General features: G+C 40.5%; 1 protein-coding gene and 1 pseudogene across 1 annotated transcript; both read right to left on the bottom strand.

Annotated features, from left to right (window-relative positions):
• Positions 1 to 2,255: 2,255 nt before the first annotated feature.
• Positions 2,256 to 36,959, bottom strand: LOC130912587 (zinc finger protein basonuclin-1-like). The gene is made up of 5 exons (XM_057830753.1): positions 36,954 to 36,959; positions 36,698 to 36,800; positions 31,774 to 32,009; positions 28,068 to 29,962; positions 2,256 to 3,450 (listed from the first exon to the last, which is right to left on the bottom strand). The coding sequence occupies exons 1-5, from the start codon at positions 36,957 to 36,959 to the stop codon at positions 2,694 to 2,696; spliced, it is 2,997 nt and encodes a 998-aa protein (XP_057686736.1). The 3' UTR covers positions 2,256 to 2,693.
• Positions 36,960 to 40,699: 3,740 nt separating this feature from the next.
• LOC130912572 (uncharacterized) lies at positions 40,700 to 53,169 on the bottom strand (annotated as a pseudogene).
• Positions 53,170 to 62,656: the final 9,487 nt, after the last annotated feature.

The following is a 62,656-nucleotide window of genomic DNA, read 5'->3' as shown; positions in this document are numbered from 1 at the left end:
AAAGTAAATAAAATAAAAATAATAATATTAAATAATAATAACACTATTAATTAAATTGAAAATAACCAAATAACCCTCTCTGGGTTCTTCACAGAAAAAGCCAGGAAATAAATAACACTATTGAAAAAAAATTTTAAAAAAATTTTTTTTTTTGTTCAGGGGGCCGGATAAGGCCCGTGGGCCATAGTTTGGGGACCCCTGACATAGATGGTGAACGGGAAGGCCGAGAATATGTTCCAATCCACTGTAAATTCAGTTTTAAATGACCAAATACACATCGAGTCGCTAAAACCCCAGCAACTTACAGCACTGGAGGCATTTCTTTTAAAAGAAGATGTGCTTCCTCGCGCTAGAGTTTCTTGTCGCTTTACCATCGTCACGTCCGCCCGTCGGTGATTGGTCCACTCCGCTGTCTGTTTGTCGTGGCTTGCTCCTCCCTGGGAATTTGATCTGCGGGACGTTTGCCAGACTCTATTGCGGTTCCAAGAAACGACAACGCACCAGGGGGTTATGAAGAACGGCAATGGGAACTAGGTAGTTTACGTGACTAAAAAAAAAAAAACTGGTGACAGAATGCCAGACGAGACTCAGACATCGCAAAGTTGAAATCATGTAAGTCGGGCACATCGTAACCCAGGGACTACCTGTATATAAGTATATATACGTACAGTGGGGCAAATAAGTATTTAATCAACCACCAATTGTGCAAGCTCTCCTACTTGAAAAGATTAGAGAGGCTTGTAATTGTCAACATGTGTAAACCTCAACCATGAGAGACAGAATGTGGGGAAAAAACAGAAAATCACATTGTTTGATTTTTAAAGAATTTATTTCCAAATTAGAGTGGAAAATAAGTATTTGGTCACCTGCAAACAAGCAAGATTTCTGGCTGTCAAAGAGGTCTAATTTCTTCTAACGAATTCTAAAAAGGTCCAACGAGGCTCCACTCATTACCTGTATTAATGGCACCTCTTTTAACTCATTATCGGTATAAAAGACACCTGTCCACAAGCTCAGTCAGTCACACTCCAAACTCCACTCTGGCCAAGCCCAAAGAGCTGTCGAAGGACACCAGAGACAAAATTGTAGACCTGCACCAGGCTGGGAAGACTAAATCTGCAATAGGTAAAACGCTTGGTGTAAAGAAATCGACTGTGAGAACAATTATTAGAAAATGGAAAACATACAAGACCACTGATAATCTTCCTCGATCTGGGGCTCCATGCAAGATCTCACCCCGTGGCGTCAAAATGATAACAAGAACGGTGAGCAAAAATCCCAGAACCACACGGGGGGACCTAGTGAATGACCTACAGAGAGCTGGGACCACAGTAACACAATGTACCGCCAGGGACTCAAATCCGGCACTGCCATACGTGTCCCCCTCCTGAAGACAGTACACGTCCAGGCCATCTGCGGTTCACTAGAGAATTTTTGGATGATCCAGAAGAGGACTGGAAGAATTTGTTATGGTCAGATGAAACTAAAATAGAAGTTTTTGGTAGAAACACAGGTTCTCGTGTTTGGAGGAGAAAGAATACTGAATTGCATCCGAAGAACACGATACCCAATGTGAAGCATGGGGGTGGAAACATCATGCTTTGGGGCTGTTTTTCTGCAAAGGAACCAGGACGACTGATCTGTGTAAAGGAAAGAATAAATGGGGCCATGTATCGAGAGATTTTGAGTGAAAATCTCCTTCCATCAGCAAGGGCATTGAAGATGAGACGTGGCTGGGTCTTTCAGCATGACAATGATCCCAAACACAGAGCCAGGGCAACAAAGGAGTGGCTTCGTAAGAAGCATTTCAAGGTCCTGGAGTGGCGTAGCCAGTCTCCAGATCTCAACCCCATAGAATATCTGTGGAGGGAGTTGAAAGTCCGTGTTGCCCAACGACAGCCCCAAAACATCACTGCTCTAGAGGAGATCTGCATGGAGGAATGGGCCAAAATACCAGCAGCAGTGCGTGAAAAGCTTGTGAAGAGTTACAGAAAATGTTTGGCCTCCGTTATTGCCAACTAAGGGTACATGACAAAGAATTGAGATGAACTTTTGGTATTGACCAAATACTTATTTTCTACCATGATTTGCAAATAAATTCTTTAAAAATCAAACAGTGTGAATTTCAGTTTTTTTTCCACATTCTGTCTCTCATGGTTGAGGTTTACCCATGTGGACAATTACAGGCCTCTCTAATATTTTGAAGTGGGAGAACTTGCACAATTAGTGGTTGACTAAATACTTATTTGCCCCATTGAATATATACACACATAGACACACACACACTGTATGGCTCTTGTGGAATCACATTTAAAATGTGTACGGTGTTTTGGCTCTCCCGGTCAACAAGGTTCCCGACCCCTAATTTAGACGGTTCATTCTGTGCGCTGGTGTTTGTGTTTTCATCAAAATGTTCACAATGCGCACATTTATAAAATAATCGAATACCAAACCACCAGGAACAGACTAAACTCAAGATAATCTTACTACCAACTGAAATCACATCATATGAACTGTATACAACCAAGTCTACTTACACAGTAACATGTATTTTTCGTTTGTTTGGGTTTTTTTTCCTGTATACAGTGTTCTTCATTTTCTTTGCCTCCAAACACTTTCTAGCTAGACTCAAATTTTAGAAGTCCTAATCAGAGATTCTTACAGTTGCTTCAAAGTTAAATGTGTCTCAATGTCTATGCCTTGTCTATAGAGGAACATTTGCTTTCCATTACTTTTCTGTGGAGGTTTGAGTTCTGGCTATGCCTGTTTCTACTGCGTACTGAAGAAAATGTTGTCTCACACCCAGGAATTTTACATTTATGAAGCATTTTCAAATGAACAGTCTTATAGTGAGCTCTGAATACCCCTTTGTTACTGTAGACCTTTTGGCAAATGTGGCAGGTAATAGGAGATCCAAATCGAAGTACTTTATGTGCTTCTCCAACACTATTCAAGAGCTCGCCTTCCCTATGTAAGAATGTACCTCCCATAGTCTTCCCAATAAAGCTACCATCACTGTCCTTCATATGGAACACCTTCAAATTCTCATCAGGTCTAGCTCCTTCCTCAATGTCAACATCATTTTCCCAGCAATATCGACCATTCTTGCTGCAGTGAGTTGGAATAGAAGAACTGCTCGGATTCAGTACTTTGCTATCGTCACTCCCCCCTTTTAAAAATCGCACATCTGCTTTATTAAACGTTTCAGTCATTTCTAAGGGTGCAGGAAATTTGCTAATTGGGTATACCAAACCCATGTTATTGTGTCCTCCAAATGTCACATTTTTCTGACATGTGGGGTCTTGGTAACCAAGATCTTGGTTCTGGCAGTCATCCATGGGAACACATTCTCTCTCTTTGCAGCACGTTGAATAAGCGTAGAGGAAGTTTTTCTGGTTTTCATGGTCTTTGGTCTTCAGCTTGTGATAAAGGTAGAAATTTGCACTGTGCCTGCAGGAAAAAATATCAGCATTTCAATTCAACAGGATTATTCACGCAGTGAGCATTTTAACATTATTTTACTGGTCACTACAATCTTGGGATGTGACAACGTGACAAAGTGCTTTTCCTCTGGGTTTCTAATGATTAATCAAGCAGTTTCAATCCTTGAAGGGGGATCACCTCTTTTTGGAGGGGTGGCTGGTGATGTTATTTAAAAAAAAAAAAAAAAAAAAAACATATCTATATATATTACATATATGTGTGTGTGTGTGGGTGTGTGTGTGTGTGTGGGTGGGTGTGCGTGGGTGTGTGTGTGTGTGTATATCATTCAACTGTGTGCCTATGAAAGAAGTTTGTAGGTTCGCGAGCATTTTCTGATGTTTAATGCCTGATTGCCAGCGTGAGACCTCTTGTTTTTCATTATTCTTGCCTTAGTTGCTATTTTATTTTAAATGGTTATTGAGTTGTTTAGTTGCAGTCATATTTTTGGAATCAAAGCACCGTATACCGGAACGGCTTTCCGGCCCCAAATCCTACACCGTAATGGCATTCCGTACCGTTCCGGCCCACTTTCCCCCCTGCTGATAATGATCCTGATTATTTGATTCAGGTGTTTTGGAGAAGGGAGATGTGGAAAATAGACTAGTTAGGTGCCCTCGAAGACTGGAGTTGGTGACCCCTGCTCCAGATCTATTTCCGCTATTAATGTATTTCATTTACATTTGTTTCTTAAATTTTCAAACTAATTTCATGAAGATATTTTGCACTGTAGTTTTAACATGCTACAACATAGCACTCCTGTGGGGTTAAAACGTCTATGGTACAGCATTTATGCCTTATTTGTATCTCAAACTGAAAGAGGTTTGATGCACTCATGTTTTTCACTGACCAGTTAAAACTGTTGTTTGCATATTACTTGTTTTGGACTAATGCCCTCGTGTTCTTCACTCATTAGTTAATACTGTACTTTAACTCATACTAGGATGAAAAGGTGTTTGCATGCAATTTATTATGGGCAGACAATTTGTTAAATGTAATGACCAAATGGGCAATAAAAAAAAAAACAATTGACAATCAAGTGCTTCTCTTTTGTGTGCAATGACTTTGGGGTAAAACAAACCTGATCTACAATAGTAATAATTAAGTTAAGATATTTAATTATTTTTTTTTATTAAAAAAAAAAAAAAAAAAAGTAAAATATACAATACACTACACTTCCATCATTAATAAATAATACTCAGTTTTAATAGTTATTAAGTGATATACTGTGATAAGTTTCAAAAGGTTAAGTAAACCTTAAATTATTTAAGTATATTATTGTTGATGCATTTAGGTAATATTTACTAACTTATTTTACACAAATCAAACTGAGTGTAAATTGTTACCTCAATTTTTTGGAGTAAATTATGCAGGATGTTTTTTATTAATACTGTTGGTGCTGTCTTTTAGCGGCTTTGGATACCCTCCCTCCCCCCATCAAGTTTGTTTTTGGAAACTTGCCTTCTTTTCCACCTCGTCTAATAAAATACTGTCAAACAAAATTTTGAATATTTTTCATCTCATTCAATAAATATGGATCATTTGTCCCTTTATGTTGTTGTTCCTTTTGTTTTCATTCTCTAGTTTGTTTCTGATATGTTTCCAGTCTCCCCTGTTTTGCAAGTGTGGCAAATGAGGTCCCCCCTTCCTCTCATCACTGCTTTGAGGGCATGCTATAGAATTTCTGGGTCCTCTTCATTGTCCTTTACCTGCTTATTGCTACATCTTTGTCCTTTCAATTGTCCAACTTAATCTTTAAATTTTTAAATACCTTGATTACAGGTGCTGACAGTGAATTTGATCATCATTAACTCATTCACTCACAGCCATTTTCACCCGAGCAAGGCCCTTCGCTCCCGACTTTTTTCCTGGATTTTGACTGATTTTGCAAGGCCCACAGAAAATTATGTTCTATTGCAATATAAACACCAAAAGAAAAATTAGACTCTCTTCTTTCAGCAGAAAAAAGTAAGTTCAAATCTTTTTCCATTCTTTAGAAATCAGCATTAGAAAATAGCTTAGTTTGAGCAATTTTCTGATGAAAAGACGGAGAAAATGAGCTTTTTGTAAACGCATACATTTCAAACATAACTTTGACTTTAACACAGCTATTTTTTTGTTTTCTTTATATCCCAAACATCTGACTAACACTTTCCTTTTACAAAATAACATTAACAACCAGACAAATAGAGCTTTTGATAGCAAAGTAGCAATTTATTCACACATAACTGAGATGACGCTTGGTGGCCGCGACAGCAGGTTAAACTATTCCCTCATTGCCGCCTGTCTCGTAAAGATGGATTTTTTTTTTGTCTTTCTTTTTTAGTGACCACTGCCTCGTTGCCTGGGGAACTTGTGTTCCTGGGGGGGAACTGGTTTGGCTGTGCGCGTTTCCTTGCGGGACACTGGAGGGTGTAGGGAAAGCGAGCGGCGAGCCTGCGGCGCGGGCTCTGCTCAAGGCTCTGCTCGGCGAGCAGCACGGTCACAACGACCCTGTACTGGTTGAATGGGGTTGGAGGGTCTTACCAAATGTGCTACTGCCCTCCAGAGGCCAGTTTTATTGCTTTAAAATGGGTTTTGAGCTTTGTGCATTCTATTTACGATACATGGGAACCTATAAATGCAGATTTTGAAAAAAAAAAAACCACACAAAAGACGTATAAATATGTTTTTGGGACACTGAAGCAATTAAAAATAGAACGTATATATACGTTTTTGGGAGCAAATGAGTTAAAAATTCTGTAAAAGCATTAAAAATAGTGAAACTATTCATGCATTGCACACAGAATGATATATTTAAAATTGTTGGGTCTAGCGCATTGCATCTTCCTCTTCACAATTATGGAGGACCAGGCGTGCAAAAAAACTAAATAAATTAAAAAACATTTTTAAAAAAAACTATCAAATGCGTCATTAGAATGCTTCTATTTCAATATTAATTTATTTCCATTTTCATTTAATGTCTATTCATTTCAATTTGTATTTATATAATTTTTCATGTATTTATTTTAATTTATATTTATTTCAATATTTATTCATTTAGTTATTTTTTTTATTTCATTATTTTAACATTTATTTCCGATTTTATTTATTTGTTTTATTTTTTTTTTTATTTATTCTAATATATTTATATATTTCTACATTTTCTTATTCATTCAGTCAGTTACTAACATTTATTTATTTCACTTTTTATTTATTTCATTCCTGCACTCTTGTTCCCATTGTAAGCCATCACTCTTGTTTTGTAAGCCACGTGCTCACGGTCTGAATGTCCTGTGTCAACGTGTTCTGCTAAGTCTAACATGTCCGTTATTAAATGCCGAGAGAACTCATGCAGAACCTTGGGAATCACTGCCATGCTGCCATGTTGGGAAGGAAGGAACAATAGCTTGACTAGATCAACTCAGGCTACGTCTATACAAGTATTTATAATGGCCTTAAACGTGTAATTAGTTGGATTATACTGCATGTCGGCTACACTAGTATGCCTATTATCCGGATTAGTGGTTACACGGATAATGTAGGCAGGTAATATTACCTGCCGCCTAATATGGTACAGCAATCACATACGAAGGAAGTGACGTCATGCTGCGCAACGTAAACAATGGAGGCAGACAATCACAACGTGGCATTCCCGCTCCTCTTTTCTTTTTCACACATTTTTCTTGAACCTTCAAACTACATCGCAATAATATGCTTCAATTCAGTGCCCATTTGTGGTCCTTGCATTGCGGATGACACAAAGATGAGCGATTTTATTTCCAGAGCTCGTCTCCTGCGTTGTTTCCTATCAGCCAGCTGCGGGGCTGGCCCCTCCCAACTCAATGCCGACCGAACATGAGTATATGAACATGCGTAGAGGAAAATTAAACCCCGAAAAGAGGCACGCAATGATTTTTGTAATGACATTTCTGACAGTCAAAACTGTCGCCACTTGTAGGATTGCCACTGTTATGCACAAGCACTCCTGGTTGCAGCTTCCAGGATATATACTCAGCGCCATACCATATGTTTCTATTTGTTAATTTCCAAGTGGTGAGAGTAACACCCAACTGTCATATACTAAATTCACTTAATCCAGTGGTACGTCATATCCTTCGGATATTAGTCCAGTTTACGAGATTCTTTAACTACAAAGTATTCTCTCTCTTGAGTCCGATTGCCTCACACCACCTTTTCATTCCCTCTTCCTCTGATTATAACTTTCAGATATGACATGATAAGGGTATCAAATCCTTTGCAAATGTTTGAAGATGGACATTTTGTGTCATTTACTCAACTGACTGAGAAATATAACCTGCCCAAAACTCACTTTTTTTCTTTATCTGCAAGTCAGGCATTATGTGCGCTCGAATGTGCCCAATTTGTCCTTAGTACCCAGTACCAATCCAATCGACCGCTATCTTTCCTTTGATCCACTTAATAAAGGTGCACTGTCGAAACTTTATAACTATATTTCACTGTGTCATTGGGCTCAGCGACTGATAGGTTAAGGGCAGCTTGGGAACAGGATTTGGGGCACCTCCCTGATAATCTGTGGGATTCCATATTGTCTTCAATACATAAATCATCAAACAGTGCTAGGCACTGCCTTCTTTATCTTAAAGTGGTGCACAGAGCTCACATGTAGAAAGCTAAGCTGTGCAGTTTTTACCCGAACATAACTTCCACCTGTGATAAATGCAAATTAGGGGATGCTACATTGATACATATGTACAATGGTACCTCTACATATGAAGTTAATTCATTACAAGACCTTGTTTGTGTCGAAATGGTCATATGTCGAGCACGATTGTCCCATAAGAATACATTGTAATTCCATTAATTTGTTCCACAGCCCAAAAACCTACACTAAATCGGTTAAAAATGCCAGGTTGTTTGCATGTTACGTGTTTTGGATCCCCCTGGTGGCGAGTTGCAATTTGTTGTTTTTCTGATCAGGCATATTTTGGCCACCTAAAGAAAGCCAAGACCTACGCTCTCATTGAAAGAAAATAAAAAGCCAACGCATTGATGAAGAGAAAGTTTTGGCTGATTAATTCGGAACGGGCATCATTATTGTTCGAACAGGAATATCTGCAGTGGTATCCATTCTTCTAGTCACACCAGCTCAGTGTTTTGTTTTGTTTTTTTTTTCAAAATCCTTAATAAATAATGCTGTTACGATTACAAAAAGCAATTACAAGAGCAAAACAAATACATTATGTATTTTGCGTATTGTACCTGAACGCACTGCGGGGCTGACGACAGTGTGAGAGAGTACAGTTGACTTTCTCTTTTCCCGTCCCGTTGTTGCTATCAGTTGGCGACGTGTGTTGTGTTGCACAAGTTCTGATATAAATTATTAAAAACCTGACGAAGCTGGTGATCTCTTTGGCGATGGAACCAGAATAATAATTGTCACCTTAACGTATAAAGAGTGGTGAACAGAGGTCTAAGGAGTATTGTCAAGCAGTTCATGGACGTGTACCCCACGCTCATATTTTTCTATCATTCCATCTTCATTTCAGTGGTATGCATCACCTTTTTTTCTTTTTTCAGCACCGGCTTGAACATTCTTGGAACCCATGTTGATTTCTCCCACATGAAAATCCGCCCTGTGTCAGTCTTGCCGGAAAACAACGAAATTGCGACGCTGTCATGAATCGTCATATTTTGAGCATTTTGTCAGATGTAGAAACACATGGTGTGTCAAATTTTACGTCTGATGTCGAAAAGGATATTAGCATTAATTATTTCCTTATTCTGTTTGATATTTTTGGTAAAGATAATGGTCACTTGTCATCTAAAGAACACTCTTTGGTCACTTGCCCTGCTCTTGGCCAGACGCACAATTTTACTAAGATCAAAGGGTACTGCCCTGCCCACGCTTGACCATTGGCTTTGGGATCTAATATCCTTTTTTTGATATTTTCACAATACTCAAACAAAGCCATGAGATATGCTTAGATGTGTGGAGACAGTCCATGAGACGCATGTATAAATATAATGATTCACCCCCTTTTTTTCCTTCTCTCTCTAAAGGTGAAGGTGTATACATATACAGTGGGGAGAACAAGTATTTGATAGACTGCCAATGGGAAAACCAACGGGTAGGACCCTCTTTTGCTTTCAGAACTGCCTCAATTCTTCGTGGCGTTGATTCAACAAGGTGCTGGAAGCATTCCTCAGAGAGTTTGGTCCATATTGACATGATGGCATCACAGAGTTGGTGCAGGTTTGTCGGCTGCACATCCATAATGCGAGTCTCCCGTTCCACCACATCCCAAAGATGCTCTATTGGATTGAGATCTGGTGACTGGAGGCCATTTGGGTACAGTGAACTCACTGTCATGTTCAAGAAACCAGTCTGAGATGATTCCAGCTTTATGACATGGCGCATTATCCTGCTGAAAGTAGCCATCAGAAGTTGGGTACATTGTGATCATAAAGGGATTTACATGGTCAGCAACAATACTCAGGTAGGCTGTGGCGTTCCAACGATGCTCAATTGGTACCAAGGGGCCCAAAGAGTGCCAAGAAAATATTCCCCACACCATTACACCACCACCACCAGCCTGAACCGTTGATACAAGGCAGGATGGATCCATGCTTTCATGTTGTTGACGCCAAATTCTGACCCTACCATCCGAGTGTCGCAGCAGAAATCGAGACTCATCAGACCAGGCAACGTTTTTCCAATCTTATATTGTCTAATTTCGATGAGCTTGTGCAAATTGTAGACTCAGTTTTTTGTTCTTAGCTGAAGCGAGTGGCACCTGGCGTGGTCTTCTGCTGCTGTAGCCTATCTGCCTCAAAGTTAGACATACTGTGCGTTCAGAGATGCTCTTCTGCCTACCTTGGTTGTAACGGGTGGTTATTTGAGTCAGTAGCCACGTTTACATGCTGACTTTTATTCATACCGATTCAAATAATTCCGAATGGAAATTTAACATCAGCTGTTTACATGTCACCTTATCTATTCCGATCCAGCGTTTACATGTGTCTGCCTTTATTCCGAAAGGACGTTTGACAACTGCCGTCTGACATGCGCAGATTAATCAAAACAAAGCGTCACGTTGCAAAACATGGAGATCGATCGTCAGATCAGCTGCTGTTTTAACTTTTCGAGTGGAAACAAAACTTCAGAATGACACGCCGTTCATTTAAAAAGTTGTGTGGGTGCGCTGTGCGTGTGCTTGGAAGCCATGTTGCAAGTGACGTTACTTACGTCACCAAGTGACGTCACCACGTCAGTACGGAGCATGCACAGAAAGAACGCAACCAGACACCATTCCGCTTCCCTGTTTACATGATATAATTTTACTTCTAATCGGTTTGGGAAAAGGAATATTCCACCCCTGTGAATCGGAATGAAATTCCATTCGGTTTGGGCCTGTTCATTCCGAATGAGGTGTTTATATGGAACACATTTATTCGGTTTGAACAAATATTCCGATTGTAATTGGAATATTTGGCTCCATGTAAACGTGGCAACTGTTGCCTTTCTATCAGCTCGAACCAGTCTGGCCATTCTCCTCTGACCTCTGGCATCAACAAGGCATTTCCGCCCACAGAACTGCCGCTCACTGGATATTTTTTTCTTTTTCGGACCATTCTCTGTAAACCCTAGAGATGGTTGCGCGTGAAAATCCCAGTAGATCAGCAGTGTCTGAAATACTCAGACCAGCCCTTCTGGCACCAACAACCATGCCACGTTCAAAGTCACTCAAATCACCTTTCTTCCACATATTGATGCTCGGTTTGAACTGCAGGAGATTGTCTTAAACCATGTCTACATGCCTAATTGCACTGAGTTGCCGCCATGTGATTGGCTGAGTTGGATAGGTGTACCTAATAAAGTGGCCAGTGAGTTTTATTTGGACATAAATACAACAGCCTTGATTCTGTGTGATGCACTGCTAATTCCTCATCATTGCTATGTATGGTTTGCCTATATAATATAGCTATTCAGGAGAGTTTGGGTTGTGGGCGGGTGGGTTGTTGAGTGTTTCTTTTATTCTTCTGTTTATTTTCATGATTATTTTGTTTGTAATTTTGCATTTGTCTATGTACGTAAAAAAAATTGGTTAAAAATATTTGAAAGTGCATTTGTAATGTTTAGTTCCAGCCAAATTGACCCCAACTAGAACACTTATGCAGGACACCTGTAGCACTCTGGCCATTCTGACCCCTGAATCCCTCAGGGTCCGCTGCGCTACACTCAGCTCCGTTCCGAATGACGCAACAAATACGTTTGTATTGTTTTCAGTACGAGGTGGTCCACATGATCGCTCAGCTCCGAACCGGATCCGCCCGAGTTCGGCCCTCTCAAAACTAAAATAAAGTCTATTTTCTGGTCCGTCAACCTGCGGCCGGATCAAGCCCTGCTGTTTAGCACGCACCAAACAGGAAATAGAACGGCAGCAATATCTGGTCTTTCAAAGTAAATAATGTTTACAAAAGTATTATGCATTTAAATGTAACAATACTTTATTGAAATGTACACCAAACAAAATGTATACAGGTCATTTGCATGGGATGTACAGTGCCCTTGTGTAACTCCAAACACTATATATTAAAATGACTAAAGGGAAAGACATTATTCCTAAAACTTTTGTAGCGTCACTAGGAAATGCTGCATTGACCGTCAGCATGACTCTCCTATTGGTGCAGCAACGCGACGCTCGCATTGATGGGTTACTGACATCACGTTTGAGTGCGGGGAAAACAAACAGTAAAAAGTAAGCTACCAACTCTTGCAACTACACTGGTGGGATGTTGGATGGCAACCACGAGTGAGGAGAAACTGGGTGATCGTCCTTCACAGAGACCGGCTCGCCCCCTATCAATCTCCATAGATGGAAGCCAGGCTAGAGGAACAAGCTAAGGACCCTTGGATGCTTCCAACGCCGGCTGGAAGAGAGCGTTTTAACCCAGCGTCGCAGACTTCCTTTCCAATTGCGGTATGACATTCTGGAAGTTGCAGTTGCTGAGGACAACTAACCGGCTAGATGGGAGCTGTGTAGCGTCACTAGGAATAATGTCGGCAACGCAATTTGTCAGCGTTACTCTTCTATTGATTTCCGCTGCCAATTCTTGCAAGTGCTACACTATGTTTGTGTGTGTGCGTGCATGGATTTGTGGGGGGTGGGGTGCTTTAGTGTGTGTTGAAGTGAATTATTAGCCTTTGTGCATTTTTGGCACATATATGTGCGTGTTTTTTTTCCCTGAATATACTGTCACATTAATGTGGTGTCAGGACAGGACTACATTACCCAGCATGCATTGTGATTACACACTGAGTGTCGTCATGTTATGTTGACAGAAGGTGAGTCTGTACAGCGCGAGTGGCACGAATGAGAAAACGAAAGTGTTTGTTATAATGTCAGCGTAATTACAACGCTTAGTCTTATTAAAATAATAAGATAGACAACACAAATAATAAACTTTGTGTTGATCTGATCACGTAGTCTCCTCTGTTTTGTGCATGCACGTCTAGAGTCTGCGGGTGTATGGAGCGCATGAGAGTCGTATGCAGTGGGCATTGGGCATCATAGGCGGTCTGCATCAGAGCTGAGCGCCGCGCACGCATAATGTATGTGCGGCGCACACAGGGGGTAAATAGACTGAAGAATAAGCCAACTGGAGGCCGACAGGGGCAAAAGAAAGGAATGACCTTGGTCAATAAAAAGCACAGATCAGGTGGACACAAGGAGAGAGAAAAAGCCAGTAGGAAGCCAAGGCGAGAGGAGAGGCAGTAATGGAAAGGTGACAGACAACTGTGTGGAGGCTCTGTCCGACGTGTCACAGCGAGACAACCACAGGGCAAGAAGCTCTGCCTGGGCTGTGAGTATTGGGAAAACAAGTGTGACACGCAGCGGAGCAAAATTATCGCATCGGTGGCGTCTGAGATTCTTGAACCCGCATTGGTGGTCGCTATTTTGTCGTCGCAGGCCTGCCTACAGTAGAGAGCGCCAACGGGAGCTGCAGCCACGAAGGACTTTGGAACCATATACCAACGACTTCCAGTGCCTCCTTTTAATGTTTTGTTCGTGATTTTTATGCTTTAACTTTTGTATTTGGAGCTTTTTAGCCTTTTAGCTTTTGTAATTGTAATAAACATTGTGACTTGTGAAAAGTCTCAATCATTTCCTTGGTCTCACGGTGTCGCTCTCCACCCGATTTCACCATTTTCCCCTGTGACGTATACAGTATATCTACATCTTGACACTTGTTCATGTTGAAGCTCGGTTGTTGTTGAAGCTTTTGAAAGCTTAAATTTAAAGAAATTCTGAATATCCATCTTGCCTTCTCAGCTGTAGTTTTACCTAAGCAAAGGACCGTCTCCAAGGTGCAAGTCACATGATCTGTTAAAAAAATTATTTGGACTATAAATAAGTCTGTATTCTTGACCCCTTTGTTGCAGGTTGCATCTTTGCCTTGGTTTTTCCGTTCGTCTGCCTCTCATCGCGGTTATCCCTCGTTTTTTTTTTCTTTTTTTTAATGATCCTGACCTACGGTCACAGACCCTTTTTGTGTCTCCCTTTTTGCGATTGCGTGTTTTTATTTTTTGTGTTTTCAATCAACCCTTTTACGTAGTGAAGGAAAAAGGTACCGTCATCGCACACACAATATAATTGTTTGCATTAGTCTAACACATACATATGGTACAGGTAGTAATCCCTATGTTATTGTTGTCTGCTAGCTTCCGCATTTTCGGACAGTAACAGATTGGTAGGTTTAATCTGAGGAGTTGTGACTGATTGCAGCTAACTGATTGATAAACAGTACACATACTATCAATGTGGAAAAAAATAACAATGTTTTTCAGAAATGAAACACCCTTCACTGACAGCCACAATTTCTTCTGTGAGACCGCCATCTGCCATTCCCATGGGCTCACCACCTGTGGGAGGGGCCAAAGGGGTCGGGTGCGTAGAGAGTTGGGCGGCAGCCAAAGGCGGGGGCCTTGGCGGTCCAACCCCCAGCTGCAGAAGCTAACTCTTGGGACATGGAATGTCACCTCTCTGGCAGGGAAGGAGCCTGAGCTGGTGGGTGAGGCAGAGAAGTTCCGACTAGATATAGTCGGACTCTCCTCCACACACAGCTTGGGTTCTGGTACCAATCCTCTCGAGAGGGGTTGGACTCTCTTCCATTCTGGAGTTGCCCACGGTGAGAGGCGCCGAGCAGGTGTGGGCATACTTATTGCCCCCCGGCTTGGTGCCTGTACGTTGGGGTTTACCCCCGTGGACGAGAGGGTAGCCTCCCTCCGCCTTCGGGTGGGGGGACGGGTTCTGACTGTTGTTTGCGCTTATGCACCGAACAGCAGCTCAGAATACCCACCCTTTTTGGAGTCCTTGGAGGGTGTGCTGGAGAGCGCCCCCTCTGGGGACTCCCTCGTTCTACTGGGGGACTTCAACGCTTACGTGGGCAATGACAGTGAGACCTGGAGGGGCGTGATTGGGAGGAACGGCCCCCCCGATCAGAACCCGAGTGGTGTTCTGTTATTGGACTTCTGTGCTCGTCACGGTCTGTCCATAACGAACACCATGTTCAAACATAGGGGTGTCCACATGTGCACTTGGCACCAGGACACCCTAGGCCGCAGTTCAATGATCGACTTTGTAATCGTGTCATCGGACTTGCGGCCACATGTTTTGGACACTCGGGTGAAGAGAGGGGCGGAGCTGTCAACTGATCACCACCTGGTGGTGTGTTGGCTCCGATGGCGGGGGAAGTTGCTGGCCAGACCTGGCAGGCCCAAACGTATTGTGAGGGTCTGCTGGGAACGTCTTGCAGAATCCCCTGTCAGAAAGAGTTTCAACACCCACCTCCGGCAGAACTTCTCCCTTGTCCCGGGGGAGGTGAGGGACATTGAGTCCGAGTGGGCCATGTTCCGCACCTCCATTGTTGAGGCGGCCGATCGGAGATGTGGCCGTAAGGTGGTTGGTGCCTGTCGTGGCGGCAATCCCTGAACCCGCTGGTGGACACCAGCGGTAAGGGATGCCGTCAAGCTGAAGAAGGAGGCCTATCAGGCCTTGTTGGCCTGTGGGACTCCGGAGGCAGCTGACAGGTACCGGCTGGCCAAGCGGACTGCGGCTTTGGCGGTCGCCGAGGCAAAAACTCGGACATGGGAGGAGTTCGGCGAGGCCATGGAAAACGACTTCCGGACAGCTTCGAGGAAATTCTGGTCCACCATCCGGCGTCTGAGGAGAGGAAAGCAGTGCACCATTAACACTGTGTATAGTGAAGATGGTGTACTGCTGACCTCGACTCGGGACGTCGTGAGTAGGTGGGGAGAATACTTCGAAGCCCTCCTCAATTCCACCGACACGCCTTCCTTTGAGGGAGCAGAGTCTGGGGACTCTGAGGTGGGCTCTTCGATCTCTGGGGTTGAAGTCACTGAGGCGGTTGGTAAGCTCCTCGGTGACCACAGAACGAGCCGTAGAAGATCCAAGATGGCCGACCGCATGAAGTGCTGAGCTGTACTCCCTGCCAAAAATCTCCTAAGTATGCCATCATATCCAGTTTGATCACTGACCAGAACCAAAATAACCCGGATTTGCCTGTTGAGGAACTGATAGAGGATTTGAAGCCTAACGCATCTTCCACCATAAAAGCGTTATGCCTAGCAACAAATCCGAGGCTAAAGTCACCCGAGCTAAAATGAGCTCAGGCGAAATGGAATCTCTAGACATCGGCGAATCTATCGCAGCTATAAAGCTACAACTAAAGAAACTCGATTTACTCGAGCAACTCACAACAGATGTCAAAGAACTAAAGGAGTCTGTGGAGTTTAACAACTCGCTCATCGAGATGCTAAAGGCTGACAATGCGTCTCTTCGGGCCGAAGTGAACAATCTCAAACATTTGACAGCTGAACTCCAAAAAGATAAAATCAACATGGCAAATTCCATAATTGATTTGCAGTGCCGAAGCATGAGAGACAACATCATTATACATGGACTTGCAGAAACAAAAAATGAAACTCACCAAAAATAAGAAGAACTTCTTAAGACGTTCCTTGTCAACGAGCTGAAAATGAAGCCCAAGGACGCCGGGGCTATTCGCTTTTCCAGGGTGCACCGCCTTGGGAGGGCTAAAAGTGGCCAACAGCGGCCCCGTCCCATTGTGGCTAAAGCCGTTGACTCCAAAATGAAGTATGCCGTCATGTCGAGGGGTAGAGAGCTAAAGGGCACCAACTACTCCATCGGCGACCAGTTCCCGCCGGAGATCATGAACAGACGAAGGTTGCTACACCCGATCATGGCCGAGGCGAGGAAAGCCAAACAGAACGCTCGTCTGTCCATTGACAAGCTTTACATCGACGGCAACCTTACACGAACCCCCGAATAACTAACTGGCTTAGTAAAGGAGACAAAAACATCATGCCTAACTTCCAAGAGGAACAGTCCGTCAAGATGTCACATGTGGCCGCCCCGCAAGTGTAAACACAGACGCATGGTGATGATGTCTTCAAATCGCGTCTCTGTCACCATGACAACTGAGGACCTTGGAAGACGGTTAATTTCCCACACTCTCTCTTCTCCTTCTCTCATCAGTCCTCATCTTCTCTCTCACTCTCTCTTCTATTTTATTTACTACTATTACTATTATTGGTTTTTTTTCTTTTTTTTCTCAATTTGGCTTAGGAATAGGCACAAATACTACTTAACTGAACAGAACAAGGCTCTCCTTGTTTGCTTGTCTGCTCTGTGGCAATATAGTTTGGTAATGTTCACAGAGGATTACTGTGAATCTGAGTGTATGACTGTATGTGTGTATGACGGCTGGGTCATTTTCAGAATGGATGAGTATATGTATATTTACATTTTCATAAGGATGTGTGTTGATTACAGGATTTCAGTAAATTGCACCAGCTACTTTATTAATGGTATTTAATGAATTAGACAGCGAAGGAGAGGAGGTGACACAGTGTATTGACTATTATAGAAACATACGTTGCAAACAGTATAAACCTGAGCAACTAAAAGCATTAACGAATAGGAATAATTGTTCATTCCTACATTTAAATATCAGAAGCCTGAACAAGCACTATGACAATCTAGTTACTCTTCTTACAAGTACAGGCTGCAACTTTGATGCAATAGGTTGTAGTGAAACTTGGTTGAATGATAGATCATACATTGACATCTTAAGTCTTAATGGTTATAAGTTGTTCACCAAGAACAGATGTGGCAGATCTGGTGGTGGTGTGTGCCTATATATCTCCTCTGCATACAATGTGAATGTCTGTGATGATATTGTCATAGCAGACAATCATAGTGACTCCCTTTTTGTTGAGATAAGTGGTAAAAACCGGAAGATCGGCGTGATCTATCGTCCCCCAGACGCGGACCTAGAAATCTTTAGGACCAGAATGGAGGAAGCATTATTCTATATAAACAGCAAAAGCAAGAGCTGTATCATCCTTGGCGACTTCAATATTGACCTCTCTAGGGATGTTACTGCTCAGAATGAATTTATAAATGTACTGTATTATATTCTTCATCCTTCTTCCCTACAATTAATACCTATACCAGAGTCACTCAATCCACAAAGTCAATTATTGATAACATCATCACAAATATTCAAAACTCTACACTTATGTCTGGAGCCTTACTCTCTGACATTTCGGATCATTACCCCATTGTATTATTTGCTGACCTTCATATTAAATCATCACCCATACAACATGAAATAAAAATAAAAATATTAAATGAAGAAACTATGTATAATTTGAGTGAGGATTTGAAGGACAAGGCATGGAATAAAATATACAGTTGCAGTGATGCTAATACCGCATTTGAGACGCTTACTAAAGAAATAAGTGACTCGATTGAAAGGACAATTCCTGAAAAAACCATCAAATGCAGCACATTCAATCAAAATCCATGGATTACCAAGGGTATACTAAAATCGATTAAGCACAAAAATAAATTATACAAAAGATATATAAACACACCTAATTATAATAATAAAAATGAATATATTAATTATAGAAATAAACTTACACACATTATCAGGAAAAGAAAGAGTAACCATTATGCAGAATTGATAAACGCATCACAGGGTGACTGTAAGAAATGTTGGAGAGTACTACACAAGGTCCTAAGCAAAAAACAAAAAAACTCCTGTGTTCCCTGCCCATGATAATAATATAATTACAGCCACCACAAATAACAGTCTTACTGACAAATTCAATGATTACTTTGCCTCTATTGGTAGTAATATATCTAGTAAAATCAGTCAGCCTCAAGATGCCTCCTTTAGAGATTATTTATCAGGTAATTACCTGGGCTCCTTCTTCCTTAATCCAACTACCTATGATGAAGTCTATAAAATAATCATGACCATGAAGAATTCAAATTCAGCTGCAGCAGATGGAATTTCTAACATAATTCTGACACACATTTCCAACATTGTCACTGCACCTCTTACCCACTGTATCAACTTATCAGTACTCTCTGGAGTAGTGCCTCAAATAGCAAAAATTGCACGAATCACACCAATTTTTAAATCTGGAGATAAAAATGATCTGAGCAATTACCGACCAATATCTATTCTGCCTACCCTTTCCAAGGTATTGGAAAGAGTAGTCTACAACAAACTCAGTAACTATCTAGACAAGCTAGACATCATTGTACCATTGCAGTATGGATTCAGAAAGAAAAATAGCACATATATGGCAGTACTTGATCCAACAGAAAAAATCCACGATACAATTGACAAAGGTGACTACAGAGTCGGCGTTTTTCTGGACCTATCCAAAGCATTTGACACTATTAAGACCGATATATTAATTAAAAAACTACAACATTATGTGATTAGAGGCCTAGCACTAGAGTGGTTCAGTAGCTATCTATCTGGAAGACATCAGTATGTCAAGATTAACAATTCAGAATCATCATACAAACTCCTCAATCATGGAGTCCGCCAGGGCTCCATCTTAGGGCCACTCCTCTTCATCCTTTACATTAATGACTTTGTTAATTCCTCATCTGTTTTTTACAAAGTACTATTTGCTGATGATACAAATTTATTCTTTTCCCATAAACATCCCTCTGCACTTGAGCAAATCATAAATAGTGAACTAAAGAAAATAGACACATGGTTCAAATGTAATAAACTCTCTCTAAATATCAATAAAACAAATTACATTGTGTTTCGCTCCAATAAAAAACAGCCCATCACACAAATCTGCTTAAACATAAATGGAGAAACCATTGAAAGAGTCTGCTCTACAAAATTCCTGGGAGTCCATATTGATGAGTACCTTAATTTTAAAAAACATATTGATGAGCTCACAAATAAACTGTCGAAATATGCTGCGCTGTTTTTTAAACTGCGACATTATATCCCACTATCTGCACTTCTCACACTGCATAAATCTTTATTTGAGCCACATTTACAATATTGTAATATCATATGGTGCAACACATTTCCAACCTATCTAAAAAAGCTTGAAATCCTACAGAAAAAAGTCATACGTGCCATAACATGGTCTGGGTTCAATGCTCCTACTAAATTAATATTTCACCACCACCACCTTCTGAGGCTAAAAGAACACAACTACTTTCAAAATGCTTGCATAATGTATCAGGTCATCCATAAACTAAACCGTAAATTAAGTGATCTCATCCCAATCAGTACTCCTCAGCACACATATACTACTAGAAGAAAACATCATATCACAGGAAAAACCAGAAGTCTAAAGTCTACAAGCTTTGGGATTGTATGCAGAGGACTACAGATCTGGAATGAACTGGACGAAACACTTAAAATGTCACACTCCATCTCTATTTTTAAGAAAAAACTGAAAACTCATCTCCTTGCTATGTATGTTTAATATGCTGTCTTTGAATAACATTCCTAAGGTATCACATGTCAAATCCGATGTAATCAGAATTTTGAAATTTCCCATAGTTAATTGCATGTATGTGTATGAATGAGTGTATGTGTGTGTTGTTTGACTGGGCCCCTACTAAAAGCTTTAAATAGCTTATTCGGAGTGTCCCTTTCATACATCTTGTCAGATGAATTGCTTGTATATATGACCATGTTCATGTGTGTACCATGATACGATGTGTGAATAAACTAAACTAAACTAAACTAAACTAAACTAAGGCCCCAGGGGTAGATGAGATCCGCCCGGAGTTCCTAAAGGCTCTGGATGTTGTGGGGCTGTCATGGCTGACACGCCTCTACAACATTGCGTGGACATCGGGGACAGTGCCTCTGGATTGGCAGACCGGGGTGGTGGTCCCCCTTTTTAAAAAGGGGGACCGGAGGGTGTGTTCCAATTATAGAGGGATCACACTCCTCAGCCTCCCCGGTAAAGTCTATTCAGGGGTGCTGGAGAGGAGGGTCCGTCGGGAAGTCGAATCTCGGATTCAGGAGGAGCAGTGTGGTTTTCGTCCCGGCCGTGGAACAGTGGACCAGCTCTACACCCTCGGCAGGGTCCTCGAGGGTGCATGGGAGTTCGCCCAACCAGTCCACATGTGTTTTGTGGATTTGGAGAAGGCGTTCGACCGTGTGCCTAGGGGAGTCCTGTGGAGGGTGCTCCGGGAGTACGGGGTACCAAGCCCCCTGGTAAGGGCTGTTCGGTCCCTGTACGACCGGTGTCAGAGTCTGGTCCGCATTGCCGGCAGTAAGTCGAATTCGTTCCCAGTGAGGATTGGACTCCGCCAAGGCTGCCCTTTGTCACCGATTCTGTTCATAATTTTTATGGACAGAATTTCTAGGCGCAGCCGAAGCGTTGAGGGTGTCCGGTTTGGTGGCCTCAGCATTGCATCTCTGCTTTTTGCAGATGATGTGGTGCTGTTGGCTTCATCAAGCCGTGACTTCCAACTCTCACTGGGGCGGTTCGCGGCCGAGTGTGAAGCGGTTGGGATGAAGATCAGCACCTCCAAATCCGAGACCATGGTCCTCAGCCGGAACAGGGTGGAGTGCCCTCTCCGGGTCGGGGATGAGATCCTGCCCCAAGTGAAGGAGTTCAAGTATCTTGGGGTCTTGTTCACGAGTGAGGGTAGGAGGGAGCGGGAGATTGACAGGCGGATCGGTGCAGCGTCTGCAGTGATGCGGACTCTGCACTGGTCCGTTGTGGTGAAGAAGGAGCTGAGCCAAAAGGCGAAGCTCTCGATTTACCGGTCGATCTACGTTCCTACCCTCACCTATGGTAGCGAGCTGTGGGTCGTGACCGAAAGAACAAGATCCCGGATACAAGCGGCCGAAATGAGTTTCCTCCGCAGGGTGTCCGGGCTCTCCCTTAGAGATAGGGTGAGAAGCTCGGTCATCCGGGAGGGGCTTGGTGTCGAGCCGCTACTCCTCCGCGTTGAGAGGAGCCAGTTGAGGTGGCTCGGGCATTTGGTTCGGATGCCTCCTGGACACCTCCCTGGAGAGGTGTTCCGGGCATGTCCCACCGGTAGGAGGACACGCTGGACCCAGGACACGCTGGAGAGACTATGTCGCTCGGCTGGCCTGGGAACGCCTTGGAATCCCGCCGGAGGAGCTGGCTGAAGTGGCTGGGGAGAGGGAAGTCTGGGCTTCCCTGCTAAAGCTGCTGCCCCCGCGACCCGACCCGGACTAAGCGGAAGATAATGGATGGATGGATGGACCGCCATCCGTCAAAGGATTATAGTTGACCAGGAAGTGCTGCGAATGGACAAGCTACAAAAGATATTTGTGGACATAGTGAAGGACCAAGAGGATCTTGATGGTTCAGAATACAGGTAACTAAAATATAATGTGTCTCCCCATGATTCTTGTTAACAAAAAAAGTAAAATACTACAAGGTTAATTGTTATCAATTTAAATTGTGTGCGCATATTTTAATTAAAAACACATGTGCATGCACATGCACATACTCAATTTTCCTTGTATTTTTTTTTGTGTTTCAGGCAGGATCAATGCTGTAAGTCTGCAGAAAGATTCTACAGCACCTACAGAAATAGGCAATAGAAGGTGGATTGTTGATGTCTTTAAGGTCTCAGCAGCTCTTGGCACTAGTGTGTGTTCAGTACTTATTGGCATCCATACATTTACAGGTTGTGACTCGACCAGTGCCTTATATTGCAAAGGCAAAAAAAAAAAATTCTGTTGCATTTCATAAAGACGAATATCTGACTGGGTTACAAAGCTGTGCAGAGATTTTAAACTTGAACTACAGACATTTAACACGCTACCCCCGTCTCATCTGACCAGAGGGACCTCTTCTTGCTCCTTTACTCCACTGTATTTTTACGGACTACAATTTCGCTTGCTAATTCCCATTAGCCGTTCTGGGGTTCCTGTCTATCCGTCCTGGGAGTGGATCTCTCCTGACTGTGGTACTCCCCAAGGTTTCTCATTTTTCTCCCAATTGACTCTGGAGTTTTTGGAGTTTTTCCTTGCCGGCATGGAGGGTCTTAAGGATAGGGGATACCCAGGACTTGAACTGTATCTATTCATCTTTGTTGCTTCATTTCTAATTGTGTATCATATTGCCTCTGTAAAGCCCTTTGAGACCTCTGTTGTGATTGAGGGCTATACAAATTGAATTGAATTGAATTAAGTAAATATGTGTGACACCTGTATGGCCAGTCTGCCAAGAATGTAAATGATGCATGATACAAATCTTTCTGTATGGCCTTGCCAGAACTCCAACACTGCAGGAGAGCAAACTACCAAGCAGCAATTATGAAACATTTTATGACAGGTAAAATGTGTGCCCCTTCCTTCACCCATTTTGAATGGGTGGCACATTAGGGAGGGGCAGTTGGCAGTGACATGGATGACTACGAATCCTACCCCTGAAAGTTTTTTGCAAGTAGTCCACTGGAGTTGCAAGGCGACCAAACGTGAAACGGAAGGATGTTCGTGTATGTCAGCAGAACTGTCTTGTATAGATTTATGTCAGTGCCAAGCATGTGAGAATGTTTCAAAAGAAACAGAGGACAGATTGAAAGTGATATTGAGGAGTAATATTCACACAATGTCATAATGTACAGTGCTTTATCTTTTTTTTTTAATATTTGAATGTGTAATAATCTATATTCAGACACGCTGCCATATTTGAATAAATGTGCTATACTATACTTGTGAATGATTCAAACCTTTTGTGTATTTATTTTTTTGTCTTGTTAAATTTTTGCCATGATTCAGAATTAGGAGTGTGTGGTGGCAATTCGGTTGATTTTCAGCCATTTACGATCTTGATGTTCATTTTTTATGTCTTTCATTTAGTGCTGCAACGATTAATCAATTAACTCGAGTATTCGATTAGAAAAAAATATTCGAATTAATTTTTTCTGCTTTGAGTACTCGTTTAATTAAAGTGGGGTTGTAATGGTTTGTTTTGAAAGTGTTTGCATTTAGTTTAATTGATTTGGGTGGATACACTGCCCTCTAGTCTGCCTCATTTTATGTGACTAAATCCAGCTGCTCCTTGTTAAGACCAACATAAGCTAAGTTTTTGTTTGGCCTAATGTTTTTTAATGCATTCTTAAAGTAATTTATAGGTATATTTAGTTGTTTTTTGTGGGAATATGTGTCATGAACCATTTGTTAAGAGCATTGTGTAAAAAAAAAACAAAAAAAAAACAAAACATTAGCGTTTTATAGCATTTAAGCTAGCAGCCTTTTGCTATGTAAGTTAGCCAAATGTTCTTTTGTTGGACATAAATCCCCATTTTTTTGTTTTTTTATACCGTTTGAGGCTCAGCTCAGGTATTTTAAATTTTTATGTTCCTTATCCGATTACTCAAATAATCGAACTAACTAGCTCATCGATTAATCGACTACTAAAATATTCAATAGCTGCAGCCCTACTTTTATTACATAGTAGTTTATGATGTTTCTAATATATAAGCTTTTCGCTAAATTTAATATATATTACATTGTGCTGGGTGCAAATCACTTATATTGAACCATTTGCATTAAGAAATTAGCTACATTTCTCACTCTGAATTTGCCTATGTGTACACTAAGGCACCAATACTTCAAATATTTGTTAGATGTGTTGATGACATTTGATAGAAATTTTGTGTTTCCAGAATTAATATAGCACTTAAAACAAGCAAAAACAGCAGCACAAGATTTTTGTTTTTGTGTATTCACATTAAGATACATCTGTGGCTGGTGACGAGGTTTGGAGAAATATTCTGAGTAGAACTTTTAACCCAGAGTCAAGAAGGGATTTGGCTATGAAAAAATACATTGACTGTGTAGATCCAGTTTAATGGAACGAAATTCATTTCCTAAGCACTTTTTCCATGGTCCCAAGACAGCCTATATTACTTTTTCATTGCCTCAAAATACCTTTTGCATGTGTTTCCCTCTCATTCTTTTGTAAATTGTTTTCTTGTGGTAGCTATAAAGCAGATTGTTGAGCTGTTGACCACATTAGTCACGTAGCGTATTTAAATCCCCCTTATTTCATGTTATTAAGTTTAAGTATCTTCCTAAGACATTTTTAGTACATTCTGCCTCTATGCATCTATACAAAATAAGATGAAAGCGCACGGTAGTACTCAAGGTGTCAAATTCGCCTCTTGTAGATATTTCACCGGTGTAGGACATTTTGGCAGAACACCAGTGTAATATATGGAAATTCCTATGTTACTTGAAATGCACACTCAAGATCTCTTGAGGATCTTTGGGTGTGAGAAAAAGACTTTGATGAGAGAAAATGTGGTTGATGAGACTGTGGCATGTTCGAGAGAAATGAAGCTCGTGTTCTTGTGAACCCAGAGTGTCTATTGAATGTTCAAAACATTCCACCCTGGTTTTGTCTATTCATGTCTCATCCCATCTTTCCTGTTCATTTTGCTTTTGATGCTCATTTTGTGAAATATCAACAGTCTTGACCTGTTCATTAATGTTCATCTCAGATTCAAATTTAAAGGGATGAACAGATGACGTGTTCATGTCACTAGCGCAGGGATCGGGAACCTTTTTGGCTGAGCCATGAACACCACATATTTTAAATGTAATTCTGTGAGAGCCATACAATATGTTTCAAACTAAAAATACAAGTAATATGTGCATTTTATGTAATTTCAACACTTTTAAAGTACAATAAGTCTCTGAATTCATTTTAATAGCTCATATAAATAATAATTAAATTAAATAATAAATAATAATTAAATAATATTAAAATAGTTATTTTAATATTTTGTTGTGTCCACAGAGAAACTGTTTCATCTGATTTCGTTGTGTTTGTGGAAAATATACACACAAGTTTCAGCCTGAAAAGACAATATTGTACTTACGGTTTTAAACCAGCAGGGGGCAGCGTTCACTTCTTGGCGTGCATGAGTGATAAGTGTGCATTTTAGAGCGAATAAGAAATGAGCCATCTGTGCAGCAATGCGAGACGGACGTTGTTGTTAAAAGTATTTTTTTCTGGTTTCAGGTGAGAAAAAGAGTATAATTGGACTGTGTATATTAGTGGATTACTTTATTTTAGGATGATTGTTATGTGTACTGTGTGTTAATATAGTTCAAAATATGTTAATCGTTAAAGAGCATACGACAGGAGAAAAAAAGTCTTAAAGAGCATTATTATGTGAATTAGAATCATATTTTGAGATGATTCGATTATATACAACAATTTAGCATAGCCCAGATGACAATAAATTAGTCTTTTAATCTGCCGGTCAGCCACGCCTACCATTATAGGGCTCTAGCGTCCCCAACAGGTGGATGACGTCAGCGGGAGACTGGGCTCATCGGTTTTACTATTCAGCCCATTGAGGGGGAATTATTCAGAACAAAGAAAACGCGACGAAGAGAGCCGCAAAATGTCATTGTTTCTGTCTCTTTACTCCAGTATTTTTACAGGATATTCTTTTTATCCACGTATTTTTCCCCAATTGCTTAATAAATGACATGGTCATGACAAATAACAGTCTTGTGCTAAATGGAATATGAAATAATAAAAATGCACTTATTCAGGACGACATGGCAAAATTACTCCATAATGGTCAAAACTGTCAACTTCACCTTTATTGTCGCACCTTCCGAACGATATTTTATGACACCTAAATCGGACATATGTCATTTCCCTTCCCCGGCTTCAGAGAATGTAAACAAACCAAGAGACGTGACAGCTGGCCGACATGCTAACCCGAACCGAGTGGTGTTTCAAAGTCTTCGAAGCGGAAAATCACAAATAACTAGCCCGGATTATTTGACATGACGACTGAGTTGTCGATTGTCTTCGCGGATCGGCTAACCACCCGGCGGAGAGCAATTTACAGCTCGTTCACCGCCGGAGGGCGGATCCAGTTGTTGTGCAGCTAACGTGCAGCTAATGTGCATGAGCAGAGCTTTTTACATGCCTATCAATGATCAAACTTAAGTAGTACTTTATTTAAAGAAAGTTTGTAGTATTTACTTTGTAATCGCTGTATTCGTATTTGATATAATACAAAACAAGATTTTTACTCACTTCCTCGTAAGTCCAATGGTACCACAGTAGTAGGGCTTGTTTTGGCCAATATCCACTGTGAATGGGAACCTTTTGAAATTCCAAAAAGACGCACACGCCTCTCCCTCATACTGCAAGATTTTTCTGCAGCCGTTTGACTGGCGTAATGCGAAAAATAAACGTATTAATCCGCAAAATCAGCTGAATCCTTAGTCCTCTTGCACAACAGTACAGCTGTATAGTGAAGAGGACACCTTCATCCGTACACGTCACAGCGCCCTCCTCCTCAATGCAAGACCGAAGCCGGAAGTCACTCATTTTCATGGCGTGGGATTAAAAAAACTGAATAAATATAGCGATCGCTTCCACACACATCCAAGCGGTCCTATTCATTCAGGAGCAAAAAATATCGCGTGTATTATGAAATAAACATGCTTTTTCGTGTCACATGCACTTTAAGTATGTTTATGTATGACTGCAGATGGATTCGTAATGGCGAGCAGACGATGAGTGAATGTTAGTAGTGTCTAAAATGCAGAAATTTAATGTTTTGTCACAAAAACTTGTATATACAGTATTTTCCTAAGTATTTTCAATTCATATTTTTATACTGGAGTGCCAAGTCAAATTTCGTTGTTGACAATGTTTTGCTGACAGTTCTATTGTAGTCCAGTCTAGTCTAGTCTAGTCTAGTCTAGTCTAGTCTAGTCTATTCAGATGCAGCCGTCAAAGAGCCATATCTGGCTCACGAGCGAGCCATAGGTTCCCGACCCCTGCACGACAGTCATATTTTGAAAGCCCGGCAGCGCCGCCCACAGCGCTTTGCGGTGCCAACAGCAATGGCGACCTACTAGTTAAACTAATTTTACAAATTTTATAAAAACAAAAACATCAAGAGGGGTTTTAATATCTAATTATTTTAACTCATACTAACATTTATACTTTGAGAACTACTATTTTCTCTATCCGTGGTTTAAAAAACACATTACTGAATGTTTAACCTAAAAAAAAAAAATCATTAATGTATGAGCTACATGCCTTGTGGCTGGGTCAAATGCTTTAATGTGTGCATTTAACAATTGTGGACCCATAAAGCCACGGAATTGCACCACCTCATTCTATAACAATTCATAGACCCAATCTATCTCCATTTACTTTAATACATTGAAACAACATACATGCCTCAGCATCTCACCTATCTCGGCTCCCGCGTGAGGAAAATGTGGCAGGACAGCCGTTCACTTTGTCGTGGTTCTTAAAAGTGGTTTCATAGTCGTGAAACTGGTCAGCTTTCAGGTCAAGATCTGAGGGACTTGAGTTTTCATTGGCCTGAGAGCCTTCCTTTTTTTGGTCGTCTGAGAGTTGAAAACCATTCCTGTCGGTCATCCTCTGCTCTCTCCACTGTAACTTTGAAAAGTGATCATCTCCTTGTAGTGCATTTTGACACTCTTTGCTATCACTCTCCTCATTAAAACAGCATTCCTGACTAGCAGATTGGTTGTCCCGAAGGCTTTTGATCAACTTGTTTTTTAAATGAGAGGTAATGGTGGTGACTGTTTCTACCTTCTGTGTGATGTCATCTTTGTGCTCTCCCGTTAACATTCCAATAGCATGGTCCAACAAAGACTTGCTACCTTTCCTTTCTCGCACTTCATCAAAATACCTAGTTTTCTCTTGGGTCTTCATCTTATTTGTTACAAAACACATTTGTCCTCCTGCTCTGTGACCTTCACATTCTTCATAGTCTCCCTCCCATGAAAGAATGTCCTCTTCTAAATGACTCTCTTGATCAACTTGATCATCTCTCGCTACCATTTCCTTTTCTATCTTTATTGGCGTGTTTGACTTTCGGGATTTTTTTTTTGATTGGGGTAGGGGCTCAGGAACAGCGGCCAGTTTTACAGACGTTGAGGATGCTATTAGAGAAGGCGAGGGTTGCGTCCCTGGGGTACTTACAAGCTCTGCTGGTGTAACAGGACTGCGGTAAAAAGGCAGGACCGGCTGTACTGTCTTTAGGTTAGGAAAGAGAAGTCCGCTCTGGCTCATACCTTGGAAAGCACTTGGAACCGACTTATGGCTTTCTGCAGAGCAGATTGAAATGGATGTGTCATAGCCAGAGGGTGTCTCTGCAGGACGCTCATAGGTATGCATGCTATACCGTATGTCTCTGTCTCGATTGTTGCGATTCATGGGCATGTGGAGTCGTGGATTGGGATTGGCACTGTGGCGGTTGCGACTTCGCAATGAGCTAAACACCATGTTGCATCCTTCGATTGTACACTTATGCTTAATCTTCAGGTGAACTGCGTTATAGTGGATTTTTAGTGTACCTTTGTCATAGAATGTCTTCTCACAAGCATTGCAAAATACACGACTCTTTTTCAGAGATCCTCCACTTCCACTGCTTACTAAAATCCCCACTCCACTCCTTCGATTGTGCAGCTTAGAAGAAGGTGAAAATTGAGTAGAGTCAGAGGTCATGGGGACATCAGAGCAGTTGTCACTTGTTAAAAAATCTTCTGTCTCAACCATTTTTGTCCAGGAAATACATTCTATTGATTTGTCTTGATCCTCACTGCATATTACAGAGTGGGCATCGATATGGCTGATGTCTGTTGAACACGGTGGGTTTTGACTTGCATGACTATTCTGGTCTTGATCCACTTGCCTCTGACTCTGATGATCTACTGACCTGTGGCAGTACTCCTTGTATATTTGCTGACGCTGATGGCTTAAACTGGCAGGGGAGCCAAGAAATGGGGCTGGAACAGAGCTCAACAGCTGGAAAGGTACTATGAATGCCATGCTATTAATTAAGTTCTCAAAGTGGTGCATGTTCTCGCCATTCTGCTTCTCTTCTTTGATTGTAGACACAGCCGTAGGGCATGGACTGTTACGCTCAATGAAATTGCGAATATCTGAGATGGTCCGAGTGCTGGGAACTAGTACTGCTTGTCCCTGTCTGTCTTGTAGAGCCATGACCTCAACTATAGACTTGGTCTCACCAAAGCGCAGGAACTGTTGTAGTGTTGCAATCTCCTCCTCATACGTCATAATGGCCCAACGGTCCAGTACCTTCCCTGCTACATCCTATCAACAAACAGAGGAAAGTTTTTGTCATTTGTTGTCCTTTTCCCAATCGGAAAGTACCATGGAGTACTACAGTACATATTACTTGATTTTTTTTTTTTAATAATGTATTTGTAATTTACTGGGGTTCATAAATATTTGTTCCCCTGACAATCAGCAATAATTATGACACTTAAGGAGTTGTCAGTCTACCTTTAAAAAAGTCCACCTTTACCCCATGAATAACCACCCACCCACCACCCGTTTAAGCTCAATATTGTCAGTTGTGTACCCCACAGTCAGTCATAATCCAACTGCTACCATGGCCAAGACCAAAGAGCTTTCGAAACACACCAGAAAAATAATTGTAGAGCTACACAAGCTGGATAAGGATATGGGACAATTGGAAAGCAGCTTGGTGAGAATAAATCAACAGTTGCAGGAATTGCTAGGAAATAGAAAAAGATAAACATGACTGATAATCTACCTCGGACTGGGGCTCAGTGTAGGACATCACTTATGATGAGAAAAGTGAGGGCTCAGCCTAGAACTACATGGCAGGGGCTGTTGAATGACCTGAAGAGAACTGGATGCACAGGTTCAAAGACCAGTCAGTAGAACACTATGGTGCAATAGGTTAAAATCACGCACTGCTCAGAAGGTTCATATGTTGAAGCCAGTACATGTGAAGGCCCCTTCTGAAGTTTACCAGGGACCATCTGAATGATGCAGAGGGGTCATGGGAGAAAGTCATGTGGTCAGATGAGACCACAGTATAACTTTTTGGTGCAAACTTTACTCATCGTGTGCAGAGGAAAAAGAAGTATGAGTCCCAAGAACACCATCCCCACTGTGAAGTAGGGGAGTAGAAACCTCATGCATTGGGGCTGCTTTTTGGCAAAGGGGACAGGACGACTGTATTGCGTAAAGCAAAGGATGATTGGTGAAATGTATTGTCAGATTTTGAGCAACAACCTCCTTCCCTCAGTCAGGGACTTAAAGATGAGTCGTGGCTGTATCTTCCAACATTAAAATGATCCGAAGCACACAGCCAAGTTGACTAAGGAGTGGCTGCGTAAAAAGCATGTCAAGGTTCGGATTGGCCCAGCGAGTCTCCAGACCTCAATCAAATAGAAAATCTTTGGATGGAGCTGAAACTTTGTGTTGATCAACGACAGCCCAAAAACCAGACAGATCTAGAGAAGATTTGTGTAGAGGAATGTGAAAACCTGGTGAAAAACTACAGAAAGCTTCTGACCTCTGTAATTGCAAATAAGAACTAATTATTAGCACTGATTTTCACAGGGGTACAAATACTTATGAACCCCATTAATTTACAAATAAATGAATAAAAATCATACAATGTGAGTTATGTATTTTTTTTAGATTATGTCTCTAAAAGTGGAAATGTTTCTATGATTGAAATTTCAAACCTCTACCTATTTTCTAAGTGGGTGTACTTGCGAAATCACAAGTGGTGCAAATACTTCTGCTCTCCACTATATATATGAATATTCCTGTGTGTGTGTGTGCGTGGGTGCTTGTGTGTGTGTGTGTGTGTGTGTGTGCGTGCGTGCGTGCGTGCGTGTGTGTGTGTGAAGAAAAGAAATGCTGATAATTATGTAAAAATAATGACACAACGCACCTCTATGAACTATGATAAATGTGTACTGATTATTTTAGTAACAGACAAAATCATTAAAAAAAAAAAAAATGGGAAGCTTTTCACCATGATTCAAGTCCAAGTTGGTGTTGTGTGCATGTGTACTTATTTAAGGTAACCACAAATACATCTATGTGGGGAAGTTGACCCATCACCCGCCCTCATTTACCTGAAGTATGTATCCTCGGATGTAGTCCTGTAGTGTCCATTCAAGTGCATTGAGAATTTTGATAACCTCTTCCTGCTTGAGAACGGAAAACAGCCGGTCCAAGAGGATCTTCAGGCGCACTGGAATAGCATGGGTTCCATATAGCATCAGGCTGCAGATGTCAAACACCACATCGGAATGCACAATCTCCACCTGGCTGTTGTGATACATGTGGTGTACCTTCAATTTACTCAGAGCTAGAACATATGCACAAAATTTGGGATGACTTTACAATGCAGTGTAAAATAATATCACATTAACAACAAAAAGGAGCGATGATCGAAAATAAATGTTTTTATCATTTTAATTATAATAGTAGTAGTATATGGTGACCTCAAGACTAAACAAGCCCCAAATTTGGATAGGCATCATTTCTTTTCTTGATTCCGTGCCGTTCACCCACACAAGGGTCTCAGGGGGTGTTAGACCCTATCCCAGCCAACTATGTGCAGGAGGCGGTGTAAACACTGAATTGGTTGCCAGCCAACTGCAGGGCACAAGGAGACAACGATTCATGCACACACTCATACCTATGGACAATTTGGATTCTTCAATAAGCCTACCATGCATGTTTTTGGGATGTGGGAGGGTACTGAAGCACCCATGGAAAACCCATGCAGGAGAGCATGCAAACTCCACACAGAATGGACGGAACCCGAGATTCAACCCTTGATCTCAGAACCGTGAGGCAGACGTGCTTTTATTAAGTCATAATATTGTGATAATGTAAGTTGACACACTATGAATAGCCCCCCCCCCAGTCAAATTAAGCAATATTCACATGAAATCCATTAAAAAGAGCACTTTTTTGGCAACATCTCACAAAGAGAGAGATAAAGAGATTATATCACTTCTAAAAATTATGTTACTTCCCCCGTACCTATGTGAGGTATGATTTTCCAAGGTACAGGGGTTGGACCAAATACACCTAACATTTTGGCCTCATAATCATTGAACATATTGTTAAAGAATGGCATGAGGAACATTCCAATGAAGTTGAGCATCTCGTATGGTTGGCACAATCCCCAGACATAGACATCATTACTATTGACGTGACACATCATCATTCTTTGAGCGGTGCCTTACCATAGGGGGCCGAGCTTGAATCTTCATATAGTCAGTCGAAAGCGGCACACGGTCATGTCAAACCGAGATTAAGCTTGAATTTTGGAAGAACTACGAAAACTGTACCACATACAAACAGGAAGGATTGTCTCTGAAATGATCTGTTCAAGGAAGAAGCTCCTTTTACGCCAAGCGGCCGCTAGCCTCATTCGCCAACACGGTAGCATTGTACTTTGTCAGTATACGTAAAATAAACGCTAACTGCACGGTTTCTTTGCTTTTAACCAAGAATCGAGATTGTTTTATGTCCATATCTATGAAGAATTCGGGGATTCAAGCATTTATTCACAAGAATTTTTGCCAGAAAAGCTGTTTACGCCAGGCGCCAGGCGGCACTGACATTATATAGTGTATAATGTCTATAAAGGGCTATTCTATTCTATAATAGGTTGTGATTGTCTATACTGTAGAATTTATTCATAATCTATTTACATATTAATTATAACAGATTCTGCATGTGTTCCTTAAGTATTAAATTTCTCATGTTAAATTGAGTGATTTATTAGCTGTTGAAAACTCGCAGTAAATTAAAAAAAAAAAAATAATTAAGTTGCTATTTTGGACAAAAACTTAAACGTAAAAAAATATTATATGTTAAATATTGCTATTGATCCTCAAAATATTGGTGATTGATAATTATCTCTGCATTTGTTGATTTTTTTGTGCATCTAGTATAAAATCAGACTTTTATAGCCGTATTAAGTTGTGTTATACTTATTTAAAACATAATTAATCAAGATTTCATAAGGGAACGACTTTGAATTTTTTTAAGGCCGTTGCTCATGGAGACTCATATATGGCTAAGGTAGGTGCCTTTTTTGGTTTTAGGTCGGTAGCAGCTTTGGTTTTGAAAATATTTGAATTTAAAGTTTTTGAAAATAGGCCCCCTACAAATTGGCCCTGTTTTCCGTGTCATGTCAATAGGTTATGGAGTCTATGCCCCAGACCTCAACATTGAGCATTTATGGTCAGTTTTAGAGATTTAAGACATCAATTTCACCCGCCACCATCTCTAAAAGAGTTAGAGGGTATTCTGGCCGTAAATTCCTTTGGAAACAATTCACAAGTTGTATAAATTATTACCTTGGAGAACTGAGGCTGTAATTGGCGCATAAGGCGGACCTACACCATATTAAATTACTTTTTGTGGATTTTTTTAAAGTGTTTCCATTATTTTGTCCAACCCCTGTAATTCATTTGATGTGGAACTAATTCATTTGATGAGGAACATAGGGACAGCAATAAAAGGACGTATATATGCAGATGTATTGCCACATTTAAAAAAATATCTTTTTTTTTTTTTTTTTTTTTTAAGTAAACAATAAAAGAAATGCATCATATGTAACATATATAGGTAATAACACTAAGGTTTTCATTAATACATTTTTATCGTAATATCATTTGGTTTTATGCTCTTTGAAAGCCTGTTGTAATGTTAAAAAAGAATGTCACTTAATATAACAGATATACACTATATATATATGTTTTAAACTCTATATACATACATACAGTATATACTGACTATAAGCTGCACCACCCAAATTTCACAAAATCGTAGAACAGGGTTCATCAAATCCAGATCTAATGTATTTTTCATGTCTATTTCCCCTAACACACCTGAATCATATGATATGATGAATCAGCAAGATCTCCAGAAACCTGATAATGATCCTGATTGTTTGATTCAGGTGCGTTGGAGGAGGGACACATGGAAAATGCGACTGGAAAAGTGGCCATGAGGTCCGGATTTGGTGAACCCTGTTGTAGAGTAACACAAACACGAAATCAAGAAACTTCAACGCAAGATCCACCGTTAGCCCTAAACAGGCGTGCCACTGAAGAAGAAAAGAAGGAACTCTGCAAACATGCAATTAGCTTAGCTTTGGCTGTCATGGCATTTGGTTATCCAAACTTTTAAAATATGTCTAATAATCCATGGTTAGACTTAGATGGGTTTTCCGTAATGATAAGGGTTATTGTTTTTTATTGTGGTTTATTGTTGTTATAAATGCCCCAGGTTACAAACGGAGAGATCAGAGTAGCAACTTACTGTCTGAAAAATATGTCATGTATTTACTGTCGTTAGAATCGCACATTAATTCCATTGTATGACTTTGCAAAAGCTTATAGTCAGGTGTGGCATATCGATGGATTTTTTCTTAAATTTTGTAAAATTTGAGCAATGACGCTAACAGTCAGGTGCACTTTGTAGTCCTGAAATTACTGTACATAGAGTACATTATCTGAATTTCGCCTTTAGCTCTTTGACAAGATTTCCCAAATTCTCATATATTAATCTTTTAACAGTTTCTCAACCAAAATAACAATCAGGAACAGTTCAGTATTCTTATCATGTTACAATGACAATAAAGATTCACTTCCATTCTATACCAATTCAAAGCTGTTAAAGGGTATGACAACACCTGGGGAAATGCTAATATTCCATCATTTATCCATAAACGCATGCCTTTTGGATTCATATCATGCCACTTCGTGTAATTACACACATCGCAACACCAAGAAAATGATAGAAATTAGGATCGATTGTCAAGCTAAAAGGACCCGCCCCCGAGATCCCGGAAATCTAGCATATTGTGTGCGTGACGTCACAACAAGGAAACAACCGGCTAAGTGCTTAGTACTGAATGGCGGTGATGATGGCGGACAATTTTGTTTCTAGTTGCAGCGACGAATCCGACGTAACGAACATTCTTCTAATGGTGACGAGGAGAGTTATGAACCTTTCTTTGGTGTTTTGGATTATCAATTTGAGCCCAAACGAAAGCCAATGCATCTTAATGAAAGGATCATTGAGGTGAGCAATCACACTAATGAAACACTGGCAACAACAGATTGTGTGGGAAACACCGAATGGTTTGTTTTGCATTTCTTTTTGTGAAGCTCATACACCGTGACCACAAAATAAAGTAATGTATAGAATAATTATCATTTATTGTGCTATCATCGGTTTTTGCTCTGCCAACCGACACAAATATGAATGGGATTAGAGGATTTGTTCTATATATTTTACGAGCGATAATTTATATATGTGTCCAGTCCTATATCCAATGCGTGATATGTTTTTTATTATCAAAGAGTACTCACTCTGGCCATTTTCCTCCTTTGCTTTGCCTGGGGTGGTGGGGTGGTCTCATCAGAGCCAGTCATCGTCCTGTTTCTTGATATCTTGGGACAGCGTGTGTAGGTGGGCACCGCATCTGCTTTCACCAGCAATTTCTTATCAAAACCTGATTTAATTTGTCCATGTTTCGTATAGCTTTCAGGAGTAAAATGCGCACCACACAAAACCGTGCCGGAGGCTGGGTCCGCAAAATTAGCCCTCTTAGCACTGACGAACTTTAATCAGTGTCTACTTAGTCCAGCTCTTTTTCTTGCGTTCTAGAACTCATGGGTACTACATTGCGACAGATGGCTATTTGTACACCACATAGCATGACAGGTTTGAACCATTTTAGCGATTTTTTGATGAAACACGAACGCAACTCTCTCGTCGATAAACCTCGACCTATTTTTTCCATGTTATGACGTCTCCGCCCAATTCAGCTGTTTCCGGAATACTTTCGGAAAAGTTCGTAATTTTCAATCTATTTTCGATAATTGCTCATGAATGTGATTTATTTTTTTGTTAACTTTATTAATATGTTATCTTGCCACATAACGGTTCTATTGATATCTCACAGCCCCTTAGTGTTTTAATACCCTTTAAAGACCCATTCAGTTGTATGATTTCAGCTCTTACCATGTGCAACCCAACCGTGCATGCAGTTTTCACACTGCCGTTGTTTCATCTTGCAAGGTTTAAAGTTTTCACAGTTGCAATTCAACAAAGTGCAACAGATACCCTACCAAAAAATAACAGAATGTCAAGATTCACATTTTTATTTGTCATGTGAACAGTAAACATAATGGTAATGCACACCAATTAAATTCTTGCTTTGTTAGTGAAAAAAAGGTCAATATATATATTATATGTACGCAGTGGTACCTCTACTTACGAACATCTCTACATCAGGACTTTTCAGAATAAGACACGCCTCAATGGTAAAAAATTGCCTCTTGTTACGAAAGAAATTTCAGGATACGAAAGGCAAAAATACAGTATGGGCTTCTACACTCAGCTCCCAGAGTTTACTTAACATAACATACGTATAGTTGCTCTGCCATTGGCTATTGCCTAGCATCTTCCTGACATTGATTAAGAGGGACCTCTACGATATGTGTATGTGTGTATCCCAGCATCCTCTCCATTTGCCCCTCGTGTTCCAACAGCTTTACGTGGGTGTATTAACTTCATTTTTTTCTTATTCTTTTGTTTTGTTTTTTACATTATGCACAACTCTTATTTTATTGCTTTCGTGCAATAATCTAATTGTAACGTATTTGTTTCATGATATAATTCATTTTTATCCTGTATAAAAGATTTATGTCTAAATTTAGGGGGGCTTGGAACGGATTAGGGCATATACATGGAAAACGTGTCTCTACTTGCGGAATTTTCACTTTACAAAACTACATCCAGAACCAATTAATTTCATAAGTAGAGGTACCACTGTAAATATCATGGGGGGGGGAAGGTGTCCTAGTCCAATTTTACAACATAAAAACTGGTCATCTTAAAAAAGGATGGTGCAATCAAGATTAGTAGTAGTACAGTAGCAGTGGTCGTAGTTTAGTTGATTCAAAAATAAAATAAATATAATCTTATGCTAAATTTGTGCATCTCTTATATAGTGGATAAAACACCAATTTTTCTCTAGTTAAACAAGGTCTCACACAAGGTTCTCAATTTAAGCCTAGTACAAATGGAGCAAGGCTTTAAAAATCAGTGTTTTGCCCCCTCCATCCAAAAAAAGAAATTCTGTGTACACACCACCTAGTTTTAGAAAAAAAACATCATCCCCTCTCATAAGTGTGGTTTTATGCACAATACAGAAGAGTGCCAAACCTTTTACATTGTTTCTCTTGTAATACATCTTAAATTCAGAGTGATGTGTGCTACCCTGTAGAGTGGTTAACATCTCGTGCTGAAGCAACGGTCATTAATTTTTTTTTTCTTTTTTTTTTTCTTTTTAATGTGCTATGGCTTCCCTCTGGCTGGTTGTAATGTGTAATGTGACTGCCAGTCTCTGTGCGGTATCAACAGTCGCACAGACCACCTCCACAACCGTGGAGCGTTGCCTGCACCTCAATATTTTTATGATCAACATTTGTTGTTCAATGAAGATAAGCTGAATATCCACATTTAAGCGTTCCATCTTCGTTGCCATTGTTGTCTAACCGGAAAAAAAAAACTGAATTTGACACGAGTCCCCCAAAACCGAACAAACACAAGGCAACACCCCTCTAGTGGTTTGGCGGTGAATTACAGAGCAACACGTTTGCTTGAAACAGAACTTCGAATGGTCGTTGACGACGTGGGGTCTATGCCATCGCTACTTTGTCACTGCAACGCTGAAGCATAATTTAGGCTTTAGAAGGGGGCTTAGATGCTCCCAACTTCCCACACTATTATATAGCAAATCAAATTAAATACTTCATTAAGTGGTTCTTAACACTGAACAACAATCACGGCTAGAATTAGAGCAAACAGACTGCAATTAAATACAACTGGCAACCCTCCCTTTTATTAGTTCCAAACTCAAGCGACATAGCTGCTTCAAGAATCCTATGGCATCATGTACCTTGAAAGCTTGGTGGAAAGATATGGACATTACGCATTCACAATAAGCGCCATGTAAATGTTCACCAATCGGGCACAATCCAGACTTTGGAGTTAATAAAACTCCTATTTCTTTTAGCACATCGTAGGAAAAAAGAATAAACCAGTTACAGCACTTGTTTAAAGATAACATATTTATGTCATATGAAAAAATACTACAAGAGTTCCAAATCAGAGGGGTCAATTTCCTTCAATACAATTGGGCAAAATCAGGGCAGGCATTAAAAGCAAATTCCCATCACTAGCGGGTACTTTAGGCTACGTCTACACTAGGACAGATAATGGCCTTAAACATGTAATTAGTTAGACTATACGGCATGTTGGCTAATTTGCCCTCTTAAGCTAGCCGGTTAATATTACCCACCACGTAATATAGACGAGTGTCTCCGTACAACAGTTGAATACGAAGGAAGTGAATGCTATTGCCATTTTTAGTGCGGCATGACAGAATTGTAAACAATGGAAGTGGACGATCAAGACGTGACATTCCTGCTCCTCTTATCTTTTCCACAGTCATTGTTTACAGTTTATCATCTAGTCAATATGATGGCCAGTGTATTAAAGTGATCTGCCATGTCTGCAAGTTGAGCAATTAAAAATTTGTTGCATAACAACGTATGGAGGGAGAGAGCATTTACTCTGTGTTGCTGTAAATGGTTTGTAAATGTTCGAATACTGTTATTGAAACTGAGCCCCTCCTCCTTGTGTTTGTGTATTTGTGTCACTGCCTTGATTGCACAAATGGGCAGCAGGGCCGAAAACCAAAAGTGGTTTTTATCATGTGGCAAAAATGTTTTTGCCATGTGGCATATTTTGCCACGTGGCATTTTTTTTTTGCCATGTGACAATTTTTTTGCCATGTGACAATTTTTTTTGCCATGTGGCAATTTTTTTTGCCATGTGACAATTTTTTTGCCATGTGACAATTTTTTTTGCCATGTGGCAATTTTTTTTTTGCCATGTGGCAATTTTTTTTTTGCCATGTGGCATTTTTATTTGCCATGTGGCAAAATGGATTTTGCCATGTGGCTTTTTTTTTTTTCGCCATGTGGTATTTTTTTTTTGTATGTGGCAAAATGTATTTTGGTTTGTGGGGGGTTATGACATTTTTTGGGGTATATGGCTGTTTTGCAGGCAATACAAGTTAATGCCATTGACGTCTATTTGTGTCCAAATTTTATTTTCATTTTAAATGGCAGAAAAACGTGTGGCTGTGATTTTTTACCATACACTTTACATTAGAGCATATCAACGTTCAACTGGCACCCAAGTAACGTTCTGCCATTGACGGCTACGCACGTCCAAATTTTATTTTCATTTTAAATGGCAGAAAAACATGTTTGGCTGTGTTTTTTGACCATTCACTTTACATTACAGCATATCGACGTTCAACTGTCACCCAAGTAACATTCTGTCATTGTCGTCTATGCACGTCCAAATTTTATTTTCATTTATTTGGCAGAAAAACGTGTGGCTGTGATTTTTGACAGAAAAACGTGTGGCTGTGATTTTTCACCATACACTTTACATTAGAGCTTATCGACGTTCAACTGGCACCCAAGTAAGGCTCTGCCATTGACGGCTATGCACGTCCAAATTTTACATTCATTTTAAATGGCAGAAAAACATGTGTGGCTGTGATTTTTGACCCTACACTTTACATTAGAGTGTATTGACATTCAACTGACACCCAAGTAAGGCTCTGCCATTGACGGCTATGCACGTCCAACTTTCCATGTCAGCTGTCTTTCTACACTAATGAATCTTGGGTATATGGTCACTACGCTTGCGTTTGGACCACCAGGTTATTTCAGGAGCCTCGCCAACAATGAAAGTCTTAATTTTATTGCTGCTTTTGTTTGTATATGATTGTTTTGTATGTTGAACAACTAAAGACTTTATACATCTCAATTTTCTTTTATTCGCTTTATACCGTGTGCTGTGTACATACATCTACTGATATATCTGGACACATCTTCAGTGATCTTCCTGGAATCATTGTCTGTTTCGGGTCTTTCAACATTATACACCCTCCTCCAGTTGACCTAGCCGGGCTTGATCAGACCCCGGCTTTTGTCCAGATGGCGAGCTACCATGACACCATGGCTCTCCTCTCCTGAGCCACAGCCATCACAAGGCTCTCTCTGATGTATCGGTCATATTGCAGATGGCTCTCTTCCTCCTTTCTCCCTCCATGCCTAATATATTGAAAGTCTTGGGTAGTGAATGGGCTGCGAAACCCCTACATCCGACTTCTACTGGGAGACACCTTGCTCTCCACCCAGCTTGCTGGCAGTCTCTAACAAGTCCCATGTACTTGGAAAGTTTCCTCTCAAAGGCTTCCTAAAGTCGATCTTCCAATGGGACCGTTAACTCCAGCAATACCACTTGTTTGGTGGACTCAGACACGAGGCCAATGTCTGGCCCAGGGTGGTGACAGTGATGTGACTGGGGAACTTCAGTAGTCGACCGAGGTCCACCAGTAGCTGCCAGTCTCTTGCCAAAGCCAGAATGCCCGCAGATGTTATTCTGGCAGGGGCTGCTTTCTCCCCAGCTTTGACAAAGGTGATGGCTGTCTTTGAGGGTTGGGCCTGTTTTGCCCACACCAATCCACTGCTGATAGCTTCAGCAATGGCCTTAAGGACTTGGTCGTGCCTCCAACAGTACCTTCCATCTCCAAGCGCCTTGGTACAGCTGCTAAGGATATGCTCCAGGCTTTCTCGCTTAGAACACAAGGGGCAAGCTGGTGTTTCGGCTAAGCCCCAAGTGTGCAGATTCGATGGCCTGTGTAGCACATTGTAAACTGCCTGAATGATGAACCTATTGTGCTGAGGCTCAGCTCTCCATAGCTCTGCCCATGTCACTTTCCTCTCCATTGCATTCTCCCATCTTGTCCAGGCTCTCTGTTGTTTCATTGCCACGGCCAAGCAGGGTCTTGACTCCTCTTCGACTGCCCTAACCTCCTCCTGAACTAGGCGCTTCCTCTCCTTTCCCTTGATGTGCACTCAGGGAGATGGGAAGGACCCTAGCCCGGCTCAGCCTCGTGGGACCACACCAACTAGGTTCCTATTGCTAAACCTTGCCTCGGCTTCTTGGACAGCATCCTCTGCTTTCCACTTTCTGCCAGTTTTTACTTGGATCCCAGCGTTGGCCACTTTTGGGTCACATGAGTACTGCAACACTTCTCTGGCTCTTGACACCTTGAATTCCACCTCCAGGGATCTCAAGGGCTGCTGGAGCTTGTTGTTATGCCCATACAGAGCTATACTGTTTAGGCTCCTTGGTAACCCAAGCCATCTTCGGAGGTGACTGCTGACTTTCCTGTCCAGTGTCTCCATTGCCGAAATTGGGATGGTGTAGTATGAGGAGGGGCCGCAGGATCCTGCAGAGAATGCAATGCAGGTAGACCCAAACTTTGAACTTTCCTGGGAAGGCCTGACTTGTCCACAGATTTCAGCCAGCCATCCAACTCAATGCAAGTTGACTGAATTGATGATGCATCTCTCAGAGAGCAGTCAAAAATCTTGCCCAAGCTCTTGACTGGCTTCTCTGAGATGGTGGGGATGACTTTTCCTGAGATGTTAAACCGGAACTTGTCCTTCACCTTCACTTTCTTCAATACCATAGATCTTGACTTGGCTGGTTTAAAACTCATCTAGGCCCACCTCACCAGCTTCTCTAGACCCTTCAGGATCCACCGGCAGCAAGGGACTGATTCTGTTGTGACTGTGAGGTCATCCATGAATGCCCTGATGGGTGGCTGCCGTTGCCCGGATCTCGATTGAGGCCCTCTGCAGTCTGGCTCAGCAGACTTGGTGAGCATGTTCGTGGCCAGGGAGAAAAGCGCCACAGAGATTGTCCACCCTGTAATGATGCCGACCTCACCTTGTGCCATGAAGATGCTGTTGTTCGTGAAGAGACCCTCACCCTGAAGTTGTTGTAGTAGTCAGCGATGAAGTCTCTACACCTGCTGGGAACATGATGTTTTGCCAGAGAAAACTGGACAAACTTATGAGGAATGGAGCCAAATGCATTCGCCATTCTGAGCCACAACACCGACAGGTTGCCTTTGTTCTCCCTGGCCTCTCGGATTAACTGTGTCACCACACCGGTATGCTCCATACAGCCTGGCATCCATTGAATACCACCCTTCTGGACTGATGTATCAATGTAGATATTCTTTACCAGGTAGGTGCTCAGCTGTCTTGAGATTACACTGAAGAAGACCTTTGCCTCGACGCTCAGCAGGGAAATGATGCAGAAGTGATCTAACTGGGTGGAGATCCCCTCCGTCGGGATCGACACCCCCTCCGCCACTCGCCATTGCTTTGCAATCTTTGCCCTTCTCCAGATAACTCGCAGGAGTTTCCACAGATGTTGTAGGAGTTTGGGGCAGTTCTTATACACTTTGTATGAAGTGCCACTTGGTCCTCATTTTTCTGTTATTCTCTTTTTACACATACAATATACTGAAACACTCTGACGCCATGTATTCATTCTAATTTTGTCCGTCCAAACAACTGTAAGGCTGCCACTCCAATTTCACCGCTAGAAATAAAAAATAATGTATGTGCCAAAAAGAGCTAAGGAGGATGACATCAATGCTACATTATTTTTACGTGAAATTGCGGCTGCATGCGGGCGGAGGGCGTCCTCCCTCGGGTGAGGTGAACCCGAAGCAGTAGTTTAGCATCTCGTGCTGTTCGGTCACTGCGCCGCTGTATAAACGGGCACCAAGTGAAATTGGTTGTATAACCCAATTTAAAAATCTGAGAACATGAGTGGTCAGTTGTTTGAAAATCTTCAGTCGAAATCCCGTTGTGTTAAGTTCTCAACCTTAATTTAACGACACATAGGGTAACGCCCGTATAGTGTACTAATTTTAGGTAAGGTATGAAAAGATAAGGCAATGATATTTATATGTTGGGCGATCGTTACATTACCTTTTAAAAGTTAGGATAAGCCAGGGGTCGCGTTAACCGAATATTTTCCGTCGTTGACCGATTTTTTAAAACGGTGACGGAAAAAACTGAAGTCCATCCGTCATTTTGACCGGTTGCAATTCACACCCCAGACCACAGGGTGGCGAGTAAGCATATTAATTAGCTATTGTCTCTCTTTATGCATGACGTCGTTGGCCTTACTCTGAAAAATGTCAAGGCAACTGAGTGTCCGAAGTTTCTTCAAAAAGCCCCAAAACGACGATGGTGTTGATAAAAGAGGTGAAAAAACAGGGACTGCACAAGCGGGCACGCAATTCAAGTCCATGCGCACCAGGAGGAAAGAGTGAGACGACGTTCAGGCCACAGCAGGTGAACTGTTCATTTCATTGCTCCATATGCTACATATGGTAGGCTACCTACATACTGGGGCCACAGTCAGCTGTTTTTGTCACTGCGGAGAAAAAGTTAGATAGTCATCTGCTTGATGTGTTATGGCACGGTGTGGATTCTCTGTTAAGCTTGTTCGGACAGAATATTAATTTAAAATGAATGAAAACTAAACACTATTGAATATGTTGAAGCGGTATGCAATGTTAAGAGTCTTGTTAGCTGTAGGCACACTATCCTATTCCCCTCACTATCCACTCGCGGGGGCCTGCGCTTGTCAGTGACGTTCCTTATTCTCGCTATATGATTATACAACTTTAATATTTGTTAATAATACGCTCTGTGTGTAGTACCATCCATCGCTTTTCCTTTTTAAATGAGCACTTATAAGCGAACGCAAGAAGTAACAACGGGAACATTTTTAAACAGGCATTTCACGGGAGAGCATTTTGACTCTTCGGCCAATCATATAGCGAGAGCGAGTGGATAGTGAGGGGACCGCGCGCGGTTCTTAAGTGTCTCTGTCACGTGACTGTCGTAGCCGGTAACGTGCTCGGCCAAATGGACACACAAGTACAGAAGGTGAATTATGCCAAACAAAGGGTCACCACAATGTCATTATCATAATTTTAAAAATTTAAGTGACGGGTAAAAATGACCGGATTTTTATGACCCTGTCAGTCAAAATGACAGACAACGAAAAAGTCTAGCGCAACCTCTGGATAAGCGTAAGAGAATGGGTTAGGTATTTATAGGATACAAAAGTAATGCAGACTTGATAATGTCAGGTTTGTTAAGGTAGTAAAATGTTACAATGGCGAAAATAAAATGTTCCTTCGTCTAAATAAACTGACCAACCATGGGACAGGATGTATAGTAACTAACAACATATTGTTTTTATGTTCTGCATATCGACTTTAAAAACATGTTTATAATGTTTTATTTATTATGCCAAATAGGCTGCAGAGACTGACCCTCCTGCCATTGAAATGAGTATAAAATTTGGACATGCATAGCAGTCAATGGCAGAGCCTTACTTGGGTGCCAGTTGAATGTCGATAAGCTCTAATGTAAAGTGTATGGTCAAAAATCAAAGCCACACATGTTTTTCTGCCAATTAAAATGAAAATAAAATTTGGACGTGCATAGACGTCAATGGCAGAACGTTACTTGGGTGCCAGTTGAACGTCAATATGCTCTAATGTAAAGTGTATAGTCAAAAATCACAGCCACACGTTTTTCTGTCATTTAAGATGAAAATAAAATTTGGACGTGCATAGCCGTCAATGAAGAATTGTTTATGATGTTTTATTTATTATGCCAAATAGGCTGCAGAGAATGAGGTAAAGAACAGACCTTCCTGCCATTTGAAATGAGTATAAAATTTGGACGTGCATAGCAGTCAATGGCAGAGCCTTACTTGGGTGCCAGTTGAAGGTCAATAAGATCTAATGTAAAGTGTATGGTCAAAAATCACAACCACACATTTTTCTGCCATTTAAAATGAAAGTAAAATTTGGACGTGTAGAGCCGTCAATGGCATGGACTTGTATGGCCTGAAAAACAGCCATATACCCCCCCACAAACCAAAATACATTTTGCCACCTACCAAAAAAAAAAAAAAACACATGGCGAAAATAAAAATGCCACATGGCAAAATCCATTTTACCACATGGTAAAAAAATGCCGTATGGCAAAAAAAAAATGCCACATGGCAAAAAACACTTTTGGTTCTCGCTGTCTCTCCAAATGGGTGAGCCTGCGACCAGTGGCCTGTACAACGAAGCCGGTTTTCTGGTTTAGCAGGGTAACTTCGAGAGTAACTTCATCACGTGCAGCATAATTTATCAGCTAAACGGGACTACGAAAGGTGGATATGTTGAAACCGGGGAATGTTGCCATGGCAACACACGCCACACGGCAAACCTGGTTAGATCTGGTAAGTTAGATCTTGCTTAACCCCAGGATTCCATTAACCACGCTCTATTTAAACAGCACTCCTCCGCGGATGTGTCCTCTTGACAATGACAGCGTACCTGGACGAGCCGTACGACATTGGCGCACTGATTGTGAGGGGCTCTCTTTGGAGGGCACGAGTTTTTGGAGATCACCAGAATCCGCTGGCATACCCGGACGATGTTCTCCATGAAAGATATAGATTTTCAGCTGAGGGAATTCGTTACCTGTGCCAGCTGATTGAGGCGGACATCACTAATGTAACCCGCCGAAGTCAGGCACTCACAAGATTGTGTGCCTGTCCTTGCGCTCTTTCGCCAGCGGACAATATATGTATTCCATCGGTGATGCTGAATATCTGAGTAAGAACAGTGTATGCCGTGCGATTCGGAGTGGGGTATGGAAACGCTTGAAATTGATTGTTGAAAATGCTATTCAGAAACCTGTGTCAGCTTCGCTGCATGTAAACGAATGTGGAGCTTTGCTCTCATAAAAGAAATATATTTAATAAACTTTTCCATCGTTATTTCGTTGTGAAAATGCATAATAATCATGAAATATGTAGACTATTTAAATATTGAGAAACTCGAAGAGATTAAAATAAATGTCAAATCCACTATCCGCCAGATAGAACAGACAAATATAAAAGATATAAATGTTTATTGAATATGCATCTTACAGTCTTGTTTAACTGTGGGAATTCGTTACAAAAGACGGGCTTTGATTTTTTTTTATCATTATGCAACAGGAATCGTCACAAATGTGATCACACAAAACGCAACCACGCATCGCATTACCGCATTTCCTTCTTTCCTCACAAATATAACATAAAATTGCAGGGGGGTTCGGGCTCGGGTGTGCAAATCAAGTTAATTGATCGGCTCGGGCCGGGTCGGGCTGGATTTTTTTAGGCCCGATCTAACATCTACTCTGAAGATGTTCAAAGGACATACTCTACATATTCATACAGTCAATGGGACTAAACATACAATCATCCTTCTTCATGTGGTGATGCACGATAAATTATTTCTTACAGTTAACGTACCAAATCTTATTTTGTTGTCCTGACAGCAGGCTTTGTTTCTTTACATGGACATGAGTAAATTGGTATATTGACGCATTCACATATCACACGATCTGTAATTCGCTGCCAACAGACCAGTCGCGTTCTACTCGCTGAAGCGGTGTTGGATTTCGCGGTGAGGGTGGATTTTAATTCCTCATAACTCCGCATGATTATCGCGCATTCCTCTTCCGTGAAGTAAGGTGCCCAAGCCATCGTCACAAGTAGTATTTGACTCTGGTCTCCGCCCCCTTTTATGTGGCTGGCTAAGTGTATAATCACAGTCAGTTGTCTCCCAACCACATGAGTAATTTGTTGATTTGTGTGTGTGTGCGTGGGGGGGGGGGTGCGTGGGTGTGTGTGTGTGTGTGTGTGTGTGTGTGTGTGTGTGTGTGTGTGTGCGTGTGTGCGTGCGTGTGTGTGTGCGTGCGTGCGTGTGTGTGTGTGTGTGTGTGTGTGTGTGTGTGTGTGTGTGTGTGTGTGTGTGTGTTGGGAAGGAATTGTTTTGCTCAATATTGTCTGACTATGTCATCTATGTACACAGATTATCACAATTGTATGTACCGGTATATTTTTTGTTCAACATTTTTTTTACGGTTTTTCATTCCCAGAAGTTAAATTTGGCATACATCTTCAACAATGAGATCAAAGTCATAACCTGTGTGACCATAGTGTATGAAGGGACAGTACCCCCTGAAACAAAAAGAAAAAACAAAAATATACGAAACAAAAACCACAGTCATACACACAAACAATACCACAACAGTCATAAAAATACATGGTACCCAGGGGCGGAGTGGGACTAAAAAGCAGCCCTGGACTTTGACTCAGCCCAGCCCACAAGAATCGCTGTACAAAGGGAAACACAGAGCCTCTTGGGAGTCATGCCCCCCCCCCCCCCCCCCGGATAATTTTTTTTTACATTTCATTGTAAAATGCATCGATTTCGTGCACTTTGACAGAAAAATGAAGAAAATGTGTCTAGACTGTGACTGTCTGACTTGGGGTGCTCAAAGTACTGCAAGGCTGAACTGGAGTTGGATTCATGATCTTCTGCCCTAGCTCTATGATCAACCTGAATAAATAAATGAAAGAATTTATTTTTTAAAGCAAGTTTTATGTATCCAATTGATTATAATAGCACCTATCCCGTGTCTATAAAATGACTTCATTGTTTATGCCAGAATTAATCTTGCCACACAAATAATAAATTTAAATGAAAATACAATAAACATTTCAAGACAAATCCTGTATACATAACCTTCATTGGAAAGTATTAACCAGAAAACAAAGCAATATATAAATAATTAAAATATATATATCATATCAATTTAACTACCTAAACTTTAAAGTAGTAAAACCTTTCATTTTATTAATATTTTGTTATATTTCTTCTGAATTAATATTTCTGCCGCGTGTGCATATGTTGTTTTACAGCTAAAATATTTTTTCTAAGGAGAGTGATAGTAGGACTAGCATACTGTAACTTGACACGATTGCAAACGGGTACATGGACTAGCTGGCACTAACCCTTTAATTGTCATTTATTTCATTTAAAATGTAGCTACCTGGTGGATAACAATTGCCAGTATACCGAGCAAGTAACCCTCTTCATCCCAACGTACTTGTTGCCTGGCACGGCCAGACTTTTCTCCCTGTATTTTTCAAACACTGAAAGAATAACCGGAACAGCGGTGAGTCTGGAGTACCAGGCTAACTTACTTGCCCGACGCTTGTCTGGGGAACTTCCACCAGCTTATCATTACCCCCTCCCTCTTCTTTCTCTCTCCCTGCACCGGCTGCACATCAGAGTGGCTGCCGCTCCCACTCTCTTGTGAAAATATTTGTCAACTTGTGACATTTTAATGCTTCACTCTACAGTTTCTTTGTTTTTTTTCTCCATAACCTTCTCCGCGCCACCCTTCTCTTGTCTTTTCTTGCCACCACCATCCATATTGTACATTAACGCTCGTCGCTATTTTGCTTCCACAAGGAACCATTGAAGGCTACTCTGTGCTTTCTTCGTTCTTCTATCAGATTGGCGGTGAACAGCCAGGCACATTGCTGCCACCTGTCGGATTGGATGCGAAATGTAGATAATCAGAGGATGGGGGGATAAAAATGGTGATGTATAATGAATGGCGGCCGCCGGCCGTCCAGGGCACCGGCCGTTCTGTGATCCTCCAGAACCCACAGATTACCAGTCCGCCCCTGTCAACTACTGTACCCTTCTCTCTCTAAACGCTTACCTGATCGCAACTCTCTTTCAAACACCCACATTTTGAATGTAGCCAAAGGTGTTGATAGAGTGTAGCGAGCTGTCAAACCGCGCTGCAAATCTAAAGCAATCACGTGGTACAGCTGGGCAGCAAGGCATCGGATGTCATCATTTTTGGAACCTCTCCTAAATGAAGCGAGCCTCGGTACGCGCTTCGCAGAAAAGTCTCTTCATTACTCGACAAACACTTCGAAGACTCAGCGCACCTCGTTACATCACTATCTACCACTCCCTCTCATCTTCAATGAACTCTTGTTTCAACTGCCAGTTTGCTTTTGTGTCTCTGTGTTTAGGTGCCGCGAACCTTAAATACAATATGTTGTTTACAGTTTAAAAATGAGTCATCTTTAATGTGGAGTTGCTTGTTCCGATTAAAATATTTCGTGAAAAAACAATGTTGTATTGTTGTACGTTGCATTAATATGTTAGCATTAATATTTGCCATGAAAAAAGTGTGTTATAATTGCTTTTAATAGAGAAATTTAACTTGAATATAAACACATTACAGTATGATCCCCAATAGTAGGCGACTGCGTGCCGGATCCGGCCTCAGCTCGCCAGATCCATTTTTCGATTTTTGTCTCGTGCTAAATTCTATTTTGGTTAAAGAACTTAAAATGAAAAAATCAAACTGTTTCGGGACTTTTCCTTGCTCGTTCCAGATAAGAAACAAGAAAATCAAGCTGTATTTCAATTTTGATTTTTCCGTTTTAAAACGAAAACCAAATAACCAGCCGTTTCTCTGTTTTTCAAACCAGTTTATAATATCCAATTACCAAGAGAGACACTGACCAAAACCACACACACACACACACACACACACACACACACCCATCGACGTCGACTCACTAACACTATCACCAACACTATCTCCATAAAGCGGACATTGTCGCCATCTGTTGTACGTCTGGGAATGTGATATATTGGATAAAAGAATTTGAGTTACTGCAATGTGCCTCCTCATTATTCTGCCGTCTTCCATCCATCCTTGGACATACTAGCCATGAAGTAGCGCTCTGACCAGCGCTCCTATGGAGGACCAGGAGTCCAAAAATTAAATGAATAAATAAACAATTAAATAAATAATTAAAAGTGTCATTTCAATATTTGTCGATTTCAATATTTATTAATTCCAATTTTATTTCAATTCGTATTTCCATTTTTATTTATTTCAACATTTATTTATTCCAATTTGTATTTATTTAATTCAACATTTATTTATTTCACTTTTTATTTATTTCATTCTTGCACTCATGTTCTCCGTGTGGCTGCATAAAATAATTTTATCTGTAATTAGCTCATCAAACTCGGTGGGCAGGCGTGAACTAGGTGAGGTTTGAGTTGAGCGAGTCAAGCTACATGGCTCTGGGGTCAAGATAATGCTCCTTCCCAAAACTTCAACGATTGCTGAGGTTCTGCATCAGCTTTCTCGGGATTTAATAACGGACATGTTAGACTAAGCAGGACACTTTGACACAGGAAATTTAGACCCTGAGCAGGTGGCTTACAAACATACGGCCACACGGGGAACAAGAGTGCAAGAATGAAATGAATAAAAAGTGAAATAAACAAATACATGTTGAAATAAATAAAAAATTAAATAAATAAACACATATTGGAATAAATAAATAAATGTTAAAATAAATAAAATTGAAAAAATAAATAGCAATTGAAATAAATATTAATTGAAATAAAGAAAAAGTGAAATAAATAAATATGAATTTGAATAAATAAATAAATGTTGAATAAATATTTAAATAAATAAATAAATATTGAAATAGAAGCATTTTAATGACACTTTTGATTATTTTTTTAATTGTGTATTTATTTATTTATTTATTTTTTGGACTCCTGGCAAACTAAGACCAATTGTCCAATGTGTAATACTAACAATGATCATCAGAGAGATAATGTTAAATGACAGCAGTTTGCTAATTTTCTAAATTGAGATTCATTGACCTGTTTTGCCCATGCACCAATTGTTATAAATAAAACAAACAAGAAATCATGTTGTCCAAATGTTTTATTGTGATCAATATCTGCAATTATGGCGGAACAAATGTGATTAGGGCCTGGGTGCAATGAGCATAAACGGGACCCCTGAGTGGACAACCGATCAAGGGGGGTGCAACTAGAGATATTTTACCACTTAAACACTATAGACAGCTCAGCGCATCATCTTACCTTTCTGTTTGACCCTCCCCTCGCCCAACCATGCCCACTTTACGGCCACACACCGGGCTGCTAAGAGGCCCGAGCCCGGGTGTGGTCGCACCACAGCACACGTAAGTTACGCCCCTGTCTGCAATAAATAGAGGCATGACATACAACTTGTGTCTGTATGGGATGTACATGAGTGATGAGCTCACAATACCACAAATATAATATAATAAGGTGAAAAATACCTTTAATGTTTTCTAGTAACAACAAAATTTGTTGCAGCACATCAACATTAGGCAACTGTAATATTATTTGTAATTTCGCCTCATTTTGGCCACTAACACGAGTGGCAACACCTCACAGGCTGCACAGATTGTCAGAATTTTGTCCACAATTGTGTACCTCACTTTCAATTCTAAAGGCTCCACCTAAACCGTGACCCAAATTGGACAAGTGGTACATGTATGGGGTTATGATACCAATATATAAGAGGCTAAGCGATTACACCTTTGTTTGAGATTTAATTCCATTTTATTAATAAGTGTGTTAACACACAATTCTGACATTTGGAAATCCTCAACGAGCTTAACTGCATTGAGTAATTCAATGTTAACTGAAAATTACAATGAGAAATTAACTAAGTGCAAGTAGTGACAGTCGAGGTCAGGCGGAAGTGAATACAAGACAAAAGCAAAATGTAAAAAGTCTTAGGGCTGCTGGTGGTGGCGGGGCATTGCTACATCGAATGTGTTTGAGTGAGTGAATGAGTTTGGCACATGGCTGTCCTCTGATCAGATTTTTAGCCTCTTGACAATCTTGTCACATATGGCTGACAAATCCTCGCAAACCTTTGGATAGCAGTGATAGCGTTGAACCAGTGTTTCTGTGCTGTTCCTTTGGAGCGATGGTGAAATATAGCACTGGGTCTTAGGAGACACTAAGCAGTACAAGGCTGGTGCCGTTGCACACATATCATTGGTAAGTCATTGAACTATTTGTATAGAACCTTTCTCAGACAAAAGTGCTTCACATAGACAAAAAAAAAATAAGTAACTGCCTCAACATTTTTATGGATGAATCAAATTCACTAGCTGAGCAGTCCAAATGACAGCCAAAATACTGTATTCGGGTAGTGGGTAGTAATGCATTACATTTACTCCGTTACATTTACTTGAGTAACTTTTTGAAGAAAATTTACTTCTAAGAGTAGTTTAACTAAGCCATACTTTTTACTTTTACTTGAGTAGATTTGTGAAGAGGAAACGCTACTCTTATACCCCTTTCCCACTGGCCAAAAAACCCGTGTCAACCCGCTAACAATCGGCTTTTGGTGGCAGTGGGAAAGGTGCAGCGACCCGCCTCGACCCGTGTCAATCAACCCGCCAAGCAACCCGTGTTAAAATCACCTCGGCTCTGATCGCCATGCAGTGGGAAAGCAAAACCCCGGGTCAACAGTCAACACCCTAATATACGTGGTGACGTAGGCTAGTACGTGATGCATCATAACAATAAACAAAAACCATGTGCTCTAGCCCGGATCCACATACGGCACAGTCGGTGTAGCAGCGTTAGCAATAGCCATAACAGATTAAACAAAGGCTCTTCTCCTCCTTCTGTGACGTACACGACTCCTTTCAATTTCAAACCAAAATTTACGTTGCCTACGTTGCGTCAGCACAAGCACAGTGTTGATCCTTTGCTGCATTTTGACCATTTTGCGGGCAGTAAAAAGCATGAAAACAGAACACAAACGGAAAGGAGGCTTCCATGTTGCTTTGCATTGTTAACTTCCTCGAACTGAATGAATTCGGTCGCACTTGTCGAAGCGCATCTTAGCGTGGTGACGTCACGCACCTTACGCACGGCTGAGGAGGGGACGGGGTTAGACGGGTGGAAAAAAAAAAAAAAAAGACACGGCTTTTTTTCGTCAATGGGAAGGGTGCCAAATGCCAATTGTTAGTGGGATGCATCGGCTTGGAAAAACGCGCGTTGACCCACTAGTTTCAGTGGGAAAGGGGTATTACTACGCTGCATTGGGCTACACAATGCTACATTTTTCCTCTTGATTCTACATATTAGATTTTACTTTTTTCCCAGGGATGCCAACAGTATATCTACCAGTTTCATCAATGAGACGTCGCAACAATAATCACATGACTCAATTCTACCAATCAGGCTCAAGCTTGCCATTCTTTGATAACGCCGGCCTGTTCAGTCACGTGGCGTCTTTAGAGCACTGGTTAAGTGTTTGACGTAGAGCCCTGCCCTCAACATGACTCAAAAGCACGGATTTTAACCTCTCTCCCAGTTTTTATTTGGCACAGATTGACCATGGAAAACTATAGATATGATCCTTTTTAATGTCATAATAGGAACTATGAAGGAACTGTTGAACTATTCAAACAAGTAACTATTTTCTCCACTAAAGGGCATTTATGCTCTTTGGATTAAAGACACTTCAGTTCTGCAGATTTTTTTTTCTATTGCCGGAATTTAATGATTTTTTTTTTCTTTAGCTTAATGTGGTTAAGTAATAGGTTATAGTACAGTATAATAATAACAACAGTTCATATAAATCAGACATGTCCAAAGTCCAGCCCGGGGGCCAAATGCGGCCCGTGGTCAAATTTCATCCGGCCCCCAGCCTCTGTCATAAAATCAATTACATCTGGCCCGCACACAGACTTAATAAATTGGTCAGCAGTACTGCAACCAGCATATGAAGTAGCTTACACACAAAATGCTGCTCCTCATTTACCCACTAAAAGGCAGCAGTTTTTTAACCCTTTTTTGCCAAATGTATCACATTTGATACACCTAAAATTTCATGATTTTCAGACTAATTTAGAATTTTGACATTTCTTTTTGAAAAAAAAATAATAATAAATTATAGATGCAAGTCAACACATGCATCTGCAGGTTCCATGAGAAAAAAACATGATTTAGCATGGATTATAGACATTAGAGTGCTTACTACACATATTCATTTTGACTTTTCTTTTCATAAATTTGAAAAAATTATTTCATTAGGACCTTATTTTTCAAATTTTGGGATTCTCTGATAATTGCTTCATGTTGCAGGTATTTAAGGGCTAAGCAATATTACTCCGTGTGACCCTCTACTTCCAATTTTCTAAAATGGTGACAATCAACAACAAAAAAGTTGACTGTGATGGCCGACGCTTCAAGGATAGATGGAAATTGGAATATTTCTTCACTAAAATACGCAACAACTGTGTCTTGCCACATTTGCAAAGAGACAGTCGCTGTTTTTAAAGATTTCAATGAGGCGATATTACCAAACAAGACACGCTCACATGTATGACAAGATTACAGGGAAGATACACAGCGAGAAATTGAAGCAACTTGAAGCTAGTTTAATTTTACAGCAGTAGTATTTCGCAACAGCCCGAGAGTCGAAAGAGAACGCCGAAAAGGCTAGTTGCGAGATTGTTGAAATTATTCATTAAAAAAAATAATAAAGCAAATGTGACACACTGAATGGCTTGCTAATTTTTGTTTAAATATGTTGTTCTACGTAAAGGACGTCAGCCAAGGTCAGCCCCCCACATTTTTACCACGCCAAATCTGGCCCCCTTTGCAAAAAGTTTGGAGACCCCTGATATAGATGGAGAAAAAAGATAGAATTAAAAATACAAAAGGCAGAGGCAGTTACTCACAATGTTACACATTACTATACTTCTATACTACTTATTATTACTTGCACTTGAGTACATTTTTTTGGATGACGACTTTACTCTTACTTCAGTAATATTATCTTGGAGTAATGTTACTCTCATTTGAGTAAAATTTTTGCCTACTCTATCCACCTCTGTATTTACATCACTGGAATTGACCGGCTCAAAACTGAAGAGCCATGCAACCCCTTTAAAGCAAGACAAAACTAATTAGGCCAATTTTTAAAAAATCTTCATTCATATAATTTATAGACCACATAGAGGATTAAAAAAAAATACTGAATCCTGCCAATTTGTTTGAGAAAAAAAATAATGGAATCAAGAAAAACAAAAAATGTAAAGTGGTACCTTAACATACGACGCATCGACATACGATCCTTTTGACATCCGTCATAAAATTCAACTTGTATTTGTCTCGATATATGGCGACATGCTCAAAATATAATTTCATTGTTTTCCCGCAAGACGGACGCACGGTGAATTGTCTTGTGAGAGAAATCAGCATTGGTCCCTAGAAGGTTAATGCAGGTGGTGGAAAAAAGAAAAAAGGTGACGCTTACCATTGAAATTAAGAAGGAAATGATAGTAAAATATGAACATGGTGTGCCTGTGAGTGAACTGGCTCGACAATATGGCTGGAATATGTCTACGATTTTGACGGTCCTCAAGCAGATGTATCCTCCTATACTCTACCCGCCGTGCCTTCCAACCTCCGTAGGCCAGTTTCTATAAATTAAGGTGAAACTAAAAACACTTTTTTAAATCCAATTTATTAGTAATTCTTCTTCTTATTATTATTATTGTAACTTTGGCGAGGAAATCGCCAGCTTCATCAGGTTTTAAATCATTTATTTCAGAACTTGTGCAACATAACACGGCTACTGTCCGCCGTACCCGACACCTACAACAACAAACCTACAACAACAAACATAAAAAGAGAAATTAAAATTTTCCCACTCTTCAGCACCTCTCTCACACTCGTCCATCACACGGGAACAGCATGCAAGACACAAATACCACATTAAAACCCTATTTGTTGCATTATTATTATTATTCTGATTTATATTTATAATTTATTTGTTTTGCTGTGTGTAATTGTACCTGCAATATTTATGAAGGATTTAGCGTAGGTTTTTGGGCTGTGGAAGGAATTAATCGAATTATAATCTATATTTATGGGAAAATCCTACTCGACATATGACCATTTCGACTTGGAACCAATTAAATTTGTATGTAGAGGTACCACTCTACTTGGTTTCGTTACCTCAAATGAGGTAGGCCTTTGGATGTTCAGAAACTGGAGCCCACCAATTTCAAAGTATAAATTGGTCACAAATAAGTAGAATGTGTGAACAAACAGAAATATACTATTTTTGAGGAAAAGAGGGGTAAATGACCAAAGTTTAGCACATTTTAATTAATGTCTTTTTTTCTTTTTGAACGCCAACTTCAGTACATACATTTCACTACTGATACACGTGTATGGTGGTACACTGGACACTTCTAGCTTTGGGCAGCAATTTTCATTGTACCATGTGAAGATTAATTCACAATATTTCTGCTTTCCAATTCAATAGATTCCACCAATGAAAGTGTGCTTAAGGTTCAAGACTAAGCGCCACAACAGGTGGGCCAGCTTTTAACAGGGATGAGAATATTTATGTGTTCTTATTTAGTACAATTGGCAAATTCACAACGACATGGGTGGATCCTGCTCTTTCCAAAACGCACAGTGGCGCATGCCAAAATACACACAATACCAAAACATAGCCTAAAAGGCCCATTTGTGTGGTCTATAAACACACTATTTGGACATCGTACACAAATATGACACAATGTAAATGCATGCAAAGACTCAATTTTTTAATCCAATCAAAACTTTGTGGAGGAAATCAAAATTTAAGAAATATTGGTATTATAAGTATGATAGTATGATGACTTAAAAATTTTCACCTAAATAGCATCATTTTTCATTAAAAAGGTAGTTCTTTTAAAAGGAAGTTCATGGACTTAATGGTTAAGATTAATAAATCTCATTTTTGGAATGTTTACATGCTTCCGTAATTAAAAAACAAACCAAAAAAAAAATCTATTCAGCTATTTGATTTGTCATTGTTGTCAGTTTATCGGTCACTTCTTTGATTGGTAAAATTTGAATTTTAAATAAGAATTAGAATAAAAAATGAAATATTAAGATGTTAAAATAAGTGTTATTGCATGATATCTTAATAATCCACACTTAAATAGCATCATTTGTCATTAAAAATATAATTCTTTTAAATGGAAGTAAATTGACTAAATGAATGAGATTAATATATTGCATTTTGGGGATTTTTGGAGTGTGTTTAGATAAGTCCATGATTTTTAAAAAGAAAATCTTTTCAGCTATTTGAATTGTCATTTTTTTTAGTTGTGAGTTGATCTGCCACTTCTTTAATTGGTAGTTCGTTCACTACTTCTTGAATTCTAACGAGTGAAAAATAGTTAAATGATCTCATCTTACCTCAGCCATTTTCATTCAGTCAGGGTGTTTCAAAGGGTACCAACAAATTGGCTAATCCCTTTGAGTCCCACAAAACAGCTGTTCCCAACTCTCCTGTTTGCCCAAGCACCACAGCAAAAGTGCCATCACACTCACCAGTTTCTCCCGCACAAACTACTCTTGTCTCTCTCTCTCTCTCTCTCTCTCTCTCTCTCTCTCTCTCTCTCTCTCTCTCTCTCTCTATCTCTCTATCTCTCTCTCTCTCTCTCTCTCTCTCAAAAAGTGACACAGGCACTTTTTCAGCTAGGGCGTGGGTGTGTGCTTGAAACTGGGCACATGGGATTGGAACGACATAACATCCTCCTACTCCACATTCTCACCTACCTTTGCTTGAACATACTACACTAACACACATACCGTACAAAGTGCATAGTACATAGTATGTACACTTTACACAACACACACACAGACACGCACCCCTACACACACACACACACACACACACACACACACACACACATCTTCCCTCTTTAGAGTCACAGTGCAGTCACCCCACAGCTGGCTAGAAAAGGGGATGACAATCATCTTTCACAAAGATGTGAGGAACCGCATAGGCTTTAGGCTCTTCTAATGCAATCAGGGAACAATCATACCTCTCTACTCTCTCTTTCTGAGTATTCAATGGTGCACGTCTGAATGCACATACCCAAACTACTGTAATATCTAAGTGCCCTGTGAACAGTCAACACAACTTATGCCTGTCAGGAGGTTTGTGCAACAATGGAGCAAGTACATTAAAAAGCAGGGTGACTGTGTTGAAAAATCATGTAACTATTGTTGTATCAAATCATAAAATCTAGTGGAGATACTTATTAACTTACGCTCTACAGTCTTGGGACTGTTCATTTTTCGACATTGACTAGTTGAAGTTCAGTTTTTAATTCTACAATTCCCAAAAAACAAATGCAAAACTTGAAGGTTGCTCTGCAAAGGACAGACTGGAGTCATTACAAAGCAAGGTTATAGAGATATCTAGCAACTTGTTCATGACAAAGATGAACGACATAATGTCGAATTTCACCAGAAGGACTCAACATAAAGTAAAGGGGAATTGCCTTGATTGTAGGAATGTAGGAAAATAATGAAGGACATAGATGAATAACTTAAAAAAAAATCAATTAAAACTGGCCTCACTACAGAAAGACAAAAATGTACATTTTTAAAAAATCTTAAAAACAATGTTTTAAAAACGGATGGATGTCATTGTTGAAGCAAAGTGAAATGCAAAAATGATCTGCAATAATATGCTTCAATTCATTGCCCATTGGTGGTGTATATGGCAGAAAACACACACAAGCCTGAAAAAGCAGATTCTGCTCTTGCACCCCTCTCTAAAAAAACAGCTGTATTGCAGGTGACACACTGTTCCGCGGCGGACCGTGCAGGCCAGACTCCCTCAAAGTCTGAAATTTAACAGTCGACGTGTAACGTCAATGTCAGCTCACACCTGAAAGGCAACTGAACAGAAGAGCACGGAGGAGTCACGACAAATCAGCAGATGGCAAATTTGTATGGAAAGTGCTTTATTCAAAGTTAGAACAAAGTTGTGTGTTTGTATATGTTTACATTGCAAATTAAATTTGTCTATTAAAAGCAATAATGACAACACTTCTTTTTCATGATATTTATCAATGCTAACATATTAATGCAACATACAACAACTTTGTTTTTTCACAAAATATTTCAATTGTAACAAGCAACTCCACATTAAAAACTACCCATTTTTAGACTGTAAACAATATTATATGTCATATTGTATTTGTTAAGGTTTCGGGGTAACAGGGGACCCAAGCGCAGAGACAGAGGCTAACTGGCAGTGGTAACAGTTTTTGGACGATGATAGAAAGCGCTAGATAGTGTCCGAAGAATCCGGTGGGCAGTTTGGTGATAAAACAGGTGAACGGGCAGGCGGGCGTTCTGGCAGGCAAGTAGTACGGAATCTAGGGTAAAAAAAATAAAATAAAATAAAAAACTTTAAAAAATAGCTCAGTATCAGGATTACAGGATTCTTTGTTAGCTGAAAGTCATGTCGGTGAGTTGTTGCTCTGGGAATGATGTGAGGCCAACAACCGGTTTAAGTAATCTGCTGACAATTTTCAGTGGCACCTGTTCCTAGGCTCCCCCACGTGTGCAATCAAGGCAGTGACACAAATACAAAAAAACAAGGAGGAGGGGCTCAGTTTTATGAGGGGCCGTACAAGACATTTTTCATTCTGGCCCTCTCACACACATACATTCTCCTTTCACTTACATATATATTCACTCTCACACACATACATTCTCCTCTCACATGCATACATTCTCCTTTCACATCCATTCATATTTACTTTCACATTCATACATTTTTACTTTCACATTTATACATTTTCACTCTCACATTCATACATTTTTACTTTCACATTCATACATTTTCACTCTCACATTCATACATTTTTACTTTCACATTCATACATTTTTACTTTCACATTTATACATTTTTACTTTCACATTTTCACTCTCACATTTATACATTTTTACTTTCACATTCATACATTTTTACTTTCACATTTATACATTTTGAATCTCACATTCATACATTTTTACTTTTGACATTTATACATTTTTACTTTCACATTTATACATTTTCGCTCTCACGTCCGTACATTTTCACTCTTATATTCATACATGTTTACTCTCACATTCACACATTTTTAGTCTGTGAAATGTATGTTTGTATAAATAAAATATATGTGTATAAGAGTGAATATATATGTATGTGAGGAAAGTATGTATGAACGTGAGAGGAGAATGTATGTATGCATGATTGAAAGTATAGTGAAAACGGAAGGAGTCTAGTTGAAACGGAAGCCAGCTCTGATTGGCTAGCTCTGACTGGTAAGCTCTGATTGGCTGAGAACCTGACGCGGGTTACTCTTCATAAAATAACAACTAAGGGTTAGCGTGGAAGAGGATGCACAATCACTTCGGCAAGCAGTTGGACTTTTGCAAAACATTTTGTCGACCCCAGAAACTGTAACTTCTTTGGCTTCCTGTCTCGAGCGGCGGCAAAGGACACAATCAACTGCACCCAACAGTGCTAATTATGACGCAGTTGAAAGTGAAATGAGAGACATTTTTAGACCGAGCAACTCTCGAACCTCTTCAACTGTCCAAGCGGGAGCTAATACGACCCGCTCCCAAACTACTGCGGTCAAGCCACCCTCCACTCGTAAAAATGAAGTCAAGCTAGCCGTCCCTCATTTGGATCATTGTTTGCATTGTGTGCATTACGGTAATGCAACGCGCTGGCTTCATAATGGAACGTGGTGGCTTCACAGCGCAAGTCCCCCGGTGGCTTCACAGCGCTAGTCCCTTTATTGAAAAAAATAAATATGAATAAATAAAAAACGGGAAGCCATCCAAGAACGGGTCCACTTGAGAGAGGCACTCGAGCACCCCGAGACCCAAACTAAAGTATTATGATATAAAAAAATAATTTAGGAATTCCGAGTAATACTACTTAGAAAATTGCTAGTTATTTCTGTCATTTACCCTTATTTCAAATATTAATTAAAAAATATCTGGCTGATATCCCGGGACGGTTCCACTTCTGGGGTATACTGGACGACCCCAAGACTCGAACCAAAGTACTCTGATAAAATTCTGATGTATCATTTCAAAATAAAAGTACTTTGAAAATTGCTGATTTTAGCTGTCATTTCGCCTGATTTCAAAAATTGATTAAAAAAAATCTGGCTGATATCCTGGGACGGTTCCACTTCTGAGGTATACTGGACGACCCCAAGACTCGAACTAAAGTACTCTGATAAAATTCTGATGTATCATTTCAAAATAAAAGTACTTTGAAAATTGCCGATTTTAGCTGTCATTTCGCCTGGTTTCAAAAATTGATTAAAAAAAAAAATCTGACTGATATCCTGGGACGGTTCCACTTCTATACTAGAGATCAATTTTTGAAATCAGGCGAAATGACAGCTAAAGTCGGCAATTTCAAAGTACTTTTATTTTGAAATGATACATCAGAATTTTATAATAGTACTTTAGTTCGAGTCTTGGGGTCGTCTAGTATACCTCAGAAGTGGAACCGTCCCAGTATATCGACCAAATTTTTTTAAATCAATTTTTGAAATCAGGCGAAATGACAGCTAAAATCGGCAATTTTCAAGTACTTTTATTTTGAAATGATACATCAGAATTTTATCAGAGTACTTTAGTTCGAGTCTTGGGGTCGTCTAGTATAGACCCTACCCACGTGACGTCACAACTCCGCCCTCCTGACTGGTGCCGCCTGAAGGAATTTAGTCCTCCCAGCCCAAACCGCACGGGGAGGCCGGCAAAAGAACGGAAATGTGCTCCAGGCCAGGAGGAAGCTAAACTCCGCGCGTTCCTGTGTTAACCCTTTGCACACTGACTCCATGTTTCAAAAGCTTGAAGAACACTCGCCGAAAACAGGTTGACAATTTATTTGTCGACAATGGTCAAAAACAAGGCAAAAACAGACGACGGAGGGACAATTCTGGATCCAAAACAAGGCTACATGTTTCCGAGCAGAAGAAATCTGTCTTATCTCAGTGTCCAGTCTTTTTGAAGTCTTTGCTGACGCGGGTTTTGTCGAAGGCGTTTCTGGGCGTTGCTTTTGTGCCACCCCCGCTGTGGCCGGTTTTGGGCGGCTTAGGTTCATGCGCGGATTGGGACGCCCGCTATCAACTTTGCTGTCCGGGCTGGTTGTGCTTGTTTTAGGACAAAGCGCTTTGTCCTTGGAGTTTGCTGGGAGAGCAGATTTGCCAGAGTTGGTGCATCACTCCTGTGATAAGACGGCATTGTGTATCTCTTCTATTTCCTCTCATTAAACTATGGTGTTCTATTTATTTTATATTAGTAGCGTAGTCCTACCGTAAATATGAAAATGATACTATTTCCTGATTAATTATATTACGTGTGTTAGAGTAATG

This window comes from Corythoichthys intestinalis, chromosome 1 (assembly GCF_030265065.1).
Source record: "Corythoichthys intestinalis isolate RoL2023-P3 chromosome 1, ASM3026506v1, whole genome shotgun sequence".
NCBI classification, from domain to species: Eukaryota; Metazoa; Chordata; class Actinopteri; order Syngnathiformes; family Syngnathidae; genus Corythoichthys; species Corythoichthys intestinalis.
The sequence above is the reverse complement of the archived record's forward strand: the minus strand, read 5'-3'. Positions and strand labels throughout refer to the sequence as shown.

Excerpts from the sequence above, each read along its gene's own strand:
- LOC130912587 (XM_057830753.1), bottom strand. Across the intron at positions 32,010-36,697 it reads GCACGGTTGGGTTGCACATG|CTCTGAGTAAATTGAAGGTA; the intron begins GTAAGAGCTGAA and ends CATATGTTCTAG. Across the intron at positions 29,963-31,773 it reads TCCGAGGATACATACTTCAG|GATGTAGCAGGGAAGGTACT; the intron begins GTAAATGAGGGC and ends GTTTGTTGATAG.